Consider the following 65,307-nt stretch of genomic DNA (forward strand, 5'->3'; position numbering starts at 1 on the left):
TCGCCTCGATTTGTATGCCAACGGACACTTAGGGTAGTGTCTAATGGCCTTGCCTTAGTTTACGTGCCAACAGGTGCCTAGGGTGGTATCTAGGGGCATCGCCTCAATTTGCATGCCAAAAGACATTTAGGGTAGTGTCTAACGGCTCACCTCGATTTATGTGTCAATAGATGCCTAGGGTAGTATCTAGGGGCATCGCCTCAATTTGCATGCCAAAACACACTTAGGGTAGTGTCTAATGGCCTTGCCTTAGTTTGCGTGCCAACAGGTGCCTAGGGTGGTATCTAGGGGCATCGCCTCGATTTGCATGCCAAAAGACATTTAGGGTTGTGTGTAATGGCCTTGCCTCGGTTTACGTATCAATAGGTGCCTAGGTTGGTATCTAGGGGCATTACCTCGATTTATGCGCCAAAGGACACTTAGGGTAGTTTCTAAAGGTCTCACCTCAGTTTGCATGTTAATAGATGCCAAGTATTTAGAGATATCACCTAGATCTACGAACCTAGAAATGCCTATTTTTGGTGATTTACGTATGCATAAGTGGATGCCAAGTATGTCTAAATACAAGTACAAGGAATTGAAATAAAAAGGGAAAGATGGCTAACCTGGCCCCAGATGGCGCAACAGCCGTGGCGAGCAATATCAGCAAGAGTGACTCTTACAGGGTACCAAGCGGCCCGTGAATCCTTGGTGTCCATATCGAGAAGCGCACCGTGCGAGGGTAGGCGAGCACGCTTGCGAAAGGCCATGAGGTGGTCAAAAATTAGGAAATAGGGTCAAGAAAGAAATTTGGCAGAGTCTGGGGGCAAAAATGGGGGTGGAAAACAAATGAGGACTCCCCTTATTTATAAAGATAGCACTGTCGCGTCCACGGCGCCGTGAGGATCCTCGCACGGGGCCGTGCATTTTGGCATGGTGCCTTGAACACGGAGCCGTGCCAGATCAGTGCCGCCCATAGGTGCCGTGCAGAATCCCACACGGTGCCATTGACCTCAAAAAAAAAAAAAAAAAAAAAAAAAAAACATATAAATGCAATCCATTGAATTCTCTTGCTCTCAAACAAAATCCATCAAGTCCTCTTGCTCTCAAACAAGATCTGTCGAGTCCTCTTACTCCCAACCAAGCTCAATCGAGTCCTCTTGCTTTCAAGATCAATTGAATTCTCTCAAATCAAGATTAAACGGTCTAATTCTTGGAATCAATCAAGCCATAAATCAAGTCCTCTTGCTCTCAAACAAGATCCATCGAGTTCTCTTGCTCTCAAACAAGATCCATCAAGTTCTCTTGCTCTCAAACAAGACCCATCAAACAAGATCTGTCGAGTCCTCTTGCTCCCAACCAAGCTCAATCGAGTCCTCTTGCTTTCAAGATCAATTGAATTCTCTCAAATCAAGATTAAACGATCCAATTCTTGGAATCAATCAATCCATAAATCAAGTCCTCTTGCTCTCAAGATCAATCAAGTCCTCTTGCTTTTAAGATCAATCAAGTCCTCTTGCTCTTAGTCAAGATCATTCGAGTCCTCTTGCTCTTAATCAAGATCAGTCAAATGTTTTTTGAGCTCTAGCTCGCCCTCTGGGTCCCTTTCAGTAGGGATGGACGGATATATATCATTTTTATCATAAAAAAGATTTCATTGTGGTTTAATCGAGTGATTTTGCAACTCTGCCGCCTTTGAGCAAAGCTTCAGTAGTACATGCTCTTTGGTGACAAAATTAGTTGGTCTTTTGTCTTTACCCTTCGGCTGAAAAGAAAGCCCACAGGCCCAGACAGAACCCCAATACTAGAGGAGCCCATTTAAGGCCCAAAATCAACGAACATTCCCACGGCGCCATGGGGACCCACCACGGCACCACTGTACTTTTTCCACAGTGCCACAAAGGGGTGTGACATCAGCCTGCTGACATCATCCACAGCGCTGTGGAAAAGTCCCCCACGTGGAGGTGTTATCTGGCCAGGGGTGAGGGTCCCCCCTCCCCTATAAATAGGAAGGTCCCCTTCCCTTATTTTTCATGGTTTTTCGGCTGGAGACCCTCCATATGTGGTTTCAACCCCTGTTTCTCCTTTTTTTCACCCCCTTTTCCCTCTCTTTCTCCGATGAGTGTGTGAGCGAGCGAAGGCTTTTTGGCATGGATAGATCCTTCGATTACCCATCCATCGTTAGAGCAATCTCGCTCTTAGGGCTTGGTATCCCATCAGTGCATGGATAACGAGCAAAACACCCCATTACAGACGTCATTCTGTCCAGCTGTTTACTACCCAAACTACCTAAAAGAGCCGTTATCCTGCCCAAAAGGAATCAACATCAGCCCGTTCGTCCATTCCCCCTGAGCCAAGGGAATATATTCGCACAGGTATAATTACTGGATTTTTATCGATTCAATGTAGTCCTTTCGTGTTTCATTGTTTAATGTACATTTTTTATATATAATGTAGTCCATAATGTCATGATGTAGTTCATAATATTCCATCCCCGTAATAAAAGAGAGAATATTCATCATTATGTAGCATCTATTACAGAGAGACCGATTTCGGCTGGGCGAGGTGGGTGCCTAACATCTTCCCACACTCGTAACCTGACCCCTTACCCGAACCTCTGATTGGGCCATATGGAGTCACATAGCCCAATTCCGTTCACAATGGATAGGCTACACTTAATGGGTCCTAGGCCCTAACCCTAGGTGGCAACTTCACATTATTTTAATACATGTTGATACATGATCCCAATCCCTTTATATCATTCTTATACATTGACAATATACCCATGTTAATCCATCTGTCGCCAATAAGGCTGCGGAAACCTCGTCCACTGCGAGGACCACGGTACTTACAATAGTCAATATTTCGTATCCATGTGTTCATTTCCTATTGACCACTCCATTACTAATATGTTTTGATTGCCTTTTTGTGGCTCGGGTTTAATCTTATTCAGCAGGTACTCACTTGCATTTTGTACCTGCAAATATCAACATCAACGTCTTATGTTAAATTACGTTTTTAGTATGTACTTCACACCCACAAATTTAGCAAATAAATTTTATCTTGCTGACATTTACCTCCCTCAGTAACTCTTTAATATTATGGCTTCCTTTGTTTCCATGTAAAAAAGGTGGAAATAGAAAATAAATAAAATTTTTCTTTGATTGTCAATGTTGAGAAAATATTTCTGACCTTTTATAACTCTCGATCTCTCAGTTCATGTCAAGCATGTAATTGTCAATATAAAGAAAGGACAGATTTGTGAATTGTAACCCCTTGGAACATCATGGAAGAAATGAAGCCCCAAGCCTTTTCTTCTTCTTTTTTGTCTTTTTGGTCTTATTCCATTTTGTCCATGGTTTGAATTGAATCCATTTTGGTTCATATGCTTGGGTTACATTAAGACTTATTTTGATTTTCTCCATATTGCAGCACCCTAGTGCCTAAGCTACAGGACATACAATACTAGGCACACCAAAGGAGATGCTGCTCCGATTTTGAAGCAATGGCTATTCCCCATTCTTTTGACTGAGTTAACTTCCATCAGATGCATATGAAGGTGGCCCCTAGCTTGTTGTAGGTGGTCCCCTCCCTGTTAGAAAAGGAAACTTGGTGGGTGAATATTGAATATTCAACCCAATATTTGATTCCTCTAGCAATGCATATCTTTCCTATTAGAGAAAGATTGGATGGGTAGATAATTGAGTCACAATTAGTAACTCAATATATCACACCCATGTGAACTAATATTTTTGGGAATTTTGTGAGACAAATATATAATATTTGGGGAATTGCAAAATCACAATAAGGATACATAAGAACCCAAAAAACGCAGAGCCCTCTCTCCCTCATAGAAATCGTCCTCTCCCTCTCTTGCTCTCTTGGTGTTTGATCCTAGAGGTTGTTAAAGCTTTTGTGTTCTTGGAACTGTGGAGGAGATAGCTTGACTGTGGTGGGAACGTAAAGCCTACGTGGTGCTTGGAACGATTGCGAAATGCCTATCATCGATTGGAGGTCTTACATCTGTGGGGCTTAGGTAATAATCGATCCCTACATTGTTTCAATGTTTGAGAATGACTTCTCCCATCGATATCATGATCTTGTATTTGCTTTCACTATGATCGATCTTTGATTGCTAACAGTGGCATCAGAGCCTCGTTATCGATGGGGCTGCTTTCTCTTCTCCATTATGCATGTGGTGCTCTTAATTTTTTATTCAGTCTTTTATTAAAAAAAAAAAAATTCGAGGGGATTAAGATGCATGCGCCCCCCCCCACCGCATGCACCCCAACCCCCTCCCCCTTTACAGCGGCCTGCCCTCCCATGCGCGTACCATGGCTGCCTGTCGCGTGCGCGGTTTGGCAGCCCTGCCGTGTGTGGTGATGCGTATGTGCCTTTGTGCACTTTATGTATGTGATCTTCCCTTGTTTATGTTTTTGATTTGGCTATTTTATGTCGCAGTTTTTCAAATAAAAAAAAAATTCTGGTTTGCTTTTTTGGGAAGATCTCTTGGAGAAGATGGGTGGAAAGATTCATTCATTCTCCCACCTTCCCCAATATAATGACTTATGATATTTTTATGGTTTAATAATTTTATTGTAAGCATGTATGTGATTATTTTTTGGGGGCATGTAATATAACTATTATGATATAAGTTGTCATGGTAATGGCTATGCGATGCATATGACCATAGTGACACTGGTTGTCATGGTAATGGTCATGTGATGCACATAATCATTATCACATAAGTTGTCATGGTAATGGTTGTATGATGGGTACATTGGATGCACATGATCATAGTGACTTGGATTGTCATGGCAATGATAATTTTATGTGTTTTTGGCATTTTTTACATAAAATATTGGAATATTAATTTTTGAGCATCATATGTGTAATGAGGACCATGGTTATGGGATTTAAAAATTACATGCATTAGATGGATGTGTGTGGTAGGCATGGCATGGATGTGGCTTGATATGTATTTCCTTCTTGATCCTCCAGGCAGTCCAATTTGGTGGACTGGTTTCTTGTCTTGTAATTTTTTTTTGAAAGGATTGTAATAATTTTTGAGTTGTATTTTTCAATTATTTATTGAAACCTCTTGGAGATCGTGATGAGATCGGGGTCGTTGATCAAGGATCTTGCAGGGCAGTTGGAGAGATGGTTGAAGGAAGGACTTGCTCACTTGAAGTGTCCAAATTTTTTACAGTTTTGAAATTTTTCTGTAATAGTTAGTTGCATATGCATTATCACACTAATTTTGCTATGTGTGGGAGTAACATATGAGGCTATGATTTCTCCCATCCATTTTTAGTCAAAGTGAGTTTGTCTTAGTTATGAACTCATGTTTATTAAAGATGCTATCCCATAACCATTGGTGTTTATGTGTTTATTATTTCCATTGGATGGATGTGCTTTTATACATTGGATGTATGTTTATGGTTTAATATGCGTTCCTATTTTTCCCTGTATTTTAATACAAGTGTGATGTGGGAAACCCTGGTTGGTGCGATTCTCATGGCCTCTCTTAGTTGGTGAGTGTAGAAATGTCATTGATCCACCCTTGTAGATGCCGATAGGATAATATTTGGGTGAATTGGTGAAATTATCTGCACTCATCTCACATGTGATAGGTAGAGAATGTGGTCAGTGGTATGTGCACTATGATAATAGGCATTAACCCACAAACACTATAGTTCCCTCCAAAATTAAGGGTAAACACTTGACTTGAGTGTGTGTCAGCCGATAGGAATGGGCATGACACTCAGGTGGCCAAATACATTGAAAGTCTAAGTGACAGACAGAATAGTCCACCCAACTAAGATGCGAATGATGAACTCCGATAGGTTAAGTTAGGAGCATGAGGGTTGGTCGTTTCCAATTCATGCCCTACAAGCTAGAGGGAAGCTTGGGGTGTGATTGACCATTGATTATTCTTACCCCAGTTATTTCAATGGTTGTCGATCATGCTAATTATTATTTTTGTACATCATACAGATTTTAAAAATGTCACCCCAAATAAACTATGCCTCCCTTATCAAAGACCATGTTTTGACCGGCCCAAACTATGTTGACTGAAGGAGGAGCATCAAGTTACTCCTGTCTACAGAAGGTCTAATGTCTGTCCTGGACAAAGAAGAGCCTGAATTCCCTAATGAGGAGAACCTTGATTCTAATCCTGCCTATGAGTTGTTTCGATAGAAAAACTCTAAGGCAAAACTCCTCGTGTTGAGTTCTCTGGAGAAGACCATCACTGATTCGGTCACGGATCTGTACTTGACGAAGGACATAATGGAGGAGTTGAAGGGGATGTATGGGAGAGAAGAACGACATGCCCATCATCAACTGGTGACACTCCTCCATGGCACGAAGATGGCTCAAGGTACTCCGGTTATTGGCCATGTCATGAAAATGAGGAACTTGTTCCTAGACCTGAAGAACCTTGGGACATCCTTCAAGCTGAATTATAAGACGAATGTCATCTTCTACTCTCTGCCTCAGGAGATCTACGGATCGTTTATTGTTAATTATAACATGAATAAACTTTCTATGGAACTCCCTGAGCTGGGCAACATGTTGCAAGAAGTGGAAGCTACATCCAAGAAGCAGAAAGTGGAGGTCTTGACTACAGAGGACAAGTCTTCTTCTGCAAAGTCCAAGGACAAGAAGAAGAAGAAGAAGGCTGACAAGGGAAAAAACCCTAAGGTTGGCAATAAGGGAATTCAGAAGAATAAGAGCAAGGGGACTTATTTCTATTGTAAGAACGACGAACATTGGAAGAAGGAATGTCGTGCTTTTCTGGCTGCTCAAAAAAAGAAGCAGGAGAAACAGGAAGAAGGTATTTCTAAAACCTTGGTCCTTTATGAGTCTAATTTGTCAGAGGAACCTATTAACACATGGTTGGTGGACTAGGGGTCTACCGCCCATATTTGCAACTTGTTGCAGGGGTTCAAGCTGACAAGAAGACTGAGTAAGGATGAAGTTCATTTACGAACGGGTACGGGTGCTGAGGCCCTTGGAGATTTTTCTTTAGTTTTTGATAATAGTACTTTAGTTTTGAGAGATTGTTTTTATGTCCCTCATTTTAGGAGGAACATTGTTTCTGTTAGTAGGCTTGTTTTGGATGGTTACACTTTCCTTTTTGGTTATAAGTTAACTATTCGGCTTAATAATTCATTTATTGCTTCTAGCCTACTAGATAACGGAATATGTCTCTTAAAACCGATACTAGAGGTGAATGAGATCTCCAATAATTCTTTGAAAAGAAAATCAGCCCAAGATAATTCAACATATGTTAGGCACTTAAGGTTAGGTCATATTGGAGTAGAAAGGATAAACAGGTTGATAAAGGAAGGGCCTTTGGAATCATTGAAGGTAGAACCTTACCCAACCTGTGAGTCGTGTCTATAAAGAAAAATGACCAAGAAACCCTTCTCTAATAAGGGAAGAAGAGCCGAAGCTGTGTTAGAATTGATACACTCGGATGTATGTGGACCCATTAACGTTCAGGCGAGGTATGGTTACGAATACTTCGTGACCTTCACTGATGACTACTCTCGTTATGGTTATATTTACTTGATGCACTGCAAGTCAGAAATCTTTGATAAATTCAAGGAATTTCGAGCGGAGGTTGAAAAATAGTTGGGTAATTGCATCAAGTGCCTTCGATCTGATCAAGGAGGAGAGTACTTATCAGATGAGTTCAGGGACTATCTGAAAGAAGCTGGGATCATTATCCAGTTGACTGTCCCAGGAACACCTCAACAGAACGGAGTTTCAGAAAGGAGGAACCGAACCTTGTTGGACATGGTTTGCTCTATGTTGAGTTATTCAGAATTGCCATTGAGTTTTTGGGGTTTTGCACTAAAAACTACCATCTATATTCTGAACAGGGTACCAACAAAGTCTTTGACCAAAACACCTTTTGAGTTGTGGTATCGGCGTAAGCCAAGTCTTCAACATCTCAACGTGTGGGGTTGCATAGCACATGTAAGGAAACCACAGACAGATAAGTTGGAATCCCGAATAGGTAGATGCTATTTCTTGGGATACCCTAAGACTACGATAGGCTACTACTTCTATGACCCTGTTAATCAGAAAGTCATAGTCAGTAAGCATGCGACATTTCTTGAGGATGACATGATCTCACCAAGGTCAGATCCAATGGTCATTAAAGAAATAATTGATGATCAAGTACCCTCTGAGCCGACAGAGGTTCCAGTTGACGTACCCACAGTTGAGCAATAGCCTCAAAAGCCTAGGAGGAGTGGGAGGTCTATCAAACACCAACTCGTTTGAACCTTCTCACTAAGGAGGATCAAAAGGTGGAAGAATTCCACATGGTGATTGATTATTCAGACACAGATCCTTATACTTATGCCGAGGCTCTTAAGGATGTTGACTCGGTGAAATGGTAGGAAGCTATGCTCAGTGAAATAGATTCCATGGATTCTAACCATGTCTAGACTCTTGAAGATCTGCCAGAAGGGGTAAAACCCATAGGTTGTAAATGGATCTACAAGAGGAAGAGAGGTGTGGATGGAAAGGTGGAACATTTCAAGGCAAGACTGGTGGTGGAGGGATACACTCAGAAAGAGGGTGTTCACTATGATGAAACCTTCTCACCTGTAGCGATGATTAAATCCATTCGGATTCTATTGTCGATTGCTGCATACCATGACTATGAAATCTGGCAGATGGATGTACAGACCGCTTTCCTTAACGGTTAACTTGATGAGGTCATTTACATGAATCAGCCAAAGGGTTTTGTCTCCCCAGGGGAGGAAAACAAGGTATGCAAGTTGTTGAGGTCCATTTATGGACTAAAACAAGCTTCCAGATCATGGAACATCCTTTTTTATCAAACTATCAAGGATTTTGAGTTTGAACAAAACATTGATGAGCCATGTGTGTATAAGAAAGTCTGTGGGGGTGCCGTCTATTTCCTAGTCCTATATGTGGATGATATATTGCTCATTGGGAATGATGTGGGGTTACTTTCATTTGTAAAGATGTAGTTATCCAAAACATTCTCAATGAAAGATCTGGGTGAAGCCAACTATATCCTAAGAATTAAGCTTGTGAGAGATCGCAAGAAGAGGATGTTGGGATTGTCATAATCCACCTACATTGACAAAGTGCTTGAGAGGTTCAACATGCAGGATTCGAAGAGAGGTAATGTGCCTCTCAGACATGGAATCGGTTTATCCAAGACACAATGTCCTCAAACCCCTAAGGAAATTGAGGCTATGAAGAGAGTTCCTTATGCTTCGGCAGTAGGAAATCTGATGTATGCCATGTTGTGTACCAGGCCAGATATTTGTCATGTCGTAGGGATTGTGAGTCGATATCAATCCAATCCAGGACAGGAGCACTGAACAGTTGTCAAGGGGATCCTCAAGTACTTAAGGAGGACCAAAGATTACTTCCTTATTTTTTGTTGTCATAAGTTGTTAGTAGTTGGATATACGAATTTGGACTTCCAAACTGACAAGGATGACAGAAAACCTACCTCTGGGATGGTTTTTGTGATTGGTGGGGGTGTAGTGATTTGGAGGAGTGCCAAATAGAAGTCAATAGCTGATTCCACAGCTGAAGCTGAGTCCTTGACAGCTAGTGAAGCAGCCAAGGAAGGTGTCTGGCTCAAGAAATTCTTGACAGACCTAGGGGTGGTGCCTGAGGTAGTGGAGCGACCCATACAATTGTTATGTGACAATAGGGGAGCAATTGCACAAGCGAAGGAACCAAGAGCTCATTAGAGGAACAAGCATGTGGAGCGAAAATATCACTTGATTCGTGAGATTATTCAGCGTGGTGACATAGCCATAGCTAAGGTTGACACTGCAGATAACCTATTTGACCCCATGACTAAGGCGTTGCCTCCTAGTGTTTTTGAGAAACATGTTGGGAATATGGGGGTGAAGTCCATGGATGATTGGCACTGATGTACAAAACTCCTTCGATTTAAATTAATAAATTTGTTTTGATTTGCATGATCAGTTGTTGAGCTCAATTATTGTCCATAGGTATTTATACCTAAAATTGTTCACCACTAGAGATGGGACTGGACATCCCGTCCGGCATGGTGGTCACATTGTGTGTGCTTAGGGAGGTTGCTTTTCTAAGACACAAATGTGAGTGTACATATAGTGTGTACATTGGACTGGATCATTGAGAATTTCACATGTGGTGTACTGTCAGTTCATAAAGAAAATAAGATTCTCTTAAGTAGTTCTCGGTTGGTCCCTTGACCTGAGGGGTCCTTATCGTTGCATTCATGTGTTGTGAGTTTTGGTGTACTAATGGTTGATGTCTCCTTTTAACTATATACCGGTGAACTGGACTCATAGTGTGTGGCTGTATTCGAAAGAGATGCCCAACATGGAATCCACAGCTTATACCTTGGGATTATGTTGAGGAGAGTATTCTATACAGGATTGGACTCAAATCCGGTACCGGTGGCGTTTTCAAAAAGTTTTTCGAAATGTTTTTAGACATATATACTTACAAAATGTTATCTATATTCTTGAACATTTTGTTTGAAATGTTTTTCTTTGGTCCAATCAAGGTAATTGAATTTCTCGATCGGTGTATCGGTTCATTGAGGATTGACAGTCTCGTACACATGCCTTATATTGAACCATGCAACATTGTTCTGTGGGGGACTGATGCGTGTTTAAACTACTTACCTTGGGCGTAGGTTATTACATCTGCTTAGCATCTTCGATGTCATATTTCTTAGAAGCTAAGTGGTATCCCATTGCGATCCTACCCCTTTCCTTTCAGTTCCATTCATCTACGCGGTAACGGTTAATCATGATTCCCTTTCCATGATCCTCTTATAAGATTGGATCTTACAGAAGGATGGAGGAGATTGTTAGAAAAGGAAACTTGGTGGGTGAATATTGAATATTCAACCCAATATTTGATTCCTCTAGCTATGCATATCTTTCCTATTAGAGAAAGATTGGATGAGTAGATAATTGAGACACAATTAGTAACTGAATATATCACAGCCATGTGAGCTAGTATTTTTGGGGATTTTGTGAGACAAATATATAATATTTGGGGAATTACAAAATCACAATAAGGATACACAAGAACCCAAAAACGCAGAGCTCTCTCTCCCTCCTAGAAACCGTCCTCTCTCTCTCTTGCTCTCTTGTTGTTTGATCCTAGAGGTTGTCCAAGCTTTTATGTTCTTGGAACTGTGGAGGAGATAGCTTGACCGTGGTGGGAACGCAAAGTCTGCGTGGTGCGTGGAACGATCGTGAAAGGGCTATCATCGATTGGAGGTCTTGCATCTGTGGGGCTTAGGTAATAATCGATCCTTGCATTGTTTCATTGTTTGAGAATGATTTCTCCCATCGATATCATGATCTTGTATTTGCTTCCGCTGCGATCAATCTTTGATTGCTAACACTCCCCTCTTTATAAGATATCCATTCCAAAGAGAAAATGAAAAGATTAAAAAAAAAAATAAAAGGATTGGTTTCTCATGAGACTTGATTTTTGGTTATGAGCACCAGTCATAACATTTTGAAAAAAAAATAAAGTGATTTAACAGAAAGCAATCTTGATCTGACTTTTCTGTAAAAATAAATCTAGATTTAAAGAATGCACAGGTTAAGAAAATTGATCAAAGAGTTGAAACTAGTCAGCCACAGCTCAAGAACTAGGACAATATGGATGACTCAGAAGTCAAGAAGTACTACTACCTTTCAGCACTAAAAATTACTTTTTAATGACATGGAAGTCTCTTATTTCAGGTTTCTAATAAGATGTTTTTTCTAATAATCTTGCAGCCCTACCTCCATGAATCTCGACATTTGCATGCCATGATTAGAGCTAGATGAAGGGGATGGTCGGTTTCTCTATTGCATGACTGAGGACAAGGTTGTGCAGTTTGAGGGAACACCATGCGATGAATCACAGTCAAATAACAATCTCAACTATGACAAAAATCAAGAGCCTTCATTGGAGAGGGCATCATAGACTAACTGCATCTGTGGCAATACTGCAACAAACAGAAGCAAATAATGGGCCTAGCAGGATGATTTCACAAAGAACAATAGCCAGGAAACTTGGTTCCTAGTGGATGGACTATGGTCTTGGTGTTTCCGAGTCAGTATGTATAGCCAGATCTAAAGAATGTATAGCCCTTTTGATAGATAATTTGCAGGAAGGTTGCAGAATTGACTCAAGCAATTAACTTAGGAGCTCGGGACTTGGTGTGTTTGTGCAGATGGAATGGATTTTCCTCAAGTTTGTATGGAGAGAGATGATATACATTTTTCTTAATCTTACCATATCTATATCTATACATATGATATTGCACCTATGACCTAGCTTAAAGGTTTCATTGGGGATGTACCAAAGTCATCCATATAGTCCCAGAAATTATTTTCACTTTTAGTTACCTGTAACCAATGAGAGGGCAGGCTTTGGTGCAATTATAAGGTTGCTCTATTGTGATCAAGTGGTCACGGGTTCGAGTCTGGAAACAGCTTCCCTGCGAAAGCAGGGGTAAGGCTGCATACATTATGACCCTCCCCAGTTCATGCAGCAGTATTGTAAAGAGATCAGGCTCAAGCTGGGCATAGGTCAGCCCAGCCCATTTTGGTAGGTTTTTTAGCTTAGGCCAACCTCAGGTTAGGTATAACATTAAATCTTGGGCCGGGCTCAGGTTAGCCCAGGTAACTTGATATGTAACTACTCTAGTCTCTATATATGCTACAAACAAAAGGTGGAATCACCTCTCACCATCAAAGGATATATAGGAAAAATGGTTTTTGGGTTAACCAAACTATGAGATATGAGGTCAAACAACCCAACCTTCTGGTCTCAAGCCTCGTGTATAAGGGTGTCAATTTGAAAATTAATGGGTTTCCATACAAAACTTAATATGACCTATATAAGCCTAAGTAATGAATTTGAGAGACAACTTCCCTCAGCCTCTCAATGACGTTTACAACGTGTTGGGGAGGTTACGGGTGAGTTATAGATAAAATTTGGGTCAAAATGATACAGTTTGGGTTCAATGTGGACTTCAAAACTCATCAAACCATAGGAAACCAATTAGAACACATTTCTAATCGGCTTGAGCCAGTTTAGACCAGATTGGGCGATTCGATGCAGGTCAAGCTGCATGCTAATGGTATCTAGCATATGGGTACTTGTAATGAACCGATTCTCAGTTAACAGTTCAAATGCCTAGAGATGAGGCTGCCAAAATTGTTTTAATCCATTCACAGTATAGAAGGAGCTGCTGCTTATAGATTCCTCTTTTCTATTACATGTAGGGAAGAGAACTGATATACCTTTGATAAACCTATGGATTCTTTGTTGGGATTATTGACAAATGGGTCATCTACATAACAATGCTTTCAAATTACAGGCAAAATTGGATCTTTCAATTCCAAGTAGTTTGTGAATCCAAATTCGGAATTAAGACCCTTAAAGAATGTTTATTAAAGAAGAAGAAGAAGAAGACAAGTCTTAGTTGATGGTAGGACACAAAGATTGAAACCTACAATATTTACTTCCATAAAAAAATTGGGACTGATTTACATCCAACCATCTTGCATGTACAGACTAGTAACACCATCTATTTCTTCTATTCATAATGATTTTCACTCAACCACTGTGCTTAACATCACTTAGAAGAAGCCTATCACCACTTACCATGGAACATAAGCATCCATGAGTAAAGATCATTATATCATACTTGACACAAAATATCAACATAAAACTATACAAAAAAACCCAAAACATTCCACTACAAGTGAGAATGAGAAGTGACAATGGGATTTAGAGAAATTTGGCAATCTTGCCTACATCCACTACAAGTATACCCACAAACTTGGACTTTTCACAGTGTGATCAATTTCCAACTGACATTGATCAAGCCTTCTCATAATTGTTTTCCAGGGATAAAAATAAATATAAGTTTTTTGGCTCACACTAAATCTTGAAAATTTTCGGCATCATTAGTAACCGAAGTATTTAGGCTAACACTCAAAACTTAAAATAATAAAGATTTCTCAATCTCCCCAACAACTTTCTTTGAAGGGAGTTTTAATGTTTCTAATCACATACAACAAATGGCTCAAATAGTCGAATGTACAAATGAAAGCACAAATCTCAAAAGGAACTACATGGACATTTCAAGCTCCTACATTCTCTTAGCAAAGTTTCTATACAACTTATTTTTATGGGGCCCCAAAGATGATGTCATTGACATAAACCAGAAAAATCAAGTTGGTTTTCATCCTCAGACTTGATGTAAATATTACCATCCACTATACTTTTCTTGAATCTAAATCTGTAGAAGTAGGGGGTTTTTTTTTTTTTTGGCTAATGATTAGCAATGAATTAATTATAAAGAAAAACAGAAACAACTATTTAACGTTTGGGCATACCCAGACAAATACAAAAAACACAAAGCAGGGCCTTAGGAACAAGCCCTGCCAAAAAAACAAAGGGGAAAATAGCTCCCCACCACCCAAATTTGTATCTGGCTCTTCCTAGAGCATCCTCAGACAGGAAAACATTAACAAAATCTGGAAACGCAGTCACCACTGGAGAGGAAGCCCCACTTCTAGCTGCCAATTTCGCTAAGTAATCCGCAATCGGATTTGCTTCCCTAAAACAATATGAAATCTTCCATTGGATGGACTGAAGATAGGAATGAAGACCGATCCAATATTGTCTAACAAACCAAGGAATATTGCCCGACTGAAAAGCCCATGTAACTGATGCCATGTCACACTCAATCCAAAGACGAGAAAGCCCCCACTCCTTGGCCCTTAAAATGCCATGAAAGATAGCCCAAAATTCCGCAACATAATTTGAGGTCGTACCAAGGAAAAGACTGAAAGCAGACAAAGGGACAGCCCCTTCATCCCTAAGAACACCACTCGCCCCGACACGACCAGGATTCTTTAACGAACAACCATCAACATTCAATTTAACCTAGCCTGAGGGGGGAACACCAGAAAACCTCTCTAATAAAGTGAGGAGGTTTGGAGAGCATAGGGAGGAACAAACGCCTAGCACATACTAGATCAGAGGGAGAGGAAACCGGATACTTGAAGTTGACCGAGATCTCCTTTAGCAAGAATTCCCTCGAAGCAAGCAATCACTGATTTTAATTTATTCTCAAATTTCCTACTGTTTCATTCCACCCACAAGCCATAAGGGACCAGCACCACCCCCGACAAGCCAGGCGTCCTTCATAGGCACCAGCTTATCTATCTGTCCTCTTCCACCATGCCACCAAACCTTCAAAGGAAATTGGATCCGGCCACTTCTCACCACAGGACTCCAAAAAGCGATTCCACACCACCCGAGCATAAGATCAATCCATAAAAATATGGGGGGATGACTCAGAGGCAGAATCACTCAGCTCACACCGAGAAGCCAATAGGATCCCTTTCAATCTCACTGCTTCTTCCGTCGAAATTTTACCCAACAGTAGACGCCAAGCGAAAAGAGAATGACAAGGAGCAGAGACTTGTTTCAAATCACCCCAAACCAAGGAACAATTGGATTTTTTACCCTGATGCAGTCCCAAGCTGTCTTAGCACTAAATAGCCCAGAGGCGGTCAAACCCCTAGAACACTGGTTTGACCCATTTAAAGAAGATACAGGAATTTTTTTAATCACAGAGAAAATATCACCAAGGAAAGCCGACTGCACCTGAGGTAGCTTCCATGCCGAGTCAACGATAAAGTCTGAAATCTTCCCTAAAAAATCCTTAAAGAAGACCAAATCCAACCCTGACGCAGCTGCAATACACAGACATATTGTCTACTATCCATCTTTCAAAAATGGATACTATCCATCTTTCATGCATCTTTCCCAAAAATCCACAGACAAACCATTCCCTACTATCCACAGACAAACCATTCCCTACTATCCATCTTTCATGCATCTTTCCCAACTCAGATATATTGTCTTAGCATTGATTGTCGAAAATTTGAGTTTCATTGGGAGCTAACATGGTAAGTCATGTCGATAAGTTAACAAATGAGATGGACAGAGTATAGATGAATGTAGGATGAATTGGCCTAGTTAATGAAGGTAACACTATTGTTCAGAACACTGTTTTTGTACATATAGTGAATTCAAGCCTATTTTCCATAGTTTTACACTCCACCTAGTTTGAAAGTCAAAATTATAAGGTTTTATCCTTATGAGTATGCTTTACAATTCCTTAAGAATCACGGGAAGTTATGATCTCGAATGTAGACATAGTGCATAGTATCCATAATTTTATTTCTACACATGCAGTGACTTCATATTTTTTAGCTATCTTGCTTGTAGAATATGAAGAATCTAAAAACATAAAATTTGAAGGTCTTTGAGTGGTCATTCTAATAGAGAAAAAATCAGGTCAATTTGATATCAAGAAAGAGAGGTATGCCCATTTTTCTGGGTGTGCATAGAAGGTAATCAATCCCCATGCGGTCCAACCGGCCGGGGATAGAAATGATGCTTGGTTTGGCATGTTAAAGTGTGGATTTGTGGGGGAAAATGAGGGAACTATTCAAGAAACTCCCACCTCCAAGCCCTAGAAGACCTACCTCAATTAGGCATTGAGTACTCCATTAAATGCTCAAGAGAGATTGATGAAGTATTAAGTGCAAGAATTGAAAGGGTTTGAGAAGAAAAGAAAGAAAAGAAGGAAGAGGTCAAAGGAGAGCTTCGTTGATTAGAGACTTCCAATGGACAACACCTCCGACAGTTCTCAGTGATGTAGGTAATCCATTTTGCAAATCCCCTTTGTATTGTGTTTTTCTATAAGCTAGGGGCTTGATAAATTGTCTAATTCAATAATTGTAGTTTATTGGGTGGTATTTTTATGCTATAAGTTTGTAATTGGGACAGTCCATTGTGCTGCGGATGAAAACTTTTGATGCCTGGTTCACCCACGGATGAGCCTGTAAAAACCGAGTAAGCGCAAGAGAGCCGGTGTGGCTCCGGCCTAGGACTCTCTAACACTCAAGTCAGGTCTCCGATGCAACAGCGTAATAGCGTAGTAAGAAGTGAGATGAGCGTTTGAGCTCCATACCTGGGTATTTATAAGATGAGATGAGGCGGTTGGAGGAGTCCTTGTATGGTAAGAGTCCTTCTTTGGTCAGGCTCTTCTGCGCGGAGCGAAGTGGAGAGTTATTTTCATAATCGGACTTTACTAAGATAAGAGTCCTTATGGGAGTGTGATTCAATTCCGTATGGGACTGCGACCCAATTCGTATCCCATGATTGTCGGGACACGCTGACATGGCTCCGTGATCCCTAGTGGGCCATTACGACAGCTTCTGTGGGGGGCTCGGCCTCATACTAGGCATGCATATGAGCTCAGTTGAGCCCAGGTGTTCAGCCCATGGCTGACTAGCGCTGGCTCGGCTCAGGTCTCAGCGGGCCCGATGCTCAACCACGGAACCCAGTCAAGGGGGGATCATCTTCTCTGTCGGTGTACAACTTAGCGCCGCGCACCGAGTGCTCCGCCCGGTCCTCAGTGGACTGAATGCCCGGTGGTGGTGCTCGGCCAAGAGGGGATTGAGGTGAGGTGATGTCTTCTCTCCGGATGATCAGTTTGGTTCAGCACTAAACAGCTCGGCTCGGTCCTCGGTGGGCTGAATGCCCGATGGTGGTGCTCGGCCAAGAGGGGATTGAGGTGAGGTGACGTCTTCTCTCCGGATGACCAGTTCGGTTTAGAACTAAACAGCTCGGCTCGGTCCTCGAGTTTGGTCCAAATTCCTCTATGCGATAACTTTTGGTTGGTTGGGGATTCTACAACTCATCATAGGCCCCCCACTCATCAAGGCTCGGCTCGTCCTTGGTGAGTACAATCTTTTAGAGCGTTGACCATCTCATCCCGAGGCCGAGTTCGAGCTCTTACTCTACCACGATTTGACGTTGTACAGACAGACAATTGGGGTGTCAGTGCCACATCACTCGGTGCCATTATGTCGCTCAGGAATTTGAATCGTCTTTTGATCTGGGCAGTTGAATCTTGCTGAGTTCTTCTCGGCCGTTGGATCTCGGTGATTCAGAGGCTATAAATAGGCGACCCCTTCTTCTCTTATTCTTCACTGTTTCAAATCTTTGGAGTGCTCGGCTAGCTCAGAGTCTTTGATTCGTCAAGCACACGGCTTTCTTCTCCTTTCAACTCGTCCAGTGTTCAGCTCGCCCTCAAAGCTTCTTTCAAGTAGTAAGTCCTCTTTCCTCAGCATGTCAGTTGGTAGTGGTCACGAGGGGGAAGTGCTCGCCAAAGTGGGTGAGGGCTTGAGTCCAAGCTGAGAGCTCTCCACCCACTGCCCCTTTATAGACTTGTTGGGCTCGACCTCGAATGAGACCACCGTGGTGGAGCCCTGCCAGGCCGATGTTGCCGAGGTCCCCCTGCCCCAAGAGTCTGGCCATGAGGTCCAACCAATTTTTGAAGACCGAGCCGAGAGCTCGGGATCGTCCTCGATAGACGATGAAGAGTCAGACGAAGAGAAATCTTCCAAGGATGGGGTCGGCTTGGTCGACTCCACCACCGACATTCCGGAGCCCGAGGAGGGAAGCGTCGGCACAGTTGAAAGAATGGTCATCGAGGCCGACCTCCAATGTCTGAGGGCCACCTATGCCATCCCCGAGGATATCAAGCTCCGAGCCCCCAGCCCCTGGGAGATGGCTTGCTACATTCGGCCCAACGGGGTTGCCTTGTATGAGATCGAGTTTAGGTACGCTTTCAGGTTCCCAGTGCTCAGCCTGGTGGATCAAATTTTGGACCATTTCCTATCACACCCCTATCCCAATAAAGGATAAAATGCTATAAATGGGGTATGATAGGATGCTTACCAACATCCTAACCACTACCAGGATCTCGATGCAGTGGCCATTGCACAGTCTTACACTAATATTAAATCACAATAATATTAGAACACAGAAAGTAAAGGAATATTCCATTCCCAAAAGTATCAGAAATGAACGGAAGCATTACAAATACAAAAGGTTCAAGTCTACGTGATAGATAGTTTAATATTTTATAGTTTAACCCAAAATGATTAACTAGAAACTGCAAGAATAGGAATACTACTAAATAATTACAATACTCATGATAAACAAAATAAAAGATAAAAGAGGATGTAATCGTGCCCCAATGGCACAGACCATGAGTGTATGCTATCATCAAGGTCCAAAGTCACGGGCTCCAATCAAAAGGATCACCATCATATATCACCTGCATATAGCTAAAAAGGGGTTGCGCAAAAGGGGTTAGCTACACTAGCTAGTGAGAGAGCAAAGGGGAGTGCACATACACCACATAAACAGTTTTAATATCAGAATGATGCATGTTAATGTTAGATTCATTTTTCACCTAGCACACAAATTCTATCGGTCAAGTATATGCTATTGTGATAACTCGGAAGACACTGAGGGTCACTTATCCTATCGCCCCAGTGAAACCTCAATTATCACAAGGGACTTACGCTGGTAGAAGCCATCATGACCACCCAGTAGCAGACCCCATATAGCCGTTACTACCCCTGACTTGGCCTCTCCCACCTCCATAGCCATCAGGTGCTCCGACTATCCAACACCTAAACCCTTGTTGGCAAGGGTCATAGCATAACGGAGCATAAAGCATAGCCACAGATATACTACATGCAAATCCTATCATCCCGAGAGGTATTCCGGGTGCATCAACGTCTCATTCCATCTAGTACCTGGGTACCAGCACCGTACGACGCATACAGGCTAAGATGGCAAGCAATGAATATAATAATAATAATAATTTTATGTTTCGGCACCGACGTATCTGGCACCGTAACCCAATATGATAAAGCAAAGCAACATATGCATAAATCATCAGTTCATTTCCAACATAACTTATATGCAAGAATGCAACATGCTAAGAATGGATGCAAGCATACACAATTATATGATCTATATAATTATATATACAAATATAACAAGCCCAAACATCACCCAAAACCCACTCATAATTCGTTTGCTCGTAGTTCGATGTGTTCGATAAAGTTTGCTTATGAGCACACACTCCCGTATAGATTCCAAGGTCTAAGGATGCATGAGAACAGTGTTAGAAGTGTATAGGTGGGTCCCATGAAGGGTCCCAATAGTTTAATTTAAGTTTGGATCAAGACAGCAAGGGCGGATGAAAGAACGGAGTCAGCTAGGTCAGTCCGATCGTTCCCCCGCCACCATTCTTTTGAAATCTTTGAAGATTTTCACCTTCAGCCTTTCATCCATGGAACCACAGAGGTCTTAGGGTTGGGGAGGTGAGTCCATTCCTTCATTGGAGGTCCTAAACATCTAGCCCTTTATAGGACTTAGAGGATTCGAGGGATTGGATCCAACTCCAAGGTCTTCCCCAAGTGTTATAGGCAAGTAATTCTAAATATGAAATCCTTAAGTCAGTCTGATTCCTAGCCTTCTTCTTGAGATCCAACAGCCTCAAGAGCTAGGGGAGGGTGTCCTAAATCTTCCTAAGGGCATAATGTCTCATATAAATCATTGGTCTTGGGAGATCCCATAGATTGCTCTCTCCTTCGGATTTTCCATTTCTAAGTTGAGGTCACAAGTCCCTTAGGACAGCAAGGGATTTTGATGGCATCAAGGGTAAACCTGGGCACCCCGATAGGTCAATTAATTAATACATTTAGGGGCCACTTTAGGTGGTAATTAACCCCCAATAAGATTTATTAAGTCCTACACAAGAAGCCATAATGTGGGCGAGGTCACCGGATTATAATCATGTTCTAGGGTTGATGTCAAAACACATCATCTAGGTTTGGGCCCACTTTTGAAGGTCTTTTATTTGGATTCGGTCCATGGTTTCTTCATGTAAAATGTATCCCTTCAAGTTTATTTTACAATGCGACTTGAATCACATTGATACAATATGTATAGACGAAGTTACAACCAAAATACTGAACAGTGGTTATGCTATAAATTGCGAGCGGATCCACAAATGAATTCTGTTGGGTGAGTCCGCCCGTGCATCCGGTCACACCCTGAGACACACCCGAGACATACCCAAGATGGGCGGATGCACGATTCTGAGTCCGTTCGTAGGAGGAATGGGTTTTTCAAGTCCGAACTTCATCTAACTTGATCCCCAATGCCCCCAATGGCTTCAAGGGCTTGTAGGGATGACTTCCAAGGTTCATTAGGGTCCCAAGCATCCTAATGGCACATTACATTAAGCCATCTATGGTCTATATCCAATTCCCAACCCAAAATTGGGTTTTTGGGTGAAATCCATAGGTTTTCATGGTTGGGTTCAATGGCACTGCAAAGAGAGGTGCGAAGGGGTGCAAAGGCATCCCAAAGGGGCTAAAATCATCCCTCCAATAGGAGCATTGGGTCCCAAATGGAACCCAAGCCAAATCCCAACTTCAAAATCCAAAGCCCTAAGCTAGAAAATAAAGAAATTGAGAGGGAGAGATGGAAATCACTCACCTCCAATGGAGAACAAGGATCTAGGGCTAGGTGAGCCCCCTTTCACCTTCTTTTCTTCTTCTCCTTCTTCTTCTTCTTCCTTTCCTTTTCTCCTCTTCTTTTCCTTCTTCCTTTCTTTCCGTTCCTTTTCTTCTTTTCCTTCTCCGGACAGCAAAAGGGAGGAAGGAGATGAGGTGTAGGAGGAGAGGGCAACAGCCTTCCCTTCTCTTCTTCTTCTTCTTCTTCTTCTTCTTTTCCTTTCTTCTTCTCCTTTCTCTCTTCTACGGTTTCAGCAATTTGGGAGAAATGAGAAAGCTTAAGAGCTTCTTCCCTATTTACCCTCTTAAGGCTAAAATAAACAAAATATAAACTCCCTAAACTACCCATGTCTTTATCCCCTTTTTCCTTTAATAGCCCATGGTCCAACTATTGGGCTAAGGTTAAACCCATGGTCCTTGAACCAACCCACATCTCAAACTCAAAAAGAACCCATTGGCTATAAAATAAAATAGGCCTTAGGGCCTATTTGGTTGGCAGCCCAAATCTCCAAAATTCCATTTTAATTCAAGTTGGGCCTTGTGGGCTCACATCCAAGGTTCAACATGTAAAAGAGGATAAGGGTGGGGGTCCACATGGTCCAAAGGTCTGATTATAGTGTCTGGGACACGGGAATGTGAGTCCCACAGAAAAATAACCCAAAAAGGTAATCGACAGCACGGGCGGATTATCGATCGGATTCACCAGCAGTGGGTCCGGTCATGACTCCGATGCTGTTGTAAGGGCCTAAACTTCAAGGAAAGTTGCGAGGCTTTGGCCCACACTTCTAAAACTTCGAGGGGATTCTTATTATAATATTTTGAGTTCAAGGTTATCAGTGTTGACCTGTGCCACTTAGGCATTGCCCTTCAGTAAGGTCTAAATTGCCCCAGGGTATTAGGGTATATTTCGGGTGCGGGTGTAATATTTCCACTTGTCCCTGGGTCAGCTGAAGTCAAACGCGTGGTTGCTGCTTTATGGCTTCCTTGTCTTCTTCTGCCAGATGGGCTGAGCCACGAGCGTGAACCTCTTCGCTCGGCTCTAGTACGTGAAGAAATCCATCGAGAAGGGGTGGTATTATTTCACTCGCTGAACTAAAAAGGGTTCGGCTCTAGGCACGTACAAGTATCTGGACCGAGTGTCGTCCTCTAACAAGTATTGGAAGCCTCGGTTCTTCTTCGCCTCGATCCCAGATTATCCCTTCTGAACCAAGTGGAAGGAGATAAAGCTCAGATACATCAATCGGGTGCTGCCGTTGAACGAGTATGAGCAGACCTCGTATGACCTGATTCACCAGCACCCCCTGTTCGACGTCCAGCAGCTCCTGAATGAGGAGTTTTTGTAGAGATGGAATCTGACCCCGGGTAGGGAACCCGAGCCAAGCTCGTTACTTCTGATTTTTTTTGTGCAGGCTCTAACTCCTCTTTTTGTAGTAGTCGGCCCCGTGCCTCAGATGGACCAGGCTCAGCTCCAGGTCAAGCTCCTCGAAGATAGGAGGAGGAAACCCATAAAGAAGAAGGCCAAAGCAGAGGCCTCCAAGTCTGGGAAGGGCAAGGCCATCTTGCTGAGCCTGAAGGACACCATTGTCGGCCTAGAGGCCGGGAAAGGCAAGGATCCAACGAGCCCACCGAGGAAGGGGAAGGGAAAAGAGAGAGAGAGAGAGATGAGCTGAGCCCACCGCGGGACCAACACCGTAAGATCTCCGTCAATCTCACGGGTGGTAACCCCCTTAGGGTTGCCTCAAACGTGGGGATCGCTCGGCTGGCCTTAGGGAGGGTCTCGGCCAGCAATATTCCAATCCAGCCGAGCTGGCGCCTTTTCCCTGGGGACTCGGCCCTGACGTCCATTGCTCATGCTAAGGAGTGGCTGGATGCAGGTCGGCTCCCCAAGGACAAGGCCATGCTTGAGGAGCTAACCGACCCCGAGCTCCCCTCCACACTCTTCCAAGATTTTGCCATGGTAAGTTTCTGCTCGACTCTTACTAAGTGGTACTCTTTCTCGGGCTCGGGTTTACTCATGCCCGGCCTATTTTTCAGGGGTTCTCTAAGGCGGTGGAGGCCACCGTGCGGTTCGAGCGGATTCTGAACGAAAATTCCTCCCTCAAAGATCAGTACACATAGGTCGAAAAGGAGGCCAGTGGGACAATCGTGGCGTGTCGCGAGGTCATGGCGAAACTTAAGACTGTCGAGGCTGACCTTAAGGTCCTTCGGGAAGTTATAGCGAAGCATAAGCAAGAGATGGAAGCCCTGAAGGGTCAGCTCAAGCAGGCCAAGAGGAAGGCCGAGGCCAACCAGGAGCGTGCCCGTACCGAGGCGGTGACCGAGTACCTCTCATCGGAGGAGCACGCAGAGCTATGCCACAATCTACAGAAGCCTTCGTATGAATCCGGGTACGATGAGGGCCTAGCCGACCTTCTTACCGAGCTCAGGGCTGCATACCCCGATCTCAACCTCTCTCAATTCGATGATGATGCGACCACTGTGGTCGAGGAGTTAGGAGACGAGGAAGGGGCGGAGGTTGTGCAGACCATCCCGACCGAGGTTACGTCATTGCTCTAGACGCCTGCCCTAGCCGAGGATCCAAGAGCCTCGCCCACCAAGCTCCCCGCCGAGAACACCGTCGAGGTCTCTACCAAGGACTCCGCCGAGGAAACTGCCCCTTGACATTCTTTTTCTTCTTGTCTCTAATGTATGTCCCCGTGCTCGGGGTTTTGATAATTTTTCTCTTCCTCGTTTTTTTTTTTTTTTTTTTTTTTTTGTACTAAGCCGAAGGGCCTTTTTTGTATGGTGCCGAGGTCTCAGCTTTTAATGAATGAAATATCCTTTTCTTCAAATTTTGTCCAAGTGTTTGCATTCGGTCGTCCTCTTTTCATTATTTTGTCAACGCTGCTCTTATGTCAGAGTGCCGAGGTCGAGCATTCGGTCTGCTCTCTCAGCCAAGGTCAGGGACTTGGCGATTTTTGACAATCTTCATCCTTCGCTATTGGCTCGGCCTTGGCATTTGGCCGTGCAGGGTAATGGAGGATCGAGGCCGAGCTCTCATCCGCCCTCGAGTCCTTAGCCAACTCCTTGGCTTTAGTTACTAGCTCGGGTTAGTTACCCTGTTGGGCTAGGTACCCTAGCCATCCGTTTGGCCGAGCTCCATGACTTAGAGATTTTTTGTTTGATTTGTCTTCATTCTGCTTGGCCGTGGTGAAAGTTGGTTTGGTCAGTCTGCCAGCCTATGAGAGCTGGTCCTATGACCTAGTTGCCGACCAATGAGGGTCGGTCTTTATGGTCAACCAACTTATGAGGATTGGTCTTACGACTTGATTGCCGATCTATGAGGATCGGTCTTTGGCGTCAGCCAATCTATGAGGACCGATCTTATGACTCGACTGTCGACCTACGAGGGCCGGTCTTCAACGTTGGCCAGTCTATAAATATTGGTCTTACAACTCGGCCTATTTTGGACTCAAAACAGATTAAAGAATGGAGGAGAATCTCAATTTATTGACTTTCAAACTGAAAGGGACATCTGAGCTGAACCATACAAAGTCGAGGCCGAGGCCGAGAACATAGATGTTCGAACTGAGCCGAGCAGAACAAAATACTTATTGAAAAAAATTCTTCAAATTTTTTGAGTTCCAAGGCCTCGGTACCTTCTTACCCCCCGGAGTCTACAAGCGATACGTCCCTGGGCAAATTTTCTTGGAGACTATATACGGTCCTTCCCAATTTGGCGTTAACTTTCCTTGCTGTCTTGGCTGGGACGTGCTGAGCTTTCTGAGGACGAGGTCTCCTTTGCGAAAATGTCACTCCTTCACTCTTGAGTCGTAGTTCTTTGCCATTTTCTGTTGGTAAGTTATGTTCCGAAGCAAAGCATTCTCTTGGACTTCATCGAGGAAATCAAGATTGGCCCTGAGTCCGTCTTCATATGTCTTCTTATCAAAGTTGAGCACTCGATATGACGAGGCCTTAAGCTCCACAGGGGTGAGGGCTTCAGTGCCGTATGCTAGCCGAAATGGGCTTTCTCCCGTGGGTGTTCTCACTGTCGTCCGATAGGCCCAAAGGACGCTCGGGAGCTCTTCCACCCACCTTCCTTTGGCCTCATCCAATCTTCTCTTGATCCTCGCTAGCAGTGTTCGGTTCGACACCTCCACTTCTCCCTTAGCTTGTGGATGAGCTACCAATACTGGACGAAAATCTATGTAAAAGTGCTTACAGAACTCTCGAAAGCTCGGATTGTTGAATTACGCACAATTGTTCGTGATGAGCACTTTGGGTAGCCCAAACCGATAGATAACCTTATCTTGGAAGAATTTCTCCATGTTCTTCTCGGTGATTTTGGCCAGGGGCTCGGCCTCGACCCACTTGGTGAAATAATCGATAACAACTACCACATACTTTCAATTTTCGGATGCCGGGGTGAAGTCTCTGAGAATATCCATCCCCCACATAATGAAAGGAATCGGGCCCAACATCGAGGTCAGCTTCGTCGCAGGTCGGCTCAGAACTGGCGCAAAGAGCTGACACTTCTTGCATGTCTTCACATACTTCATAGCTTCTTCTTGCATTCTCGGCCAGTAGAATCCCTATCGAAGTATCTTGTATGCTAATGCTCGGCCCCCCATATGGCTCCCGCATATTCCTTCGTGCACTTTGGCCAAGGGGTACTCAGCCCCTTTCGATCCAAGGCACCGAAGGAGAGGAGCTGAGATAGCTCTCTTGTACAATACTCCGTCAATCATTGTATACTTGGCCGCTCAAATCTTGACTTTCCTTACTTCGTCTCGATTCTCTGGGAGTTGATCATTTTCCAAGTAATTGACGATCGGGTCCATCCAGGTCGGCCCGTCTTCTTCAATGTGCTTGACATTGTCTTCTTATAGGGACTGCTTTTCTAGAATTTCAATGTAGACTGATCGGCTCAGATTTCGAAGGCTGACTTTGGCTAGCCGTGAGAGGGAGTCAGCCACAGCATTCTCTTATCTCGGTACTCAGACCATCTCAAAGTGCTTGAGCTCAGAGATCAGTGTTCAGGCTCGGCTCAGGTATGCTATCATCCTTTCATCCTTCGCTTCATACTCCCTATTGACTTGGTTGACCACAAGTTGCGAGTCGCTCTGTACTTTCAGTCGACTAACCCCTATGGCTCTACTGACTTGCAGTCCGACTAGGAGGGCTTCACACTCAGCCTTATTGTTGGAGGCCAAGAACTTGAATCTCAGGGCGTATTGTATACGAAAACCCTCGGGGCTGACTAAGATCAGCCCGGCTCCACACCCGCCGGAATTGCTCGAGCCATCAACATTCATAACCCATAACTTTTCAGCCTCGAGCTCAGCTTTGATGTCTCCCGTTGATTTGGCATCCCGTACCTCGAGGTCGGGTATAGTGCATTCTGCGATGAAATCCGCCAGCGCTTGTCCTTTTATCGCAGTCCTTGGGCAATAGCTTATGTCGTATTAGCTCAGCTCCATGGCCCAAGCGAATAATCGACCCAACACATCAGGCTTGTGCAATATCTTTTTCAGAGGCTAATCGGTCAGCAATGTGATTGGATGAGCTTGAAAATACGGCCTCAGCTTCCTTGCGGCCGTGACAAGGGAAAATGCTACCTTCTCAAAACTTGGAGTACCTCGTCTCGGCATCAATGAAAACATGGCTAATGTAGTATATGGGCTTTTGGGTTCGGCCCTCCTCCCTGATCAACACCGCGCTGACCACCACCGGGGTAGCGGCTAAGTAAATTTAGAGCTCTTCCTTTGGCTTAGGTTAGGAGAGAAGGGGTGGATTCTCCAAGTACTTCTTCAAGTGTTTAAAAGCTTGTTGGCATTCTTCGGTCCATTTGAAATCCTTTGGGCTTCGAATATTCTTCAAAGTTTTGAAGAATGGGAGACATTTGTCGCCCGACCTTGCCATGAACCGTGCCAGCGCTGCAACTCTTCCGTTCAGCCTTTGTACTTCTCGAATCATCCTTGGAGGGCTCATTTCTTAGATGGTTGTGATCTTTGTCGAGTTGGCCTTGATGCCCCGAATGGAGACCATAAAGCCGAGGAATTTTCCTGAAGTCACGCCGAAGGCGCATTTGATGGGGTTCAACTTCATTTGGTTCTCCCTCAGTACGCCGAAGGCCTCTTCTAGGTTGGCCAAGTGATGCTCGGCCTTTAAGCTCTTTAATAACAAGTTGTCTACGTAGACTTCCATGTTCCTACCAATTTATTCGCGGAATATGTGATTCACCAACTGCTGGTACTGCTGGTATAACTTTGTAGCAAAAATTTTCTTAGTCAGTTCGAAAAGCCGTGAAGGACTCATCCTCCTCATGCATTAGAATTTGATTATAGTTGGAGTACGCATCCATAAATCTCAGCATCTCGTGCCTGACAGTGGCGTCAATTAAGAGGTTGATCCAAGGTAGTGGGTACTCATACTTCGGGCACGTCTTGTTGAGGTCGGTATAATCGACGCACATTCTCCACTTCCCGTTTGGCTTGGGAACCATGACGACATTCGCCAACCATGTCGGGAATTGCTCTTCTCGGATGAACCCTGATCGACGGAGCTTCTCCACCTCTTCCTTAATCGCGGCTTGCAGATCAAGAGCGTAGTTCCTTCTTTTTTGTTGGATCGACTTTCAGCTCTGATCTACATGGAGTCTGTGCTCGACAATATGCCTCGGTATACCAGGCATGTCAGCGGCCGACTAAGCAAAGACATCGGCATTTGCCTTCAAGAAGTTTTTGAGCCGATTACATTGTTCCTCGCTTAGCAATGATCCGAGTGGTACTATCTTCGTTGGGTCTTCATGGTTGAGGGAGAATGGGATAAGGTCTTCAACGGGTCTTTTGCGCCTTTCAGTGAGCTCATTCCGCTGGTCTTCAGGGAGGTGCTTGACGCACATTGCCATTCCTCAAACGTTTCCTTTATTTTGCTTGACAAACGTCGCATAGCACTCTCGGGCCTTCTTTTAGTCACCTTGAATTTCTCTGATCCCGCTCTCCGTGGGGAACTTCATCTTTAAATGCATCAGCGAGATGATGGCTTGGAGGGCGGTGAGAGATGGGCGACCGAGTATAGCATTAAAAGCCACCATCGACTGTACCACCATGAACTTGACTTGGATCATAGTTTGACATGGAGCTTATCCGAATGTAACCAATAGGTCTATCGACCCCTTGATTGTGGCGGTGGCCCCCGAGAACCCATGGGCGGAGGTCCCTTCCGGCTTCAGTGTTGGAAAACACATTCCTCCATAAACTAATTTTGATGATAACAAACATTAAGATTAATACTAATATTCCAATCTTTAAGCAAACTTCATAGTCAGACGTTGGGAGCATCAAGCATCCAGGAAAGACTTGATCAACGGAGCTCACAACAGAAGAGTTAAGGAAAAGAAGAAATTTGAAGATTGAGGAACATCTTCTAAAGGAAGCCAAGACAAAGACTCTCCAAGAAGATTCAAGTGCATTAGAACACATTTCATTACATGTGCATATCACATTACACACACATTGCATTCACATGTAAGAGACCCTAGGAGGAACTCATTCCCATGCCCTAGACTCAAGAAACATGGCCATTAAAGTGTTAGACAAAAACCTATGAAGTCCCCAAGCAAGCTGGACCAAAAATCCCCTTGACAAACAATCAAAAAATAGGATGACTATCCGCTTCGGTCGACCTACGGACTGGCTTCGGCCGACCTACAGTAATATAAAAATACAGCCTGTTTCTGAGCCCCGTCGGTTGCAACCGACAGATCTATCGGTCGACCGACACCTGTAGGTCGATCCATAGGTCGACCGACAATCGACCTACAGCCCCAAACTTGGGCTCAACGGCTAGTTTTCAACGGCTAGTTTTTTGATGGTCGACCGACAACTTTTATAGGTCGACCGACAGACTAAAAATATGACAGTTTTATATCCGTTGGAGAACAAACAAACTCCAACTTTTGGCTCTATAAAACACATCCAAACAAGGAACAAAATACATCTTTTGATAGAAAAAGTGCATTGTACATTTGAGAAAGTACAAAAGTGAGAATTTGTCATTGAGCTAAGTTATTCAATTCAAGCTCTTCAAAGAGATATTACCAAGCTCTTAACTCTCCACTCTCTCCAACTCATGCCATCAAGGAGAGTCATCTAGGAGACTCAAGGTGCATCACTCTCATTCATATCATTGAGCACCATCACTCAAAGGGTAAAAGTGTCACTACTCTTTGATAGGTATTTATACCAAACTTCTATTGTATTTACATGTTTATGCTTTTGATTTGATAAAGCATTGTTGTATTAATCTAGACTGTACTTAGATTAGTACAAGGACCCTCTCATCCTTAAGAGATTGAAAGGATACTCTTGTCCTGGAACTAAGATTGTAAGGATCCTCTTATCCTGTTAAAAAGAGTTGTAAAGGTGTCATTTCCCCACCTATTGTATTGAAAGGGAAATACTAGTGGAATTCTCTCAAGGTTGAGAGGAGTGGATGTAGGCTAAGTTAGCCGAACCACTATAAATCTTGTGCCTCATTTACTTCTGTTTTTGTATTTAATATAAGTGTGCAACCAATCAAAAAGAGGCAAAATCCACTAGTGGTAACCTATTCACCCCCTCAGGTTACCCAACAATTGGTATCGAGCGGAGCTCAAAACTAAGACCATATTGTCTTTATATTGTGCTAAAAACGATCCATGGCATCATCATCATCTACACACCAAATTGAGGGGCTCAACACTTCTAGGCCACCATACTTTGATGGTGAAGGATTTGCCTACTGGAAGTGTAGGTTCAAAAATTATGTGTGTGCTCATGATATTGATGTATGGATGTGATTGAGGAAGGTCCCTTCCAAATCACAAAAGAAGTTGGAGGAAGAATTGTACCTAAGGAGAAATCCGAATGGACACCATCGGATAAAACACACATACAACAAAACTACAAAGCTATTGCATTCATGCAATGTGCTCTTAGTGAAAAAGAATTCAATAGAACTAGTATGTGTAACACAGCTAAGGAAATGTTTGATACTCTTGTGGTTACCTATGAAGGAACATCACAAGTTAAACAACTCAAGATTGACAAACTTGTTCATGAATATGAATTGTTTAAAATGCTTGATGATGAAAGTATTTCTAACATGTTTACTAGGTTTACTAACATTGTTAACAAGTTGAAAAGCTTAGGAAAGGAATACACCAAAGCGGAGAATGTAAGGAAGATCTTGAGATCACTACCCTCCAAGTGGAGACCAATGGTGACCGCCATCAAACAAGCAAAAGATCTAGAGGTTCTACACATGGATGAATTGATGGGTACTCTACAAACCCATGAAGTTGAACTCCTTGAAGATGATAAAGTCATAGAAGTAAAAGAACCAAGGAGAAAGTCCATCGCACTCAAGACCTCTTGCGAATCCGAAGAAGAAGAAAGCGATGAAGAGGATATAGAGAAAGAAATCTCTCTAATCACAAGGAAGTTCCAAAAATTCCTAAGAAAGAGAAGAGGAAGATTCTACAAAGGACAACCATCAAAAGAAAACAAAGGTAAAACATACACAAAGGAAAAACCCTTCAATACTAACAAGGACATTGTGTGTTATGAATGTAGAAAGCCCGGACACTTCAAAACCGAGTGCCCCAAGCTAAAAGGAAAGGAAAGCAGAAAGAAAAAGGCTTGCACCCGAGATATCATGGGATTCAAGTGATAGTGAAGAAGAAAATAATGAATCCGATGAAGAGACCGTCAACTTGGCACTAATGGCTCACAACAATGATGATGACGAGGTAAACTCTCCCTATCATAGCTCAGTGTCAATTTGCAATGATGATTTAGAATATGAAGAACTTCAAGAGGCCTTTGAAGAACTTTATAATGTAAGTCTCAAGAGGAAGCTTCTAAAAAGGCCTTAGAAAAAGAAGTAGCCAATCTTCTACACAAAATTGATGAGTTGACTTCACATGCACACAACCTAGAAGAAGAAAATAAGAATCTAACTTCCACATTGCACACCTTTACTAAGGGCCAAAAGACCTTAGATACATTATTAGGAAATCCACAAAAGGGACCTCATAATAAAGAAGGTCTAGGCTATGATGGTAAAAGACCACATCAAGCCAAAGGAAAGGGAAAGATGAGAACTCCAAGATGGAGAAAATCAAACCAAGGCCAAACCTCACATCCCATTGTATGTGAAAAATGTCATTTACCCGGACATGAAACTTGCATCGGTGCTTATATTGATGGTAAGGTGATATATAAAGAACCGGATACAAAAAGGAAGCATCATGCATTCTACTATACTTCTCAAAAGAGGACCAACAAACCTCAAAGAGAATTTGTGCCCCAACGGCCACAAAGACAATATCCCAAGCCTAAGCCATTTCAACCATATAGGCAAAATGCTTCATATAAGCCATATGCACCCCAAAGACCTCAAAATCACTATAGACCAAACACATACACTAGGCCCCTATGATCACCAAAGGGCCTACATCAACAATAAGTCTTACACATCACAAAATTACTATATTCCATATAGACACTATGAATTTCAAGGGCCAAGAAGAACCCAAAGATCATATGGACATCGAAAACCTACATCTATCACACCTACAATACAAAGTCAAAATTTCAGAAGAGCTTGGATACCTAAGGGTATGATCGATCCTAACCTCAATGGACCCATGAGATTATGGGGACCAACATATAATTGATTGCTTTTGTAGGTATGCTTGAAGAGCAGTGAAGCAATTGAATGGTATATTGATAGTGGATGCTCCAAGCATATGACGGCCAACCCCAATCTATTCACCAAGCTAAACAAGTACAATGGAGGAATGGTGACATTTGGGGACAATAGCAAAGGAAAAATCATTGGCATCGGTGAAATCACCATTGGAGGTACAATCATATCCAATGTATGCCTAGTTGACAATTTAAAGTATAATTTGCTTAGTGTGAGTCAATCGTGTAATATAGGATATAGTGTCATTTTCAAAACCTCTCATTGCTTAGTAAAAAATTCAAATGATAAGACTATCTTGAAGGGAATTAGGAAACATAATATCTATATCTGCTTATTGGATGAAGCAAACTCTAGTAATACATGTCTTGTGACAAATGATGTTGATCCCTACCTATGGCATAGGAAACTAGGACATGTTAATGTAAAAGTGATTAAGACCATTGCATCTAAGAATTTAGTTAGAAACTTACCCAAACTCAAATTTAGAAAAGACCATGTATGTGATGCCTGTCAAAGAGGAAAACAAACCAAGGTATCTCATAAATCAAAAAATGAAGTGTCTACCACTAGACCCTTAGAACTACTACACTTGGACTTGTTTGGACCTATTACTACACCTAGCCTAGGCGGTTCAAGATACACCTTTGTAATAGTTGACGATTTCTCTCGCTTCACATGGACTCTATTTTTAAAACATAAAGATGAAGCCTTTGATGAATTTGCATCTCTATGTAAGAGAATACAAAACCAAAAGGGATATCTCATAACAACCATTAGAAGTGATCATGGAGGAGAATTTGACAATCTCAATCAATTTGGGAGTTATTGCAGTAAACAAGGCATAACCCACAACTTCTCCGCTCCTAGAACACCTCAATCCAATGGGGTGGTTGAAAGAAAGAATAGATTACTCCAAGAAACCGCTAGAACAATGATAAATGAATACTCTCTTCCAAAATATTTTTGGGCCGAAGCGGTCAATACGGCTTGTTATGTGTTAAATCGTGTATTAATTAGACCTATATTACTCAAAACACCCTATGAACTCTATCATAATAAACTACCTAAAGTTGATTACTTTAAAGTGTTTGGGTGTATATGCTATATATTGAATACTAAGGATAACTTAGGAAAATTTGATGCTAAAGCCGATGATGGCATTTTCCTTGGATACTCTTCAAATAGTCGAGCCTATAGAGTCTTCAATAAGAAAAGCTTGATTATTGAAGAATCAATGAATATAAAATTTGATGAATCTCTTCCTAAAGATAGAAACAAGCCATTGGTTGATGATGATGATACACTTGTTGAGATTAGGGAGAACATAGAAAATCTCTCTCTAAGAGAACCCGAAAACCAACCAAAGGATCTACCCAAAGAGGTTAGACCTTGGAAAGACCATCCCTTGGATCATGTCATTGGAGACTTAAACAAAGGAATCCAAACTAGATCTAAAACTCAAGACATTTGCAACAATGTTGCTTTCATATCCAAAATTGAACCTAAAAATATAAAAGAAGCATTGGAAGATAGTGATTGGATAGTAGCTATGCAAGAAGAGCTCCATCAATTTGAAAGAAACAATGTTTGGGAGCTTGTCCCAAAACCCAAGAATCATTCTATTATAGGAGCCAAATGGGTGTTTAGAAACAAACTTGATGAAGATGGATCAATCATTAGAAACAAGGCTAGATTAGTTGCCAAAGGATATAATCAACAAGAAGGGATAGATTTTGATGAAACTTATGCACCGGTAGCAAGACTGGAATCTATTAGAATGCTACTTGCTTTTGCATGTCATAAAAATTTTAAGCTATGTCAAATGGATGTCAAAAGTGCCTTTTTAAATGGCTTTATCATGGAGGAAGTATATGTTGCACAACCTCCCGGATTTGAGGATACACAATATCCGGATCATGTCTTCAAACTTAACAAAGCTCTCTATGGACTCAAACAAGCTCCTAGAGCTTGGTATGAGAGATTGAGTGAATTCCTAATCCAAAGTGGATTTCAAATGGGTAAGGTTGATACAACCTTGTTTGTGAAACATAAAGGAAAAGACTCTATCATCGTGCAAATATATGTTGATGATATTATATTTGGATCCACCAATGAAAATCTTTGTGTTGAATTTAGCAAATGCATGAGTGATGAATTTGAAATGAGTTTGATGGGTGAACTTAATTTTTTCTTAGGACTTCAAATTAAGCAAACCAAAAATGGAATCTTTATATGTCAAACTAAATACACTAAAGAACTTCTCAAGAAATTTGCTTTTGATAGTCAAAAGTCATCTAGCACCCCCATGAGCACCTCTCTAAAGCTATCTAAAGATGAGGAAGGTACTCCCATAGACCCTACACGCTATAGAGGCATGATTGGCAGCCTTCTATATCTCACCGCTAGTAGGCCAGACATCATGTTTAGCATGTGTGCTTGTGCTAGATTCCAAGCCAACCCAATGCAATCCCACTTTAGTGCCGTTAAAAGGATCTTTAAATATCTTAAAGGTACTACAAATGTAGGATCATGGTACCCAATGAACCAAAATTTTGATTTAATAAGCTTTTTGGATGCCGACTTTGCAGGATGCCATCTTGATCGCAAGAGTACAAGTGGCACATGTCACTTCTTAGGATCTTGCTTAGTTTCATGGTTTAGCAAGAAACAAAACTCGTTGCTCTTTCCACTCATAAGCCGAGTACATTGCGCCGGCGGTGTTGTGCCCAAGTCCTTTGGATGAGGCAAACTCTCGTGGACTATGGGATACATTTTAGTTCATCTCCAATTAATTGCGACAATACAAGTGCAATCAATTTAAGCAAAAATCCCATTCTCCATTCAAGAGCCAAACATATTGATATTAGGCATCACTTTCTTAGAGACACAGTTCAAAAAGGGGAAATTGTTCTAAAATACATTGAAACTGAAAAACAACTTGCAGACATACTCACCAAGCCATTAAGTGAAGAGAGATTCTGCTATTTGAGGAGAGAACTCGGGATTTGCAACCCTTTTGAGTAAAGTGAAATCCTCAAAAAGCCCAAAAATCAGGTTGATAGAGAATTCTGGGCTAAAATCCCATTAATCCCTGTTTTTGACCTGTCGGTCGACCGACAGACTCGTGTAGGTCGACCGACACGGAAAAATTTCGTTTTTAAACATAAACCGAGAGAATTTTTTCATTTCTCTCCTCTTATGTTCGAGACCTCTCCTCTCCAAAACCCTTTTTCTTCGAACTCCAAGGCAAAACCCTGCAAAAACTCTTGAGATTTCACCAAATCCAAGCCCCAAATCACTCTTCCTACACAATCTACCCACTTCCAAACCAAAAATCTCCATTTCTCTCTATTCTCTAAAGCCCTAGGTTTCAAATGGCTCCAAAACAAAGCAAGGGCAAGCAACCAAAGAAGAAAGCCAAAGTTGGAGAGAGCTCGCAGCATATGACAAGTCTCTCTTCATCTCGGAAGAAGCTTCCATTCTCCGGGGAAGATTTGAGAAGAGAAAGGTTGACAAGGAAAGAAACAAGAAGAGTTTCTCAATTTCTTGAATATGACATTGAAGAATATTTCAACTATTTGGGTTGGGAAAATACTTTAGTTTATGTTGATCCTGCTATCCCGACCTTGCTAGACACTTTTCTGTAATCGAGAACCCAAATAGTGGATGATAGGCTTGCCATCACATCCCTAGTAAAGGGTGTTCCCATCATGTTCACTTATGAAGATCTAGGAGAGATCATGGGAATTCCCACTGTAGGAGATATGACCTATCTTCCTCCCAAAGGGGATGCCAAAACCTTTATGAATGTTGATGAAGTTTATGGTGCCATCATGAAAGACTATGTTGGGTTTGAACCAACTGTTAAAGCTATAAAACTTCATGAACTACCCAGGATGATCAGCTTCATTGTCGGCTACAACATCTTGCCCAAAGGAGGCCATAGAGACCAAGTCAATCCCTTTCAAGCCTACATTACTTGGTGTCTTGTCACCGCCAATCCTATCAATCTTCCATATATGATTATGAAGACCATGGAATCGTGCGTACCCCATTATAGGGGAAACCTTCCATATGGCGGACTCATAACCGCCATCCTTAAGTTCCATGAAGTGGATCTCTCTGGGAATTCATTGACCCAAAGATGATTGACATTGACTCATCCACCATCAAGAAGATGAAGCTGGGATTTGTTGCGGCTCCTCCCTCACACCAAGCCCGAAGGAAGCGAGCTACCCGACATGTCACGTGACGAGCGAGTCACAAGAAGAGGACGACGGTGAAGATGAAGACTATGTTGGTGAACCCTCGGGGACTATGTCACCAGAGAAGAATTTTCAAGTTTTCGCCAACAACTTGACACCCGCTAAGGGCTTTGATGATCACTTCACCTCTCTCCACAAAGATCAAGCAGAGATTCTTCGCATCCAACAGGAGAACCAAGTGATCTTACGCGTCTCAATCGCATTTCTTTCCTCCTCCTCCCCAGAGAGATAGTTGACATCACCGACTTTATATTAGAACTCTTGATCTGTACTTTTATGGCATACTTTTAAACCATGGAACTTCTATTTTGAAGTATGTGATGCTTTTAAAATTAACACTTTATTGGGCCTCATATTATTTGCTCTCTGTTCTTCTAACCATGCAGAAGTCATTTTCTTAGGGGAGCCACCCTAAGATTGTTTTTGTTTGTTCATGGTTACTAAGACGGCTTAGGGAGCCACCCTAAGATTGTTTGTGCTTGTTCATGCTCTACACCTCCTTTTTGTGTTGACAAAAGGGGGAGAAGTTATGATTCAAATATTCATTTTATGTGATAATGCATACCTTGAATTATGATGTATGATAATACAAATTCATCTTGAGTTACATGCCCACATGAATAATGCATATATTTATCTTGAATTGCATACATACATGAGCAATGCATATTTTGAATCACATGTTTGTCATCATCAAAAAGGGGGAGATTGTTGGAAAACACATTCCTCCATAAACTAATTTTGATGATAACAAACATTAAGATTAATACTAATATTCCAATCTTTAAGCAAACTTCATAGTCAGACGTTGGGAGCATCAAGCATCCAGGAAAGACTTGATCAACGGAGCTCACAACAGAAGAGTTAAGGAAAAGAAGAAATTTGAAGATTGAGGAACATCTTCTAAAGGAAGCCAAGACAAAGACTCTCCAAGAAGATTCAAGTGCATTAGAACACATTTCATTACATGTGCATATCACATTACACACACATTGCATTCACATGTAAGAGACCCTAGGAGGAACTCATTCCCATGCCCTAGACTCAAGAAACATGGCCATTAAAGTGTTAGACAAAAACCTATGAAGTCCCCAAGCAAGCTAGACCAAAAATCCCCTTGACGGACAATCAAAAATAGGATGACTATCTGTTGGTCGACCTACGGACTGCCGGTCGACCTACGAATATAAAAATACAGGTCTGTTTCCGAGTCTGCGTCGGTTGCAACCGATCAGATCTATCGGCCGACCGACACTGTAGGTCGATCCATAGGTCGACCGACAATCGACCTACAGCCCCAAACTTGGGCTCAACGGCTAGTTTTCAACGGCTAGTTTTTTATGGTCGACCGACAACTTTTATAGGTCGCACGCGACTAAAAATATGACAGTTTTATATCCGTTGGAGAACAAACAAACTCCAACTTTTGGCTCTATAAAACACATCCAAACAAGGAACAAAATACATCTTTTGATAGAAAAAGTGCATTGTACATTTGAGAAAGTACAAAAGTGAGAATTTGTCATTGAGCTAAGTTATTCAATTCAAGCTCTTCAAAGAGATATTACCAAGCTCTTAACTCTCCACTCTCTCCAACTCATGCCATCAAGGAGAGTCATCTAGGAGACTCAAGGTGCATCACTCTCATTCATATCATTGAGCACCATCACTCAAAGGGTAAAAGTGTCACTACTCTTTGATAGGTATTTATACCAAACTTCTATTGTATTTACATGTTTATGCTTTTGATTTGATAAAGCATTGTTGTATTAATCTAGACTGTACTTAGATTAGTACAAGGACCCTCTCATCCTTAAGAGATTGAAAGGATACTCTTGTCCTGGAACTAAGATTGTAAGGATCCTCTTATCCTGTTAAAAAGAGTTGTAAAGGTGTCATTTCCCCACCTATTGTATTGAAAGGGAAATACTAGTGGAATTCTCTCAAGGTTGAGAGGAGTGGATGTAGGCTAAGTTAGCCGAACCACTATAAATCTTGTGCCTCATTTACTTCTGTTTTTTGTATTTAATATAAGTGTGCAACCAATCGAAAAAGAGGCAAAATCCACTAGTGGTAACCTATTCACCCCCCTCTAGGTTACCCAACATTCAGTGCATTATCCCCGAAGCTGAACTGTCGATAGGCATCGAGTGACATAAGATCTCCGGACGCTCCCATATGGACCAATATCCGGTGAACGGGTCTCCTCGAGATCTCCACCTGCACCACCAAAGCATCATCATAAGGCAAACTTATACCTTCGAGATCGGCCTCGGTGAAGGAGATGGTCGCTTCGGACTTTGGCTTTTTGTTCGACATCTTCACGACTCCGACGAACCATGCATTTGCCTTGGCTTTTCTGGTGGACTCTTGCCCGGGCCCTCCGAGGATGGTGTGTATGGGAGCCTGCCTTGTCATTGCTCGGTCCGGACCCATCATCCTTCTTTTTGGCTCAGGCCTTCTCCTCGTCACGCTCAGCCCGTCTACTCTCAGACCTCGGCTCGGCCTTCCTTTGATCACGATCCTTAGGCCTTCGACTTCTGTGCTCTTCTCAGCTCCCTTTGATGTGTTGTTTCAAGTGCCCGGCCTTGATTAACTCTTCAATTTCTCTTTTCAGCTGATAACAATTCTTGGTGCCTTTATTAGTGTCCTTGTGGAACAGACAATATTTGTTGGGATTCCGGGATGACCCGGCTTGCATCGATCGGGGCCGACAGATGAATTCGTCGTCATATATTTGCATCAAAATCTCCTTACATGAGGTATTCAGTGGAGTGTACTCGGGGCTCCGAGCTCAGTCAATTCTCTCTGCTCGATGATCAGTCTTGGGCCACTTTTCATCTTTACGGTCATTGGTTGTTGGCCTTTTCTTCTCGGGCTTGCCCTCATTCCCCTTCCGGGCTTGGAGCACCTCTGCCATGTTTGCAAACTCGTTACACCTATCCAGGAGCTTGGCCATGTTCTTCGTCAACTTTTGAGCCAAGTCTTTGATGAGGTCCATGTCTGTGAGACCATTGCTAATTACCGTGTGGGCCATGGCCTCATCCAAATCCTTGATATCCAAAGATTCTTTATTGAAACGAGAATTGAATACTTAGATCGACTCATCAGGCTTTTGCTTCACGTTGAGGAGGTTGACCGTCATCTTCTTGTGCTTCATGCTACTCTAGAAGCGTGTAACGAAGGCTCGACAGAGCTAAGCGAAACTTGTGATGGAATTTGGCGGCAACCATGAGAACCAGGAGGTTGTCTCGCCCTTGAGAGAGGAGGGGAAAGCCCGACAAGAGACAATTTTAGTTCCTCTGTGCATGGTAATCATCACATTGAAGTAGTTAATATGATCAGTCGGGTCAGTCATCCCGTTATACTGGTCGAAGGGTGGTGGTTTGAATCCAGCCGGTAGTAGCGCAGTCATGATCTCGGGAGGATAAGGGTGCCGTCCGACAAGTTAGTAGGCTTCTAGGGTCGCCTACTTCTTCAATCCCTCAACCTGCTCGGCCAACTCTCGCAACCTCCTTTCCACTTCGGTTTCAGGTGGTCGGCGGTTCAGCTCGTTTGCCTGGTGCAGGTTATCCTATTCATTAGGCCGAGGTCGGCCATTCTGCTCTTCAGCTCAGGATCTGCTCGCCCAATCGTCTCGTCGAGGTCGACCATTATGTTCGGCTCGGTTAGCCTCACTCCTTCCTGCTCTTCTTTCTACTTGGAAGTTGGACCCGCAGGGGCTTCTCTGCTGCTCTTCTCAGAGAGGCGAGCTTCGATGCCAGGGGTTATGACGAGATCTTTCTCCTTTCCTCGCGACATGTCCCATTTGGCTCATCCCCTTGTTCTCAGTATCCCCTCGGTTGTCCGTCCTCTCTGAGCTGATCAAAAAATACCGACCTTCTAGCAATTAACGCCACTGGTTCAATCTCTCGTCCTGCCCTCGACTCCAACAATGCTCCTGCTCATCCGGGGAGGAGTTTTTTTACGGGGCGGATGAGACGATGCTAATCGGCTCGGCTCAGCCCAATGTCGGCCACCATTTTACTGCAAATTCCCCTCAATGAGTACTGGTGCCAAGGGGGGTACCGTCGGGGGCTGGCCCAGCAACCCGCCTTGGGACATCTGTCCCATTAGAGTTCGCAACATCTCATTAGTGCGAAGCACCTGTAGCTGAAGGTCCATAACTTGCCGATTATTCGTCAGGGCTTTCGGGTCCAAATTTTCTGGTAAGGGCGACGACGGGGGTAGGTCTAACCTGTCTTGGTTTGGCTTGGTTCAGGGTCGGCCCTCCACTACCATCGCATCTAGCACACTTCCACCATTTCCTCCCTCCGGTGGTGGAATAGGGTTTGCAGTGACGCCCGTGCTGCGCTAAGTTAGTCCCCCTCATGGGGGTCTTTCGATTGTGCCTTTCCGCGACGTCTCTGGGGGTGGCGAGTGTCTCACTTATCTATCAGGTTGTGGCTCATCCCCATGGGAGGATGAGCCTTGTTGCCCTGACCTTGTCTGCACAACCAACGTTCTTGCTCTTGCGATTGGTAGAAACGATGCTGACTAGCTAATGTCGTTCCCACATACGGCCCCAAATCTATTATGGATGACAACATCCGATGCCCGATTTGCCCACGGATGAGCCTACAAAAATCGAGTAAGCGCAAGAGAGCCGGTGTGGCTCCAGCCTAGGACTCTCCGATGCTCAAGTCAGGTCTCCAATGCAATAGCGTAACAGTGTAGTAAGTAGTGATATGAGCGTTTGAGCTCCATACCTAGGTATTTATAGGATGAGATGAGGCGGTTGGAGGAGTCCTTGTATGGTAAGAGTCCTTCTTTGGTAAGGCTCTTCCGCGCGGAGCGAAGTGGAGAGTTTTTTTCGAAGTCGGACTCTTACTAAGGTAAAAGTCCTTATGAGAGTGTGATTCGATTCCGTGCGGGACTGCGACCCAATTTGTATCCCATGATTGTTGGGACACGCTGACGTGGCTCCATGATCCCTGGTGGGCCATTACGGCAGCTTTTGTGGGGGGCTTGGTCTTGGGAGACCACGACCTCAAAGCTCGGCATGCATGTGAGCTCGGTTGAGCCCAGGTGTTCAGCCCATTGCTAACTCACGCTGGCTTGGCTCAGGTCTCAACGGGCCCAATGCTTGGCCATGGAACCCAGTCAAGGGGGGGCATCATCTTCTCTGTCGGTGTACAGCTTAGCGCCGCACACCGGGTGCTCGGCCTGGTCCTCGGTGGGTTGAATGCCCGGTGGTGGTGCTCTGCCAAGAGGGGATTGAGGTGAGGTGACGTCTTCTCTTCGGATGACCGGTTTGGTTCAGCACTAAACAGCTCGGCTCGGTCCTCAGGTTTGGTCCAAATTCCTCCACGCGGCAACTTCTGGTTGGTCAGGGATTCTACGACTCATCACATTGTTTTCATAGTCCTACACTTCTCAAGTTGGTGTGTGATAGAGAGAGCAGTTCTCCTTGGTAGTGGGTGCTACCTAAATTGGGGTTGTTGCTCGTTGTGGGTTCCACAAAAACCATTGTATTATCGATTATACCAAGATAGGATTTAAGTTGTAGCTGAAGCTACCATTTGCACCGTAGATATAGGGATACTGCCGAACCATGGAGACCATGTCTTGTGTTTTACATTCTTTATTGTCACATGATTGTGAATACATGTGGTTGCCAGGTATTAGTTTGAATTTTGGTGGTTGTAAGGAGGATGTTGAGATGGATGAATGAAAAAACTAGGAAGGATATAGTAAAGAATGATCATATTAAAGCTGATTTGGGAGTAGCTCCGATACATGAGAAGTTGTTCGAAGTCTTTTAAGGTGGTATGGCAATACTCAATGGAAGCCTTTGGATGCTCCAATACAGAGAAGTGATTTGATTCAGATTGAAGGAACTAAAAGAACCAAGCGTAGACCTAAAATGGCCTTAAGAGAAGTAGTGAGAAAAGACATGCTTAGCTTAGGTCTCATATCAAGTACGACCTCGAATAGAGCTTATTGAAGGGCAAGGATCCATGTAGCCTACCCCATTTAGTTGGCATAAGGCTAAGCTATTGTTGTTGTTGATGGTCACGATAATGATGATCTAGGTGAGCTTGGGTACTTGAGAAGTCAATGTGTAATTGAAAGACCAAATGTGTTGTGTTGAGTTTTGTGACTCACTGATTAACCCTCTCCAGTGGGCCGCCATGTTGAACATATTCTTGGTTAGAAGCACCATCATATACATTAAGAGCTGGTTCTTCTTCTATTTGGGCATCTAAAGGAGTTAGACGAGGATAAAAATTTGTAATTTTATTTATTATAAAGGAGGAGATTAATGCTCAAATTCAAAAAGATTTTCCCCTCTAAAATTTGTTTTTGTATGAGAATTCTGAGAGATTTACTAGATCCAAGAGTAATTTCAATTTCTATAATTTTTAAGATAATTCTTGTCATTTTATAAATCCTTTTTATAATGAAGTAAATCCTTGAGATAATTTCTATTTTGAGATTTGCTTACTGTTTTGCTCTTTTAGTATAACATTTTTTTGGGGGGAAATATCATCCCCCTCCCCTCTAAGTTTCCTTAATATCAACCCAATACCCAAGTTTTGAAAAATGACCATGCCCTCTCCTACTTTTAAAGATTTTATCAACCATACCCTAAGTGACTAACTCTATAAAAACAACATATAAAAAGTCGATATTACCCTTTTTTTAATTGGAGTTAATGGGTGGATCCATCAACTCGACCCTGGTGCACATTAATTAGCACCTTCTCAGCAGTGCATATTAGCAAATCCTAATTACTTAACTTAAAGAAAACCTTTTTTTTTAAATTATAATGAGCGGAATCAGACGGGGAATATTCCCCATCGTCTTCCCCAAATCGACAAACAGGGGAAAAACCCTATTCGGGTTTCAATTCACCCACCGCCGTCCCTTGTGGTGGCCAAAAGGAGGGCCGGCAGCCTCGAAACTCATGGTCGAACGACAACTATTGATATTTTGGAGATCAAACTAGAAGGGCTACTCAACAGTAGTTGAAGGCTAGTCTGAGATTAGGTTTGGTCTATGCTGATAAATCTCTACATTTGATCCCTATATCAAGAATTGGAATATCTTAGAATATATTCATCTGTTTAACTTGAGATTTTCAAAATTTATCCCTTGATATATTATCTCCACTCGATGGGATTCTTAAGCTCATCCAAGTCTCTTTGAGTGTGTTAAAGTAAATCTCTTGAATCCTGAGTTCAAATCCTAATTCTGTCAAAGTGACATACTGATATGTACAAGGGTGCGGGTTGAAAGAAAATAAGGAAGAAGGTAGGGAAGAGATAAGGTAAGGAGATGGAATTGAGAAGCCAAATAGAAGTTGGGTGGAGGGTGGAGGGTGGACGGTGAAAGGCAGAAGTTGGGGTGATTGGGATGGTTCAATGATAAAAGATAACAGAAATCAAATCTCCAAAGCTTAATTTCAGTTTTAACAAACTAGTGGAGTCTCTATTTTTCTATCTATTTCAGCCTGGTTTGATTTGTTAATTAAATCTGATTTTGTAACCTGTTCAGCCCCAACTTTTGGGACATCAAAGAGCATCTCCTAGGTAACCTTTGACCTTAGTTTGGTGGGCATCAGATCAATATCTTGGCTGCTATCTGAAATCACCCAAAACTTGCAAATTTTGGATTCCAAAATTTTGGGTATCGTCTTTTGGGGTTATGGAAAGGGAGTGGGTCACGGTGTGATGATAAATTTGGCTAATAGAAGGAAAAGAGAGATAAGTTCAGTGGAGAGATGGGTTCGGTTAGGGTGTTTGGAGAAGAAGAAGAAGAAGAAGCGGGAAGAAGATTGGAGATGCAGATGAGGGCTTGAGTTTCAGTTTCGTATGGAGAAAGAGATGGGTAATATCTAGTCCTAGAGAGGGATGGAGGAGCAGGGTTAGAAGATGGAAGTGGGGTTCGGCGGTGGTGGTGGTGCTGGTGGTGGAAGAGGATTTGTGGCAGCAGCAGTGGCGATGATGGTGGTGCTGGCGGAAGAAGAAGAAGAAACATAGAGAGGAAGAAGAGGAAATGGGGTTTTGGGTTGAAGATGGCAAAATCGGAATAAAATTACATTAAGGGTAATCTGGGGTTTTAGAAAAATTGGACATTCCTACGTTGTTAGGGTACGATTGATAGAATCTTTAAAAAGTAGGGGAGGGCATTATCATTTTTCAAAACTTAGGTATTGGATTGATATTAAGGAAACTTAGAATGAGGGGGATGATATTTTCCCTTGTTTTTTTCAATAGGGATAAATCTTGTCGTTTCACATCAAAATTAATTACAATAAATAACTTTCATTTTTTTTAAAAACCCTTTTTTACCCCTACATTAAATATCTTCCACAAATAAAACAACGGCCAATTGGAAGAAGGTTATAAAGGTTACGTAATAGTTGGAGGAGTGATGTAAGTGCTTCAGCCTCTTTTGAAGTGTGTGTAATTTTTATCAAACCCTTCAAAAACAAGATTCCAAAAATTAATTACCACGAAATAGATTTTTCTTTCATCGTATGTGTTGTCAAAAATACATTTCTAACAAATACTCCTTTATTAAAGCACAACCAAATCTTTATCACTCCTCGACCTACAACTTCTCTCCCCTACATCCTTCCCCCCACATCCCCCTCCCCCCCCCCCCCAAAAAAAAAAAAAAGTAAAGGCACGAACACAATGGATGACTTCTACATCCTTCCCCCCCACATCCCCCCCCCCCCCCCCCCAAAAAAAAAAAAAAGAAGTAAAGGCACGAACACAATGGATGACTTCTTGCATTGAGCCATAATAGCTCTATTGATGCTACATAGTAACTACAAGATTCTTAAGCATAGGCATCTGGGTTCTGTGAGAGGTATTCTTCCACCAACTTGAACGTCCCAATGGCCATGTCCTTGCCCATCTGGATTTCATCTTCACCCATCGTGTAGTCACCAATAGTGTAAAACTCAGAAGTAGCCTTACAGATGGATCCCCCTTCTGCAGATGCCACAAATTGAACAGTATCAACAACCTTTTCAATCTTTTCCCCAATTACAGCACCTTCAATCAGCGTAAACTTGCACTTAAAATTCTGTTCGTCAAGTTCTTCAATCCGATGCTTGATGAAGGCAAAAGGGCCATCTGCATGTTAAAACAGAGAAAAATTTGTTACATCTCAATCCATGAAATTATGTTACCACAACATTTGTTTCAATATAATAGAAAAGATACTGTCCAAGAAACATTAGATACAGTCCTTGGACATAAAAAAGTGGGACCCAATATTAGATTAAAATAAAACACAAAATAACTTCTGCAATTAAAATGCCTTTTTTTTTAATTTTATTTCGTCCTTGTATGTGATCTAACATTGCTTCAAATAAAAAAAAATTGAGAGTAAAAGTGCCACCATTATACTCACCATGCCTGCTCTCCCATATGATTTACTTTAAAAAAAACAAAAAGAAGAAGAAAGAGAAAGTAAAAAAGACAAACCATCAGCCAAGTTGATCGATCTGTTTGATGGATCCAGCCCCACCATCACCATGAATTTCAATGCTCTTAATCTTATCAGGAAGGATCTTGGGAAGTAAGTTGTGTGCATCAAGTATTGCAGCCTTGAAAATCCTAGCAGGTGGGATTGGGCAATTGAACTCGTTGTTAATGGTTGTCACCCCCATGGTTTGCTAAAGCAAGAAAATGAAACCTCAAAGGATGCGAGGAGAAAAGAATAAATTGACAATAGCGATTGATGTACTGCGAGTGGTAAAGATGATGAGAACGGAGGGTTGATTCGTTGGTATTTATAGAGTCCGGTTCAGAGAACTGCTTGGTCTGAACTACTAGTCTTAGATGATAGAAACCCCATGTAATTATAAAATAAGAGAACACATAGTTTGACTTTGACCGTATAATTGAGTTTGGAAGCTATAAGAATGGAGACACTTCATTTTGTCCTTTCCCCCCATTTTAAAAGTAGTCTCTGTTCATAGTTTTCTAGAATCGGACCGGTTTGGTGTATAACGCTGGTCTAATTTAGTTGCCCAGCCGCCGGGCCGGTTTCTATAACAATGGCTTACAGTCCGATCCATGCACAAATCAAGATGTGACCTCTGATTTCCACATCCAATGGCACATCATATCAGACATGAAAGAAAATAGGAAACTTAGTAGGAGAAAGTTATCATGTTATTTCTCCTAATAAGACATGATAAAAGGCAAGGAAATATGAGCTGATTTTTATGTTTCTTCAAACCGGTCCATGTCTCTCAGCAAAGTTATATCCATCTAAGGATTTTGATGAGCCTTAAAATTGACCACCAATGGAGGGGTGACACATGGTAAGATTAGAACCGGATAGGATTTTGATGAGTCTTAAAATTGACCTGAATTAAGCATCGAAGAGTTCTCGGCTGGAGTTACACCGGTTTTCTTGTATTAACCTGATTTTTTGCATGCTCATCCATGAGCAGACCGAACGAAGATTTCCATACGCAACAGATTTTTGTTTTTTAAATTTGATTTAGTCAATGTTGATGTGGGAATATGTTTCTTTCTATTATGTTACTTGTGCTAAATTAGAGTTTTTTTATTCATAAATTTCATGTTCTAGAAGCTGACTGAGGTTAATGTATGAGCTAATAATAGGAGTTGACCTTAATTTTAAAGATGTGCTTATACTAGTCATCCTACGTACATATTAAATTAGGGGAAAGGTTACAGGAGAAGGATTCATCCACCTATCTACGATCATTATTACCCCCCTCCTACTCGACAAGGTAGAAACTATTCTCCCCTCATAATGATGCATATCCCACTAGTATGATGACTGTGTTAAAACTGCAAATAACCTAAGAGAGGGGCGAATAGGGTATGGCCAAATATTAATGACAATCTAATTCGTAAATAACTTGCAAAAAAAGAAAAAATAAAAAACAAATGCAGTTGTTGTAAAGTTATCCAAGTTATAAAAGTGAAAAATGAGAAATAACAACGAGATTTAGAGAAATTTGGCAATCTTGCCTACATCCACTACAAGTATACCCACAAACTTGAATTTTTCTCCTCTCAGGTTCCCTGCGGCTAGTTTCTACATTGTCTAGTAGGAGGGGATAATAATGATCCTAAATGGGTAGATGAATCCTTCTCCTGTACCTTTCCCCCTAATTAATACATGACCAAGTATGCTTAGTATAAAAACATCTTTAAAATTAAGGTTAAGAATATAAATTTTATAAATGAAAAAACTCCAAACCCGTTATCAACTCATACATTAACTTAAGCCTGCTTCTAGAAGATGAATTTTATAAATAAAAATTTATAATTTAGCACAAGTAACATAATAGGTAGAAACATGTCGCTCACTATATCTGCAAAAATGGCATATTTTACTCATCAAGATTGACTAAATCAAAAAACAAAAAACAAAGAAAAACACACCAAAAAAAAAAAAAAAAAAAAACCCAAACTTTGAATTCCCTTCCTTTTATCATGTCTTATTAGGAGAAATAACCTTGTTGTTGTCGAAGCCCAGATCAGACTAATCTATTTTACTTCGGTTCATGGTTATTTGAGACTGGAACTAAACTTTTCCAGATCGACCTCCAGTCCGATTCTAGAAAACTATGAATAGGACAAAATGGAGTGTCTCCTTATAGATTCCACCCCTAATTATATGGTCAAATTCAAACTATGTGTTCTCTTATTTTATATCAACTATGAAGATAGAGTTACTTGTGGTTTTCTATCATCTAAGAGTAGTCTATAAATACCAATGAAACCACCCTCGGTTTTCATCATATCCACCACTGCCACCATACCAACCGAGCAAGGTCATCTCTATTGAGGTTTCATATATTATCATTTTCTTGCTTTAGCAAAACATGGGAGTGACCAGCATTAGCAACGAATTCAATTGCCCAATCCCACCTGCTAGGATTTTCAAGGCTGCAATCCTTGATGCACACAACTTACTTCCCAAGATCCTTCCTGACAAGATTAAAAGCATTCAAATTCATGTAGATGGTGGGGCTGGATCCATCAAACAGATCAACTTGGCTGATGGTTTGTTTTTCTTTTTACTTTTTGTTTCTTTGTTCTTTTTTTTTTTTTAAGTAAATCATAAACAGGGGTAGTGGGGCTTCTCTCATTTTTACTCCCACCACCTGCCATTAACGGTGCAAAGAGAGGAATTTTAGTTCAAGAGACTTTTTAGGCCACACTCCCATGAGTCTCTCTCTCCTCCCCATGTGAAAAGTCATCTCTGTTCCCTTGTTTTGAGGAAGAGAGAGATAGACACATAGGAGTACTGGCGTAGGCTACATTCCTGAACAGGAACCTACTTCCCACTTTATATTTAATATTGGGTCCCACTTTTTATGCCCAAGGACGACATAAAGAACAACAGAAGTAAATCACTACCTTTCATTTTTTATTGAAACAAATGGAGTGGTAACAACATTTCGTGGAAAAAGATGTAACAAAATTTTCTTTGTTTAACATGCAGATGGTCCTTTTGACTTCATCAAGCATCGGATTGAAGAACTTGACGAACAGAATTTTAAGTGCAAGTTTACGCTGATCGAAGGTGCTGTCATTGGGGAAAAGATTGAAAAGGTTGTCGATACTGTTCAATTTGTGGCCTCTGCAGACGGGGGATCCATCTGTAAGGCTACTTCTGAGTTTTACACTATTGGTGACTACATGATGGGTGAAGATGAAATCCAGATGGGCAAGGAGATGGCCACTGGAACGTTCAAGTTGGTGGAAGGTTACCTCTTGCAGAACCCAGATACCTATGCTTAGGTCTATTTTAGTTACTCTATAGCATCAGTACAGCTATTATGGCTCAATATCAAGAAGTCATCCATTATGTTTGTGCTCTTAATTTTTCTTTTTTGGGTGGGGGGGGGGGGTGGAGTTGTAGCTCGAGGTATACGAAGGATATGGTTATGTTTTAATAAAGGGTTATTTGTTAGAAATGTATGTTTGATTGCACCTAAGATGAAAATTTTATTTCTTAATAATTAATTTTTAGATTTGTGTTTTTAATGGATAGGATAAACATCACACTCATTTTTGAAGAGGCTGAACCACTTACAACACTCATCTTTGATACATGCATTATGGAGCCAAGGAGTGGATAATGGTCATTCCTTCATACACGTTAAGGAGGCGTCCTTCCGAGCAAGGGAATCAGCTACTACATTTGCTGCCCTTGGAAGAAAAACAAATGTACAGTTCTCCAAAGTAGAAAGATAAATAACTAATATCATTAATGAGTGGCTGGACTTCTAGGGGAAGATTGCGCCCGGTGCCTTAGATGTAGTTGATTAGATTTTTGAAATGACAAGAATTATCTCATTTATCACATTGAAATAAAGGGTTTATGAAATGACAAGTGTTATACCAAATTAATGCCCACCCAATAGACCCACGACACGTGGCACCGGGAGGGACAGCTAAGGGGGGTCGATAGGTAAGAACTATCCATCCGAAGACCTATGATGGATCTGCCAGGTAAGAACCATCTGCCATAGGCCCATGACGGGTCTGCCGGGTAAGAACCATCCCCCCAAAAACCCATAGCTAAAAGATCCACAGGTCCCCTCAAGGAAGCAAGAATAAGATGGTGTGCCCATCATGTCCATCAACCTATCAACACCAGCCCTATACACCCCAAAACATCACCTCTCACTAGGGGCAGCCACATGATAGAGGGCCTAAGCACATCAGTGTCCACTAAAAACAGTAATCCAATGGACAATACCGCTCTCTAGGAAGGGAAACCACCCTCCAACTCTCCATCGCATTTATGAGCATCCCACGATGCTCATAAAAAAGAGACTCTACGATTATAGGGGACCTCACCCCAATGAAGAACTCTACATATGGGACTCTCTACAATAGGACTAGAGAAACACTCTGCCTCCTCACTAGAGGAGGGCTCCTCCATTAGTCACATCAGGACCTCTACATCGACACCACATCCCAAAGGGATCAAGCTCTATAAGTGGGAAGGTAACACCCCACAGGGGAAGATAGAAAAAAGAAGATAAGTAAAACCATCGAACTCTTGAAACTCTAGCTTGTTTCATCTGTTTGCTAGAGAGACCTAACTTAGGCATTGGAGAGTCCCTCGCCAGTGCCCTGGGCTTGGCACTCACCACCCTTTGCCTGTTTGCTATGTTGTGCAGGTCTTACCCTTGGTGGACCCACTGGAGGTTTCTTGATGCAACAACAAGGGTTTATGAATTATCTCATTTCCTGCACATTCAAGCATTCAATTATCATCAGATTCGGCGTACCTCAGATATTAGTCATGGACAATGGGAACCAGTTTGCCAACCCGAAATTCAGGGCTTTTTATGACGACCTGGCAATCAACTACAGGACGACTTGAGTAGGGTATCCTCAGGCGAATGGACAGATCAAGGACACAAACCGAAGACTCGTGCAGGGCCTCAAGAAGAGGTTGGACAATGCCAAAGGACTCTGGGCATTTGAGCTCCAAAGTATTCTATGGGCGTATAGAACAACAAGCTGATCCGCTATAGGAGAAAAGCCCTCTATGCTGGCCTATGGATCAGTAGTAGTAGTTCCTATGGAGATTGGGACGCTGACCTACAGAGTTTAGCACTTCGACAAGCATGCTAATCAATACGCATTAAAGGCAAACTTTGACCAAATAGATAAAGTACGGTACTAGGCGCAACTTAGAATGGCAGCCTACCAGCAAAGGACTGCCAGGTATTACAACTTAAAAATCAGAGAGAAAAGGTTCTGACCTGGGGACCTCGTACTAAGAAGGTCAGAAGTTTCAGATCCCGCTAACTCGGGAAACCTTGTTCCCAACTAGGAAGGATCTTATAGAGTTATCAGAGAAGTTCGTCCTGGGACTTACAACCTGGAAACTCTACAAAGGAGGATCAACAGAGCCTGGAATTCAGAAAACCTACAAAAGTACTACTAGTGATTGCTCTGCCCCACCTCAGCTTGGATCTCACCTCATACAATTTGGTTTTTCTCAAATTTTTAAGTCATCATGACACTTAGATTATTTTTAAGTTTTTTTTTAAGAAGCTTTTACTTCTCTCATATTTCTTCATAAATATTTAATAAAGTCACAATTTATGAAAGACCTTAGGATGTAACTTAGGCCTTAAAGCCAATTCCCTAAGCAAAACAACTTACCAAAAATCTTAAGAGGTGTGATGACCTAAGCTAGGGAGGAAGAGTCACGGTTAAAGGATGAAAGTGTTCTAATGTACGAGAAGCACAATTCAAGCAAGAATACTTTGCAAAACACAGTACAAAAATATTTTACATTCAAAATTCCATTAAAAAAAAGGAGAAGAAGAGATTATATTTTACAAAGAAAGGAAAAGATAAACTCCTCATTGTTGGACTTTGGAAGGCAGGATGTCAGGAAGAATGGTGGTAGGAGGCAAGATTTGGCCTGTGCTCGCCTCAAAGGGACCCTCGACATAATTTTTATCCTTAAACAGGCTTCTCAGCTTCAGCAACCTCAGGTTGCGCTCTCTCAAGACCCTTGAAGCTAAAGTCAAGCACCTTCACCCGAACGAACTCGAAGCACTTCCGGATTCAGACTCATAAGAATCCATGTTAGTATCGAGCATCTCATCCATGTACTCCTGAGATGCCTTGTAGTCATTGATGTTGGCTAAGGTAGTCTCCTTCTATTCCCTAGCCTTAGCCACCAATTTAGTGATATCGGCAGACTTCTCAGCCTCATCATTGGCTAGCCTAGCCTCCAACTCCCTCCACTTTCTTCATGCTCTTCCCGGCATCGCCTTTGGCTTCGTCCAATTTAAGCATCCTAGTATTAAGTTGCCGCATCTTAACCTTAAGCTTCTCTTCCGCCTCCTGTAGAGAAGCCAGCTTGCTTTCATCAGACTTGATCAAGGACGTGGCCTCCCTGAACTACGACTGGAGTTTTTTATTATTGACCTCCATCTCATGAAAATGACTCAAATTTCATTTGAATCGATCAAAGACCTCGGCACTATGCACAAGGGCCTGCGAAAAAAAAGAGTAAAGATAAGCTAAAAGGAAAACAAACACATAGAACAAAGGAAAAACTAACTACATAGACTCACCTGGAACATATGTTCATAAAGGTAGACCTCCTCTACCTTGCTACAGGCCTTCTCTTTAGACCCAGGAGCTCTACGACCAACCTCGAGAGGGATGGAATACTTCTCCCTAAGAAACCCAACATACTCTCTATTCATTGAGTTCCTCACCTCATCAGCCCGCAAACTAAGAGGCGATCAGAGACATACCACCACCAGGCGCCCCAAAAGTGGTAGAGATGGTGACGCTTGTGGCCCCCCTTTAGGCGCTTTATAGGAAGGCTCCTGTTTGGCGGGACTGAGTTTTTTATTAGAGGAGGAATCACTTAAATCAGACATTCTAAAATACGAGAAGGAAGAAAACTTACTGATTGAAGGAAGACTGGGAAGAACACGAAGAATAGGGTAAGAAACTCTGACCCCGAGCTGCTGGAAGCAAGAAGACAAAACGACAACCTTACAGATGACCTTCGAAGAAGATGGAATGCATAAATGGAAGCTTAGAAATGAAGGAAGGGTCCATTTATATAGCCCATTCAACGGCCAAGATGAACCCATGCTTACAGCTCCTATGGAAAGACCTTTGAGCTCCTTTAAAGGAATGTTGACATGTCGATGTCTCATTTGTTCCCAAGTGGAAGTAAAACGTGCGGACATGACGGGCAAGCAAAATGATGGGCAAAATTAAAACGCATTAACAACGCATGTTGAGAGCTTCACGAGTTCCCGAAACCACCAATTGTTCACCTAACAACAGTAAGAAACCTTGACATCTGTCCATATGACCTGCGGGACAAAGCCTCAAACGACCTACCACGTCCCTAATAGTAGGACAGGTGACACCACTGGCACAATGTGCCGGAATGCCTACTGGTGGTTCAATAGGACGACCAAAGCTACTCCCGCAGCTCTTAACAAACCTGAGGAAGTGGGGGTCGGGGCCTTTGATACTGATAAAATGGACTACCCATTGAGGGCATGCCACGTGGTCACCAAGAATCTTGAGGGAGATCGGTAAGCTGCACTACCTTAGTATCACGACTTGCCAAATAAAGACCTACTCCAAATAGGGCTCCTGCCATCCCAATCCCATTCTTTATAGGGAACAAATTCTGTCGCACTCTAACGGCCTAAGAACTTGCCTTATCCGGTCAGAACTCCCAATGGCACGGAAATCACCAAGGAATTACCATGTACAGAAACTTCCCATATCAAGACTGTCGATGTACATCTAATCTCCCACAAGGAAAACACTTACTTGTGGGAGATGATGTACTAAACAAGAACTTCTATCATTGCCTCATACCTCCTAGCCATGGTTTTAGTGCACGGTATTGAACGGGTATTGGTCAACTCGGAAACCAATACAGTATCAGATTGGTATCGACTGTATTGGACAAATTTGCCCATGATTCTCCCTTAAAATGGGTTTTTTGATCATTTTACCCTTTGTCCGTATGGTGTCACTGATGCAATATCGTCATGGTTTCGGGATCGGTCACTTGCAAAATTAGTAATGGGCAATACGATACTAAGACATCAAACCATACTCCTGGCAACAGGGTATAAATAAGACTAGAACCAATCATCAAGTATGGATCGAACTCTAAGCCATGTAATTTGCTCTGCAATTCTTCATTGTTTCTTTGAGAATTGACTTAAGTATCGAAGAGTTCTCCCCGGAGTCTGCTCCAATCATCTCTGTTGCTCCTCTCGTGAATATTGCAAATTTGTCTCTATCCACATGTCAAGATGTCGTACAAACAGTTTTCTGTCGCAACAGACCCACGCATACCCCACAAAATTAACGGGCAAGTTATATTCGATATATATCTAGAAACCAAGGTTCTAAAACTCGGGTTTCGACTAGGTTTCGACCAGTCGAAAACCGAGTTCATCTCGGTTTCGACCATATCTCAATCGAAACCTGGAACTTTCTCCAGGCTAACTCAAACCTTGGTTTCGAGGCCCAGAAGTTATTTTTTTGCCCTAATTCTTGTTGTGCTGCCTATTTTTTACATTTTAAATTCAATCCATGGATTAGTTTCACATAGAGAACACTAAAAATAATACTTGTGGTTTTGATCCAAGTTTGATATTGTATATTGTTCTTGGACATGGTATCGAATAAGGTTTGACCGAAACATAGCACCTTCAATATAAATCAAATTTAAACAATCTTGGATTTGTTAGAAAGCTTTGTCTTGATAGCTTTTTAACAAGTACAAGATTGCTCAAATCTAGTTTATATTGAAGGAGTTATGTACCTGTCAAACTTAATTTGGTGTGCCCAAATGCTGTCAAAATCGCTTTGAATGAAAATAATTTTTTGGACATCAAAACAAATGAATATTTTACTGTACTTTTGATTTTTAGCAATGTTTTATCATATTAAGATTTATGAAATTTTTAGATTTGAAAAAAGCCCCAACATTAGAAAGTTAAAAATTTCACCTACCGTTGAAAATCGAATTTCACCTACCATGAAAGTTGGAGGATTGATCTTTTTTTACTTTTGGAATTTGATTTATTAACTATTTTTATTGGATTCAAACAGGGTGGTATTTGTTTATTTATAAATAATATCTTAAGTAAATTAAATAAGACATAAATAAGTGTTTGTCCTGGTTTATGACTTGGTTGCTATCATATTTAAGTATATGTACTGGTTTCGAGCTAGGTTTCCTCAAGTTTTGATGGACTTAAGTATCAAAACTTACAAAATTACCAACATCTAGATCGAAACTAGTTGAAACCATCGAATTTTAATCGAAATCTTGAATTTTTTAAAATCACCCTTCAACTTGTCCTGAAAACCAACAAAACCAAGTTAACTCGGTGATTTCAACAAATTTCGATCAAGTTTTTCTTTCATACTAGAAACTAGTCCATTAATTGACCTCATTCTGGAATATGCATTTTAGTCTTAAAAGCTGCCAGATGGCAATTGGGCTTGAGCGTCTCTATCCCAGGTGTTTAAATTTCATCCTTTTCACGGCCCTGGCACGTTAGTGAACTATTCTCATTGACAGAACGACACCATGAATGACACTATGATAAGTGGGTCCCACTTTGGCGTTTCCAGATACAACCTCTCTTAAAGCTTTATCAAAAACCCGCCTACAGAGCCTTAGGCCACGCACAACAATTTCCACCTGTCCGCACCATGCAGGAAATTGTATCTTGGTGCAAACCCTAAAGGGTGGTTCTCCAAGCTCTCCAGTAACCTCTGATATTCTCTAGTTTCTCACACGGTCTTCTATAGAATTCGTGAACATTCTTTAACTAAACCAGAACCCTATTAAAAGCCACCTCCTCCCTCCAGTCCTTCTAAGATTTTACCGTTTACAAAACAAAAAAATCAGTTAATAAAGCTTTCTGTTAAGCGTTAATGGCGAAGACTGAAAAGGCTATTGGAATCGATTTGGGTACCACCTACAGTTGTGTAGGGGTATGGCTGAACGACGGGGTCGAGATCGTTCCCAACGATCAGGGCAATAGAACAACTCCTTCTTACGTCGCTTTCACTGATACAGAGCGGTTGGTGGGAGAGGCAGCAAAGAATCAGGCCGCTCTGAATCCTACTAACACTGTTTATGATGTGAAACGGCTAATTGGGCGGCGATACTCTGAACCATGTGTGCAGAACGACGTCAAACTCTGGCCCTTCAAAGTTGTCCCTGGCCCGGGCGACAAGCCGATGATCGAGGTGAGTCACAAGGGTGAGAATAAACTATTCTCTCCTGAAGAGATTTCGGCTATGGTGCTCGGCAAAATGAAGGAGTACTCAGAAGCGTTCTTGGGTCATCCGGTTAACAACGCTGTCATCACTGTCCCTGCTTACTTCAACGACTCACAGAGGCAAGCCACCAAGGATTCTGGAGTAATTGCAGGGCTTAATGTTATGAGAATCATCAATGAGCCCACTGCAGCAGCAATTGCTTATGGGTTAGACAAGAAGGCATCAAGGACCGGAGAGCAGAACGTTCTAATCTTTGATCTCGGCGGTGGAACCTTCGATGTCTCTCCATTGGCAATCGAAGGAGGTATCTTTGAGGTGAAAGCCACCGCCGGAGACACCCATCTTGGTGGCGAAGACTTCGACAACCGCCTTGTCAACCACTGTGTAGCAGAGTTCAAGAGAAAGCACAAGAAAGACATCAGCGGCAACGCGAGAGCTCTTAGGCGTTTGAAGAATGCGTGTGAGAGAGCCAAGCGAGCTTTGTCTTCTACAACACAGACAACTATTGAAGTCGATTCTCTTTACGAAGGTATAGACTTTTATACAATCATTACAAGGGCCCGGTTTGAAGAATTGAACATGGATTTGTTTCTGAGGTGTATGGAGCCGGTTGAGAAATGTCTCCGAGATGCCAAGATGGACAAGAGTCATGTACATGAAGTTGTCCTCGTTGGTGGGTCCACTAGGATTCCAAAGATCCAACAACTCTTACAAGATTTCTTTAACGGTAAGGAACTCTGCAAGAGCATCAACCCTGATGAAGCTGTCGCGTATGGTGCAGCTGTTCAGGCAGCAATCCTGAGCGGCGAAAGCAATGAGAAAGTCCAAGACCTATTATTGCTCGATGTCACTCCTCTGAGTTTGGGTCTTGAAACCGCTGGTGGTGTCATGACTACTTTGATTCCTCGTAACACAACGATCCCAACAAAGAAAGAACAGATCTTCTCGACTTACTCAGATAACCAACCAGGAGTTTTGATTCAGGTCTATGAAGGAGAGAGAGCTAGAACCAGAGATAACAATCTTATGGGAAAATTTGAGCTCACAGGCATTCCTCCAGCACCAAGAGGTGTTCCTCAGATTAATGTTGCCTTCGACATCGATGCGAATGGAATCCTGAACGTGTCTGCCGAGGACAAGACAGCAGGTGTGAAGAACAAGATTACAATCACCAATGACAAGGGTAGGCTCAGCAAGGAAGAGATTGAGAAGAAAGTGAAGGAAGCAGAGAGGTATAAAGCAGAGGATGAGGAAGTGAAGAAGAAGGTGGAAGCAAAGAATGCACTAGAGAATTATGCTTACAATATGAGGAATGCTGTGAGGGATGAGAAGTTTTCAGGGAAGCTTGATCCGGAAGATAAGAAGAAGATTGAGAAAGCAGTGGAAGATACGATTCAATGGTTGGAGGGGAATCAGTTGGCTGAAGTTGAGGAGTTTGAAGATAAGATGAAGGAGCTTGAAGCATTGTGTAACCCTATTATTTCGAAGATGTATCAGGGAAGTGGAGGAGGTGATATGCCCATGGGAGGAGACGTACCAACAGATGGGTATGGTGCTGGTTCTGGTGCTGGGCCTAAGATTGAAGAGGTTGATTAAGGGAGGAGTTGTAGAATTTGGGTCATTTTGGGGGTTTTTGTTTTTTCATTTTCTGGTTTGTTTTTTAGGGTTGAGGTTGTTGGATCTTTTTCGAGGGGTTGAACTTAGTCCGGTGAACTTAGTCCGGTCCAGTATACTTTTAGGGTTTTGTTTGGATGATGTTAACTAATGTGTCTTTTTTTTCCTTTTTGTGAATATAGTAAAGTTGGAAACTCTCTCTCTCTCTCTCTACAAAAATATAAGATGGATCCAGCCCAGCCCAGCCCAACCCAGCCCAAACGAAAGGGGCTGGCATGTGATATAGTATTTCTTTAATGCTATACGGGAGCAAAATTCAGATGTTGGGGCTTAAATTTGATATTTGTTGTGATTATCATCTGAGGAGCTCGATTGAAGCTGATCCCCAACCCAACTCAAAATTCAAAGAGTAGCTTTATCTTTGAAGTTATGTTGAACCGACGGTCTCGATTAGCTGGTCTTGATTAGCTTGTCAATATAGTACATAGCACAGATTGGAGGAGATAAAAATTTGATTGGATAGACTTAAATTTTGTGAATATGTACTTAGGGTTCAAGGATAACAGCTTATTTCAAATCAGAGTTTACCAAGTGGCAAAATAAAGCTCTACAAATATAAGGAATACAAGAGGATTTATGAGTATTATATGGACAGCTGAAAAATGAATTTGAAATTGAAGAAAATGAAGGCAGCCACCACCCCCAGTCTCTACAAGAGGTTGTGTCCCTAAAATGAATGGTCAGGATTCAATAATTCCTGAGAGATTCCAAATCCATGATTCTGGACTTTCTTTACATATGGACAATCCCATATGAAAATGTATGTCGAAAGACATGTATTTGATAATACAATTCATGTTGGGCCTAGTACTAAAAGCCCATATGTTTAAATAAAAGTCACAAATGGGTCCAAAAGGCTCCTTAAATCAATTGTTCAAAATTTACAATAAACCCACCCAAGCTAGGGGGAAAACCAAGAACAAAACAAATAGGGAATAGTTTTAAAAGGATTTTGAAACTTCCTTTTTTTTAAATAAAAATAAATAAACAATTCACCTACTTGAAACTCCAAAAGGATCCTGTGTAGCACCCTGCTCGGGCTGCACGTGCAGCGCTAGACACAACGAGGTATGAAGAGACCGCCTTACCCCTACCCGAGTGCCTTGCCCGAGCAGGGATGAGACGGTCTTTTCACGCCTCGCTATGTCCGACACTGCACGTACAGCCCGGGCAGGGTGCTGCATAGGAGCCGAGTCCCTTGAACCTACACTAGGTTTGATAGTCTGCGCTATTGTACATTAGGTTTGATAGACTACACTACCAAGTATGAGTGAAGTTAGACTTATTGAACTTCTTCTCATCGGTGTAGCCGACTAGCCTGCCAGTCATATCACACCAGCTCATCATCCTTTCATTATAATGGTTCTACTTTCCCATCTAACCAGAATGAGTAAGTAATAATAGTACTAAATAAATCATTAAGTGACTGTTTTTACCCTTTGAACTCAATTTCAGGGACTTCCTATCACATGGGTTGGGTGTCCATCACATGATTTGTGTCATTGTCCTGTGAGGATCCGTTCCCTTTTATTCGCACGGCCCTTGGCAAGCGCGCGGAGCCGGGGGCTTGGGGTTGGTGCTCCTCGGTTGGAGGGAGAAGGAATGCGGCTTCTCAGGAGTACGTTTTAATTTATCAAGGGATGGGGGTCATACAATAAAATGAAATGGAGTCGTCACCTAGGGTTAAAGCCTATGACCCATTTGTGTAGCCCTAGAAGGGCTACGAGACTTCGGTTGGTTTCGTCAGAGATTTGGGGTAAGTGGTCTAGTTACGAGAGTGGGAGAGTGTTAGGCACCCACCTCACCCGGATAATCCGATCATTCTACTAGATGCTTGTTCTCGAATATTCTCCTTTATGAATGTCCTATTCCCACATGTATGGTTAAATAATGATGCACAAACTATTTATTTAAATTAAATTATTTTACACTATCTACTGTACGCTACAGGAGAATATTTGAAAGGATTACATTGTACTGAAATTAAAAGTTAACGAAAGAAATGTATACTTGTATGCTTTAAATAAATGCAATTATGTAAAACAGATGGCGTCCCCCAGCTTAGGTGGAGGCAAAAGACTGACTTTGTCCCTTTATCAGACAAAGTGACGGCTTGCGAGTGTCAAATCTTACGGTCTCGAACAGAATAACCGCATTCCAAGGCTTTGGAAATAGAGGCTCAAACGGTGGACAGAGTGGCTACGCCACAGGCGGTTGCCCTGATTCTGGAAAAAAGGGTTGGGGAAGCTGGACTTGAATAGCTCAGACTTTGGACAAGGGGACGAGGCTCGAAGGCTCCAAATCTGATTGGGGAAGAGCCCTGAAACAAGAAAAACCAAGGGGGTAAAAAAAAAGAAAATTAGACCTCTGGGGGTGCCCCCTCACCCAAAAACTTCGCTCTTTCAAATGAGGGGGGTGACCCCCTTTTTATAGGCAAATTGTGGGCTCGACGACGCCGCAGAAAATGTTCAGGGCCGCATGGCAGGGCAGCGACAAAGCAAAAATGGACAAAAAGCCAAATTCTGGGTGCCTGCGGGGCCGCACGATAAGGCTGTACAGGCCGCGGTGCTGCATAGTAGGGCCGCACAGGCTACCGCGCCGCGTGGGTGGGCCGCAACACACACAGAGTACCGCACGGCACCACGTGGCAGGGCTGCGCAGTGCAGGGCACTTCCTTACGGGGTTGCGACCGTGATGCTACCTCGTGGGGTTGCGTGGGCTGTCTGGACTATCTGGGGGGTCACGTGCATGATGTACATTTTACGGGACGGGAGGAGATGTTCTTTGATATAGTGTTGGTTTTGGGGACATTGCCTGTAATCTGCGTCCGATTGTCATCATCACTGAGGGGGTGACAAAATTTAGCATCTACAGTTTGCCCCTCTTTGGCAGAGGCCTGTGCCAACAGCCGAAGGGCAAAGACAAAAGATCGCTTGATTTTGTCACCTGGAGCATGCATCACTACCGCCATTTTGCTCATAGGTGACGAAGTTGAATGATAAAACCGCATTTTGGTAAAACCATTCGGTGAGCGAAAACTGTCATCACTTTGCTCATGGGCGACAAATTTTTAAACAACACTTTGGCAAACCATTCGGTAAATCCTTTTTGAGGTTTCAGACGGCATTACCTGAGAGTGTACTTACCTGATGGGGCAACATTGCTCATCTAGGTTTCTCCTTGGCGTTTGAACATTTACCTACAGGGATTCTGATCTTTGAACATTGTTCGGCTGGATTTCCTCCTGGCGTTCAAAAATTACTTGGCGGGAACCTGATCTTTGGGTATTGCTTGGCTAGATTTCCTCATGGTGTTCGAACATTGCTTGGCGGGAACCTGATCTTTGGGCATTGCTCGGCCGGATTTCCTCCTAGCTTTCAAACATTGCTTACCTTTACTTCTGGTGATGTGATACTATTACGACGATGAGAAGGCATTGCGACCAAATTTTATAAATTGTAACGATGAGATGGCATCGCGATTGAATTTTGAAATTGTAACAATGAGACGGCATCGCAACCAAAAATTTTGAAAGTGTACCGATGAGACGACATCGCGACCAAATTTTTGAAATTGTAACGATGAGAGGGCATCACGACCGAATTTTGAAAGTGTAACGATGAGACAACATCGTGACTGAATTTTTGAAAGAGTAACAATGAGACAAAAATCGCGACCAAAGTTTTAAAAAGTAACGATGAGATGGCATCGCGACCAAATTTTGAAATTGTAATAATGAGACGGCATCGCGATTGAAAATTTTGAAATTGTAACGATGAGACGGCATCGTGATTGAATTTTTGAAAGTGTAACGATGAGACAGCATGGTGACCAAATTTTTTTAAGCTGTAACAATGAGACGGCTTCACGATCAAATTTCTGAAAGAGTAATGATGAGACGGCATCGCGACCGGACTTTTGAAAAAGTAACGATGAGACGGTGTCATAACCGGATTTTGAAATTGTAATGATGAGACGGCATCGCGATCAAAAATTTTGAAATTGTAACGATGAGACGGCATCTGTAGACATTGAATTTTGTCACCCCCTAGCGATGATGACGACGAGACACGGATGATGGACATCACACCCCTCTTTCCCTTTCCTAAGACCAAAAAGACAGGGCCCATAGGCCCAAACACATCCAAAACCCCAAAAAAACCCATTTAAGGCTTAAAAAGTAGGAAGAGGGGGACCACATTATCCACGGCGCCGTGGACAATGCCCCACGGCACCGTGGAGGCCTCCCACGACAATGGTGTATGGAGCCACACCGTCGTGGAAGATTATGACGTCGTCCATGGCGCTGTGGAGAAGTCCCCTACGGCACCGTGGACAATGTACCCGACGCCGTGGAAATGGGACCTCCCCTATAAATAGGAGGGTCCCCCTCCCTTCATAGGAGGCCATCCCAAGCTGAGGGAGACCCTCCCAGCTTGTTTCTTCCCCTTTTCAGGCCTTTGTGAGTGAGTTTTGAGTGACGTTTTGAGTTGTGGGTAGATCCATCGATTACCCAGTTGAGTTGCGGGTAGATCCCTCGATTACCCGCTCAAGTTGTGGGTAAATCCATCGATTACCCACGCATCCGAAGAGCGATCCCATTCCGATCAAGCCATTATTCCTTATGCATACGGATAACGAAAGTTCCTTTTTATAGCCGTTACTCTGTCCGATCACAGATAACGAAACTTCCTCTTTACTAGCCGTTATTCTGCCCACTTATAGACATATCCAGAGAGTTGTTACCCTATTCAAGAAACCAGGAGTTGGTCCATTCGTCCGTCTTCCCCTGAGCCAAGGGATCGTCAAGATCTGAGGTATACCCCTATGAAGGTATAATCATTGCATTTTTGTCGTTACAATGTAGTCATTTGTGTTTTTCCATTTCAATGTATATATTGTAAATATAGGTATAATGTATGTTATATAGCCGCATTGTCATAGAAAGGGAGAATATTCATCCTTTTAGCATCTATAACAGAAAGACCGGTTTTTACTGGGCAAGATGGGTGCCTAACACCTTCCCATGCTTGTAACCTGACCCCTTACCCGAATTTTTGACCAGACCATATAGAGCTCTGTAGCCCATTTTCGTTCATAACGGATAGGGCTACACCTGTTGGGTCCTAGGCCCTAACCCTAGGTGGTGACTCCTCATTTTATTTTAGTATTTTTATGAAGTATGACCCTTACCCCATGATAATGTATCAAAATGATACCCCCACTTTACCAGACCCAATAGTCTGTCGCCAATAAGGCTGAGGAAACCCCATCGTCATAGTGGACCACGATACTTATAGTGGCGACTACGCTGGTGATTGGTGGAAAAACATCCACTTGAGGTCAAGCTTTCCATAATAGATGCTACTAATAAATGCAAGAATATTCTCTCCAATTTTGTGTGGAAACCTGTGTGGCTAACCTTTCTGTATACTAACTACATCATGCATAGTGCTAGAAGTAAAATCAAACGACGAGGGTACTCCCTATTGTACCTTTACCCCAGGGGAGGAGAGGTACTTCATACTAAGTACTCTGAGATCGGATGATAGCAGCTTCATGTACCACTTTCGTGCACACACACACGATATGGGAACACATTTATCCCGTGGTTAATCGTTGGACCCCATGAGTAGTCATGGGTAATTCACGGTGAAGCCACAGCCCTCGATATTTACTGTACGAGTTTAGAATCACCAGCAAGGGTAATCACTAGTGTGTTGTGGGGTGCTTTAGCCACTCAAAGAAGGCACTAGCACGATTACGCTGAGATTGTGTGACCTACTCTCTAGGTATATTAAAAGAACCACATACCCGTAATTCGCAACCACGAGCGATAGGTATATCGGTTCTGTCAAGGGTGACCTTTTTCTGTACTATCAGCCTATCCATTGGATGCATCGTGTAGGAAACTAGACCATATATGATTAGGGTACAACACAAACTAACCTTTGTTAGCTTCAAGAAGGACTGAGTTTAAGGTCACTTGACGATTAATCTGGCTTCAATACGAGACGCTGCCCCAAGTAGGGAATTTCATAGTCCCACAATAGTCCCTCGAAGAAAGATGGAGGTTCACCCCCGTCTAATGGAATCCTACATGTCACTCGAAAATGGGGCACCTCGTATTAATTCAAGATATAATCATCAGGAACCTAAAACTAGGCTTTCTTCTTTGTTTGTTTATTTTTCCTTTTAAGAAATGTTTGGGCGACGATGGCATTTGAAATATGGTCGGAAGGAGTTTCTACAGTATTAGAAATTCTGATGACAACTTTGATTACTTGAGCCAAATAAAACACACAAAAAAATGATCAAAATAAAATACAAAAAAAAATGATAAAAAATAAAATACAAAAAAAATGATAAAAATAAAATAAAAAAAATTTGCATACTCAAGTAAACTCCTTGTGACCTGTAATAATTCTCTCTTATGTAAAGCACAATTCACATAAAAAGACTTCATGTTACCAGCGTGAGCCCGTTATGACAATAGGCTAACCCGAATTGGTCCGATCCAATCGGAGGTGTTCAAAACTTCAAATTGTCGTCAAGGATATGATTCGCGAGGATCCACGAAGATGACTTGGTGTTCTTTCCAGAAGGAAAGATACCAAAAAATTTCAAATGGAAACTCGATAAGTTTGATGGGACTGGATACCCTAAGGCTCACCTCAAAATCTTTGCTACAGTGGCTAAATCTTGGGACCTCACGGAAAATCAAATTGGGCAGGCTTTTCTCTACTCACTTGCTGGACCTACTTTGCGATGGTTGACACAGTTGGATCAGACTCAGACTTGGTCAACGGTGGTGAAAGCTTTCACAAAGCAGTACTCGTACAACACTGAAGTGGACGTCACACGGAGAGAATTGGAGAAACTAAGGCAAGGCCCTACTGAGGGATTATACAATTTCATTATGAGGTTTAGAGAGAAGGTTGTAAAGATATGGAATCGTCTGACTGAAGCAGAATAGGTGGAGATAATCCTGGAGAATCTGTATGGAGAATATCACAATTGCCTTTACTACCAACACCTCAAGACTTTTGAAGAGCTAATGGCCATAGGGAAGCGTATTGAAGACAAATCGTTCAGAAAGGCACATGGCCAATATAGCCACACAATGCAATATCAGAGCCAAAATTCGGAGGCGAATATGGCAAATTCAAGACAACGTGAGTTCACCGATTTGGGTGTGACTAGATCTCTTGCATATACTAAATTGAAGAAACTGTGACTTTTGGGCACGGTTCCTCCGCGACTGGTCAGGGATCCTCCACCATCTTGGTATGACCCAGATCAATACTGTGATTATCACACCCAAGAGGGGCACCCCAC

The 65,307-nt window shown here is 42.4% G+C and overlaps 3 protein-coding genes across 3 annotated transcripts; 2 read left to right on the plus strand and 1 right to left on the minus strand.

The window, feature by feature from the left end:
• Positions 1-44,705: 44,705 nt before the first annotated feature.
• LOC122645550 (major allergen Pru ar 1-like) lies at positions 44,706-49,343 on the plus strand. Its single transcript, XM_043838859.1, has 3 exons — positions 44,706-44,716; positions 48,306-48,522; positions 48,965-49,343. The coding sequence occupies exons 2-3, from the start codon at positions 48,342-48,344 to the stop codon at positions 49,261-49,263; spliced, it is 480 nt and encodes a 159-aa protein (XP_043694794.1). The 5' UTR covers positions 44,706-44,716; positions 48,306-48,341; the 3' UTR covers positions 49,264-49,343.
• Positions 45,222-46,183, minus strand: LOC122644760 (major allergen Pru ar 1-like). Its single transcript, XM_043838147.1, has 2 exons — positions 45,962-46,183; positions 45,222-45,600 (listed from the first exon to the last, which is right to left on the minus strand). Exons 1-2 carry the CDS (start codon positions 46,137-46,139, stop codon positions 45,302-45,304), a joined length of 477 nt encoding a protein of 158 aa, XP_043694082.1. The 5' UTR covers positions 46,140-46,183; the 3' UTR covers positions 45,222-45,301.
• A 6,601-nt stretch (positions 49,344-55,944) lies between the features above and the next one.
• LOC122645508 (heat shock 70 kDa protein-like) lies at positions 55,945-57,903 on the plus strand. The gene has a single exon (XM_043838818.1). The coding sequence runs from the start codon at positions 55,945-55,947 to the stop codon at positions 57,889-57,891; it is 1,947 nt and encodes a 648-aa protein (XP_043694753.1). The 3' UTR covers positions 57,892-57,903.
• Positions 57,904-65,307: the final 7,404 nt, after the last annotated feature.

This window comes from Telopea speciosissima, chromosome 11, assembly GCF_018873765.1.
Source record: "Telopea speciosissima isolate NSW1024214 ecotype Mountain lineage chromosome 11, Tspe_v1, whole genome shotgun sequence".
Lineage (NCBI taxonomy): Eukaryota > Viridiplantae > Streptophyta > Magnoliopsida > Proteales > Proteaceae > Telopea > Telopea speciosissima.

Coding starts and splice junctions, on each gene's coding strand:
- LOC122644760 (XM_043838147.1), bottom strand. CDS start 46,139: ATGGGGGTGACAACCATTAACAACGAGTTCAATTGCCCAATCCCACCT. Junction 45,601..45,961: donor CAAACAGATCGATCAACTTG/GCTGATGGTTTG, acceptor TTTAACATGCAG/ATGGCCCTTTTGCCTTCATC.
- LOC122645550 (XM_043838859.1), top strand. CDS start 48,342: ATGGGAGTGACCAGCATTAGCAACGAATTCAATTGCCCAATCCCACCT. Junction 48,523..48,964: donor ACAGATCAACTTGGCTGATG/GTTTGTTTTTCT, acceptor TTTAACATGCAG/ATGGTCCTTTTGACTTCATC.
- LOC122645508 (XM_043838818.1), top strand. CDS start 55,945: ATGGCGAAGACTGAAAAGGCTATTGGAATCGATTTGGGTACCACCTAC.